The 70,488-nt window shown below is 45.6% G+C and overlaps 2 protein-coding genes across 2 annotated transcripts; one reads left to right on the top strand and one right to left on the bottom strand.

Moving 5' to 3' along the window:
* Positions 1 to 20,346: 20,346 nt before the first annotated feature.
* On the bottom strand, positions 20,347 to 24,036 carry LOC142255884 (uncharacterized). The gene is made up of 2 exons (XM_075327330.1): positions 23,859 to 24,036; positions 20,347 to 21,308 (listed from the first exon to the last, which is right to left on the bottom strand). Exons 1-2 carry the CDS (start codon positions 24,034 to 24,036, stop codon positions 20,347 to 20,349), a joined length of 1,140 nt encoding a protein of 379 aa, XP_075183445.1.
* Positions 24,037 to 45,174: 21,138 nt separating this feature from the next.
* LOC142255881 (microtubule-associated serine/threonine-protein kinase 4-like) lies at positions 45,175 to 57,175 on the top strand. The gene is made up of 19 exons (XM_075327329.1): positions 45,175 to 45,396; positions 45,609 to 45,710; positions 47,633 to 47,732; positions 49,789 to 49,856; positions 50,204 to 50,283; positions 50,629 to 50,837; positions 50,992 to 51,130; positions 51,218 to 51,350; positions 51,524 to 51,689; positions 51,809 to 51,907; positions 52,166 to 52,288; positions 52,447 to 52,559; positions 52,643 to 52,734; positions 53,365 to 53,438; positions 54,607 to 54,696; positions 54,870 to 54,959; positions 56,472 to 56,558; positions 56,730 to 56,819; positions 57,045 to 57,175. The coding sequence occupies exons 1-19, from the start codon at positions 45,175 to 45,177 to the stop codon at positions 57,140 to 57,142; spliced, it is 2,175 nt and encodes a 724-aa protein (XP_075183444.1). The 3' UTR covers positions 57,143 to 57,175.
* Positions 57,176 to 70,488: the final 13,313 nt, after the last annotated feature.

Raw genomic sequence — 70,488 nt, 5'->3', positions numbered from 1 at the left:
TCTGTAAGACCTAAATAAGCATTCCCATCAAAGGTTTTATTCTCTGAATATATTGCAGTCATCGTGTATCCCATGCACCACTCTGCTGTGCGTGCTACTTGGCACCGCGCTCCATTAGCTGCAAACTTCAAGCAGATATCAGAGAATCCAAGACACCAACATTCCTTCTCTTGTTTAGAAAAATAAATATGTAAAATACACAACGTTTCAGCCAACACAGGGCCTTTCTCAAGCTAATAAAAGGTATACATAACTATAGCACCGCAAACACTGCTTTATATAGAGGTGTGATTGTAGGTCACTCCCCTCAGTCCCACAGATCCGGCCTCCATTGTCATCACAAGGCCAAATACAACTAAAATCACAGCTAAAAACATATATACACAAAGAGCATCACTAGATATAATGTCACTTATATCGCCCTCTACAAACATAGTCAAAATTATATCAGATCAGCAAAAAGAAGGGACACGTCTGTATATTTACTATTGTCACATCTCATAAGACCATCCCCGATCCCTCCTCTGAGCCAATAGCGTCCCTGATTCCATCACTGTTCCCACAATGCACTAGTGACCACACAGGGAGTTGTGTGTTTGGGGAGGAGTTCACTGTTTAAACAATTGCGCCAACTGCACTCATTGGTGGAGACTACTACTAATCTCCATGTGTCCCATATTTATGATCAGGGTATCCGGACGTGCCAAAACATAGTGCGGTCAGTGAAGGGACAGATCCATCATGACATCATAGTGTCACAAGATGCTCCCTGACTTTCCATTGCTCCTGCTGTTAGTATTTATTGGTATAAGTGGCATTCCTGCTGGATTTTCATCTCTCCCCTTTTAGGACCCAGCAGGAGCTCGCCTTCCACACTGCTGATTATCACTATTCCCCTTGTGTTTAAATACCCCCATCTTCCCTGGACTTTTGTCGGTGATATTATTCAGTTCATTCAATCTCTGGTTGCAAGCAGGTGGCTTGTACTCTTCTATGGTGTTGTTGCTGTTATTGTTAAGGTGAACTCTTAACCAGAGATCACTAGTTGCCTACTGCCTGGCCGAATTGATATGGGCCAAGTGCATGCATAAAAGAATCCACACCAGACACAGTCGGATGTGTAATCTCTTCTTGGTCACAGTAGAAAATGGCACCAAACAGACAGAGAAGAGCATGCGTCCTCTTGATATAGGCTAGGGGCGTACACAAGTTCAGATATGCCCATTTAGTGGGACAGTTCATGAGCTAGCCAATGGGGAGATCCGTGTTGCTGTTGATGGGTGCGTCTGACTTCAGTGGATGAAACCATGATGATGGGAGGGACGTCATCTGGTGCATCCATGCTGATAGTTTGGTCTGTGATGTCTTCTAGCTTGACCACCTTATATGGTATCTTCTTACACCTGGACATTCCTTGCATTCCAGGCAAGGTGTGGAGAAACAGGCAATAGCAGCCATCTTTATATCTGTGTCATGTATATGATCTGAAACCTGAATTACGTAAGGCAAATCGACATATTTCCCACAATCCCTTGTCAAGAAGTTAATTAAGTATTTCATCTTATGGCTCTCCTCAACAGTCCCCCCTAAATACTTTATTAACCTTCTGACCCTACCGTGGTCCTCTAACACATCAGCTCTAATGCTTTAACTGCAACCTTTTTTCGTTTTGCTATCCGCTATACAAGCAATACTAAGCCTTTGCCCCCACTGATACAGACTGCTGATCAGAGAGTTGAACACATCCCGCACACACAGTTCACAGAGGCACAGGTAACTAGAACAGATTTATTTAATGCTGAAGAGCTTACTCAGAATTTGAGATTAATCGATTAGAAAGAGTAAGGCAATTGTAAGAATAAGCTTCTTACCGTTATGCTGCAGCTTTTAGCGTTACTGTTTCTGAAAGACTGATTCTCAGTCAATATCCAAGTGCTGTCCGCGTTTTTGAGACTTTTCTACCCGAATACACCTGATTGTATCACAACACTAATGGATCTCTTCTTGTCTCGGGTCTATAATCTACCACCATGAGGCCTTTAACAAGATTTCCCTTACACATGGATCCGATTACCTTCAGTAACACAGAGTAGCACTTTTACGGCTTCAAATACCAACAAATAAAACAATACCAGTTACCTACAAGTGTATGTTATCCTTAAAAAGTCACTTAAACCCTTAAAATAATTGATTGGTTCAGGTCAGATAATGTTTTTCCCACCATGAGCCTTTATTTGTGTAATGTTCCTGTACCCATTGTTCCCTTATGGTTATTTCCCATGTATCATCCCCAATCTAGAAATTCTCCATAAGGTTCTATGTGAGATACTCCAGCACTATGTGTGTTGTGACCCTCATTCTGCTAGTACGATGGACTCTTTACAGTGGTTGTTGTCTCCAGATGGGTTTTCCCTCAAGCTTCATGGAAGTTGCTGTGGTTGGGAAAAGCTGGATCAGCCCATCTGATTCTGACTCATGGCTCATTCTGACTTGTCTTTTTAGGATCACCCAGTCTCCTGGCTGGAGACCACGTGCTCCTGACATTGATATAGGATCTGGAATTGGAGGATACACATATTTAACACACTATATAGGCAGTTGTATACGGCTCATACATCACTGGTCAGGATATCACACTGTATCTGCAGTATCTGTGAGAAATATAATCACGTTCTAGGTACTAAACCAAAAATATCTTATATAAAGATCTAATTATTAAAGGAAAACGAACATTTGTTACATGATTTGCAGCGTTCACCATTATCTTGTAGATCGTTACATGTTTATGTTATAATCATTAAAATTCCAAACAACATACACCCATTTGACTATAGACACAATTAAATATTCCAATAAAGGAGGGGGCAGGGATTGGGGCAATAGCCCTAAACTCTCCCTACCTTGCAGCGGAGGTCGGCACCCTATAAGGCGAATTGGCGCTCCCGCTCACCGACGGCTCACCCTCTCTATCCCTACACTGCTAAGCTAATACGTGCTGCTAATGTCAGTGAGGGAATATAGAAACCGTGAGATACAGGGGATAAAGAGGCGTCAATATGCAATTATATATATATCCAATTCATTCCCAAAGATGAAGTATTCACACTCTGTATTTACATAGCTGTTTGGTAGCTTAAATCAATATGATACAGCAAAATTCAAGGACCAAACCCTAAAATAAATTAAATATCTCACATGTATAACATGTACCCACTGTATAAATATAATAATAAGGCCAGGTAAAGTCATGAGGAGATCTCGTCCAATCACAGACTCTCCACTGTCCAATTCACACTCAGGCTAATAAAATAAACGCATATTTATCAGACACTTAGCATGAAAGAAGCGCAACGCATTTCTCCCCTCTTCGCAGTGGCAGACAGGGTTCATCAGGGGCATCCCCAGGTACTATAAGATCTTTATAATGACCTGTGTTATAGAATATGTACTTTTTACCACTTTTTAGGAACTCCATCTTTACATACCACCAGCATCATGAGTTTTTCAGCTGTAACGTTTTCCACACTGGATATGTTTCAGAGCAGACCTGAAAAGAAATTCACTCAACACGCACAAAACTCATATAAACCTACTCATGGTAGATGTATATGACTAATCTGCAATCACTGGAGCAGTAGAGCGGATGAGGGGGTGTTTCTACGAGGTCTTTACAGTTTTTCTACCTTAATAGACACACGTCTTACAAGACTGGAGGTGTCTGGCCACCTGGGTACTAAGCAGTGGTGTCGCCCATATCTTGTCCATCCCAACACCTTTGTCACATGGGTTACCTGGGCCATTATTGAGTAGAGCGCTCATGGCAGAGAAAGCTTACCGCCCTTTATCCACAGACCTTCCTCAGTCACTGGCTCCCTGCGTCTCACACTCCGTTCCTTGCTGAATCGCTTGTTCCTGTAAGGATTTAAGAACACAAGGAGTGACCAATGTCACGGACGACGTGACAGGAGCCACCGAGGTACTGGTCTGCATTGGACTCTCAACTCTAGGCCCATTCACTGCTTCTTTGTTGTGCACCTGTGCGAGCATCTCCTCCGGCTGCTGCCTATATCCACATTTTGACTATCTTACCCCTTTCCGCTCTACGAACCACAGTGATCGCAAATCTTCATCTCATTCTCCTATTCCGATGAGAGAGGAGTGGTTTGATTTTTTATTACCTCATGTTGTGTAACCTCAGCATATCCAGTGCAGAATCAACCAGCATCTTGGTATCTGGATCCATCTATGGAAAAACTCAAAATCTGCATTAGCAATGGGCTCATCTGAGACATGCTCAAAACCTGACAATTCTTGTTACATCAGAGCAATAATGAGATATATGTATGTCTACTGTATCCTCCTTACAGATAAAAATATAAAGACAACTTAATAGAAAAACTCAATCGATGAACAAATTAAAACCTTAAATAATATGTGATTTTCCACATCATCTTCCCCCCCCTTTATGAATCTATTATCCAAAACATAATTAGATTCAAAAAGTGTGTGGCCCCGGAGCTCTGCATTTAGGCATAAAAGTCACATTGTATAGATTGTCCCTAATCGGGAACACCAGAAATATTGTTTTTTATCTGTAACGTAATAATGGAAAACCCTTTCAATGGCTTTTATAACCTTTGCTTGAACCACAGAAATCTGCATTGCAATCATTCTTTCTATAAAAAGAAAGCAGATTATTCAATACATTAAATATAAAACACAGAATTCCATAAATCATCCACATTCCTTAAAACAAATTATTGTAATTATTAATAAATATATTAATAAATTATTATTATATTATTATTAATAACTATAATAACGTAGCACACCTTTGGATATTGGATGTAGGGGCGTTCATTTTTAAAACATTGAGGACATTATCAGCATCTCTGTGATACTGTCCTATAACTTGAAGGGATAAAAGAATCTAGAACAAATAAACTGGCCATGTGGGAAAACAAAATGTTGATTTGCCATAGAAAAATTATCCAACAGACTTCTATGCTTGAAAAGCTATCAATGAATCTAAACATATCCACAGTTAACTTTTATTTCTTTGGGATAAAATTAGTAAAATAAAAAAAACCAAACTAGTTTCAATAATGTTTTCTGATACACTTTACAATGAATTAAATGTAGAAAGCCCTCTTTTTTTTTTTTTTTTAAAGAAACATGACCATGTTTGGGCTGCTCTCTCTTTTCACAGCAGGCCCACAATAGGTTTCAAGGGGAGACAAAAAACCCTGTTCCACAAGTTTTTAAGATTGCTCCTCCCCCCAAAACCAGATGGAAAGAGGCTTCTTCAGCTGCAGGAGAGTCAAATTTTCCTTCTTCTGTTGATTTATTTGTTTATTTTTATTTTTTAAAACATGCAACTCTCAGGATAAATCTATCAGATCCATAACGGAAATATTTATTATTTACTTCTTTATCATGACCTCTACTGCAAAGGCACGTTATTTAAAGGGTTTTTTTTTTTTAATTTTATTGCTTACTAATCAAGATATTGCTCCTTGTGACTGTCCTGACTCAATCCAACCTGCACACTGGATCTATATTAAGTGTCTTCCACAACTACCCAATCATTCAATATTCCATCTTTTAGTACTATAAACATTTACTAACACTTCATAGGTTATTCAGTGAGATCAGTTTTGTCAACTTCACTGGAGGGCTCCATACAGATTTACTAACAAAATGGCCACTGCCAGAATAGCACATGGCTTCTTTGTGTAAGGGCGGTTGAACCACATGAGAGGGGGAAGGGAGAAACTGATTTTACTTCTGCTAAACTTACAAGTTTAACCAATTATCCTTCCTGCCTATATTCCATACTCTATACATATACACACAGATTTACATATCCACAGTCCTGGTCCAACTACAGTTAAAAACACTAATTTGTCTGTCTAAGTATGTACTACTCCATTCAGCCATGTGCTTCATCCACCATTTTAAAATCTGTAGGAACATGTGGCAGAAAAAAGGGAAAACTGACCTCACATCTGCTCAAACTCTGTCTCCCCATTTTCTATAGTCTGTACTTATACATATATATATTTATACACACACATATGTCCCAGATCTAAGTCTAATTATAGATAAAAACACTTATTTTTCGGTCTAAGTATATAGTACTCCATCCAATCCATTGCTCAAACATTTACAGAGCACATGGTCTTCTTCACACAAACCCCTGACTCACTTTGTTTTCTTTGTCTCAATCATGCTGTAGCCATGTGCTTCATCCACCATTTTAAAATCTTACCTAAAATGTCTGCCTCCATGATTAGCACATGGTTTATCACAGGATTGCGGCCTGGAGTCCCCACATCCCAAAAAAGTCCACTTTCATCCGGATCTTTCCGGCACAACTAGACACCGCTTCATCAATTTTTCCATCTTTCTCTCAAGATAAACAACACCAAACAAGCAATCTTTCTCTATGCATACCAGATAAAACCAGACAAACAAAAAGACGGGGGAGATGACAAATAACTGAAACACTAAAGAAAACCTGCAGTTTGCAGCACACTCTTCCAAATCCTTCCTTATACTGCCACGTGGTCCCTGTCTGATTTCTGCATTCCGTAATATACAAAAAATACCTAGTATCACCCCTGACTACAAGGTGTCTATACCGGCCGATTCGCCTCTCTTGGAGGACTTACAACTAGCCTAATAAAAAAACCACCTAGTATCACCCCTGACTACAAGGTGTCTATACCGGCCGATTCACTTCAGGAAAACACTTTAAAAAGGTTAGATTTATGTATAACGTAAGGCTCTGCACTCAGTCTAGCCAAAGCTGGGCCCTTACATATGGCTCTGCACTTAAGTCTAGCTGATCTTGGCACTTACATCTGGCTCTGCACTCAGTGAGCTTGGCACTACAAAAAGCTCTGCACTCAATCTGAGCTTGGCACTTACATCTTGCTCTGCACTCATCTGAGCTTGGCACTTCAAAAACCACAAACCGTATCACAGGCAACCACAAACCATATACTTTACACGTTTTACAGACACCACTCACAAACCCACATGCTCTCTTCACAAATACACAACAGGCAGCAGGCAACTTAATATGTGACGGTTCTTCCGAGATTAATATGGCCAATAGCCGTGAGACCCGTCTGCCCGTCAACAGATACCCCAACAAACCGGACACAGTCAGGCAATCAGTGCCACACACCCCACCGAGACCACGGGAAGACTACAGATTATGAAAAATCAGCAGACCTACCGTACTCTCGTTCGGAAGTGATCAATTTCCTGGGGTGTCCAGCACATCATGCCATTCCAGTTGCCGGTTCATCAGGATTTCAGGTGTCTCCGTCTATTGGCTCCACGTTGGGCACCAATAATGTTAAGGTGAACTCTTAACCAGAGATCACTAGTTGCCTACTGCCTGGCCGAATTGATATGGGCCAAGTGCATGCATAAAAGAATCCACACCAGACACAGTCGGATGTGTAATGTCTTCTTGGTCACAGTAGAAAATGGCACCAAACAGACAGAGAAGAGCATGCGTCCTCTTGATATAGGCTAGGGGCGTACACAAGTTCAGATATGCCCATTTAGTGGGACAGTTCATGAGCTAGCCAATGGGGAGATCCGTGTTGCTGTTGATGGGTGCGTCTGACTTCAGTGGATGAAACCATGATGATGGGAGGGACGTCATCTGGTGCATCCATGCTGATGGTTTGGTCTGTGATGTCTTCTAGCTTGACCACCTTATATGGTATCTTCTTACACCTGGACATTCCTTGCATTCCAGGCAAGGTGTGGAGAAACAGGCAATAACAGCCATCTTTATATCTGTGTCATGTATATGACCTGAAACCTGAATTACGTAAGGCAAATCGACATATTTCCCACAATCCCTTGTCAAGAAGTTAATTAAGTATTTCATCTTATGGCTCTCCTCAACATTATTTTGCTAAACTTCTACCTGAGTCATCTGTGGATAAGTAGTTCATGCACTTTCCCCGTGTGTCCTCCTTATGGCATCTATAGTGTTTATGGGGTTGACGAAGAGCTCATCCCATTCATCCTTTATTTAAGGGCCAGCACTAGGGATACCTAGGGTCAGGTATCCGGCTCGGCCCATAAGTTCAGAAGCTATCTAGGGTGGTGAGGGACCAGTGGTAAGTTTGGTCAGGGGTTACCTTCTTTCCCTTCCCTAGACAAAGGATTATGGTGATGATTATGGTCACTTCATTGCTAAATCCTATGCTCACGCACGTGCCATGTCATCAAACAGGTGCCATCTACAGTTTGGCAGTCACATGACAGCCACAGGGTGCCCAGGCTCATGACTGCCGTGTCATGAAGCCATCACCCAGCAACACCTTTCCAAGATGCAGAATCCACATGACCACCGCATGAACAGGAGAGGCATTAATGGGACCTGCACAGAGGCTACAGGCTCTATTCATCTTTACAGTCACAGGTCCTGAAATTCCTAGTGCAGAAGGTCCTTCAGCTGCACGGCTCCTGCAGCCTCTGGTCCGGTCCAGCTTCCTCCCCTGCCCTATACCAATCACACAGACCAGTGCAGAGCAGGAGGGGACAGGGTGGCTGTCTGTGAGCGGCCGGGCCCCCCTGCTTGCTTCAGCTCTCTGGGCCCCAAACACCAGTAAGGGCAGTAATGCCCTGATGGCGGCCCGGATTACAGCCAGATACATTATTCTCTGAAATGCTATAAGGTTTTGAAGATCCGTGGACCACAGAGGGAGATGTCCGATGTTGCCCACCAGCAGCAGGTGATTGACAGATCTACCCCCTTGTGTATAAATAGGGCGAAGCACATCATTCACCTGCATTGGAGATGGGAAAAGCCGGCTGCGGACATCGTCTGACTAGTCACGTCTCCGGCTATGATCCCTGGCTGGATCTTTAGACTGTACGGTCTCTGAAAAGTCGGGAGTGTTTCACAGAAATATATACCTACCCGCAATCATACGGCCAGACTGCGAGTCATGCACCCGCAGGTGTGGAGCAGGAATCACAGGACTGATCACTGTAATTGCAGCAGCTCTTCTACAGGTTTGTGGTGACTGCTCCTCGTGGGCTCGGTCACACAATACAGTAGGGATTTGCTGGTTTTTAAAGCCAATAATATTTATATGAAATACTCAGAGATACAGGGGCAGGGGCAGACAAATACAGGAAAGGGAACCTGTCACCAAGTTATATAAACTATAACCATCACCTTTCAGCTTCATTTAACCCCTTCATGATTCTGGGTGTTTTTGTTTTTTTTTTTATTTTTTCCTCCTGTTCTTCCAAGAGCCATACTTTTGTTTATCTTTGCTCCTGCATAGCGCTATTGGGGCTTGGTTTTTGCATTTCATTGCAGTGTTGCGGAAACCAAAAAAAAGCCATAATTCTGGTGTTTCGATTTGTTTCTCGTTACACTGTTTACCAATCAAATAAATTTTTTGTTATATTTTGATTGGACGATACCAAATATGTATTTTTTTTTTTTTTGCTGGTGTGATGTGAACTTGTGATTTGTTCCTCGTATTTTTAAACTTGTTCTTTACTTTTTACTGTATTTAGTAGTTCCCTTAGGGAACTTGCAGCTGCATCTGACCGCTCGTGGTGTACAGAGCGGTGCATCAGCATTGCAATGTATAGTGAAAATCACAGTCTCCTATGAACGCCAGTTAAATGTCGGCTTTCACAGAACAGTCATGACAGGAACAGGGGTCTTCAGCAGACCCCGGCTTTCATGGTAACCCATAGTTGCTCTGAGATCACGTCACGTCCTCTGACCCAACAATTGCCATCCTCCTGCCTTGATTGACATGGTGGATGTCTCCTATGTCCTCCAGTCTGTGGCGCCTCCGCAGCTCATATTCCCTCCAATACAGGTACTAGAGATGAACAGACTGTGGATGACAGAGGCGATGTCCACCTGGTCACTCAAGGCAGGAGAAACGGTTAATTAGGGCCACAGTGAGTGACTGCCTGACATCTGGGAAATCGGCTCAGTCTGGGCCACAGTGAGCCAATCCTGATATATATGTCTCCCTAACCTGGCCCATCCTGGTATATACAGTGCCTACAAGTATTATTCAACCCCCTGCAGATTTAGCAGGTTTGATAAGATGCAAATAAGTTAGAGTCTGCAAACTTCAAACAAGAGCAGGATTTATTAACAGATGCATAAATCTTACAAACCAACAAGTTATGTTGCTCAGTTAAATTTTAATAAATTTTCAACATAAAAGTGTGGGTCAATTATTATTCGACCCCTAGGTTTAATATTTTGTGGAATAACCCTTGTTTGCAATAACAGCTAATAATCGTCTTTTATAAGAGCTGATCAGGCCGGCACAGGTCTCTGGAGTTATCTTGGCCCACTCCTCCATGCAGATCTTCTCCAAGTTATCTAGGTTCTTTGGGTGTCTCATGTGGACTTTAATCTTGAGCTCCTTCCACAAGTTTTCAATTGGGATAAGGTCAGGAGACTGACTAGGCCACTGCAACACCTTGATTTTTTCCCTCTTGAACCAGACCTTGGTTTTCTTGGCTGTGTGCTTTGGGTCGTTGTCTTGTTGGAAGATGAAATGACGACCCATCTTAAGATCCTTGATGGAGGAGCGGAGGTTCTTGGCCAAAATCTCCAGGTAGGCCGTGCTATCTATCTTCCCATGGATGCGGACCAGATGGCCAGGCCCCTTGGCTGAGAAACATCCCCACAGCATGATGCTGCCACCACCATGTTTGACTGTAGGGATGGTATTCTTGGAGTCGTATGCAGTGCCATCCAGTCTCCAAACGTCACGTGTGCGGTTGGCACCAAAGATCTCGATCTTGGTCTCATCCGACCAGAGAACCTTGAACCAGTCTGTCTCAGAGTCCTCCAAGTGATCATGAGCAAACTATAGACGAGCCTTGACATGACGCTTTGAAAGTAAAGGTACCTTAAGGGCTCGTCTGGAACGGAGACCATTGCGGTGGAGTACGTTACTTATGGTATTGACTGAAAACAAATTCCCCACTGCCATGAGATCTTCCCGCAGCTCCTTCCTTGTTGTCCTTGGGTTAGCCTTGACTCTTCGGACAAGCCTGGCCTCGGCACGGGAGGAAACTTTCAAAGGCTGTCCAGGCCATGGAAGGCTAACAGTAGTCCCATAAGCCTTCCACTTCCGGATGATGCTCCTAACAGTGGAGACAGGTAGGCCCAACTCCTTGGAAAGGGTTTTGTACCCCTTGACAGCCTTGTGACCCTCCACGATCTTGTCTTGATGGCCTTGGAATGCTCCTTTGTCTTTCCCATGTTGACCATGTATGAGTGCTGTTCACAAGTTTGGGGAGGGTCTTAATTAGTCAGAAAAGGCTGGAAAAAGAGATAATTATTCCAAACATGTGAAGCTCATTGTTCTTTGTGCCTGAAATACTTCTTAATACTTTAGGGGAACCAAACAGAATTCTGGTGGTTTGAGGGGTTGAATAATAAATGACCCTCTGAATAAACTTTTCACAATTTAAAAAAAAAACAAAAAACAAATAACATTCTTTTTTGCTGCAGTGCATTTCACACTTCCAGGCTGATCTACAGTCCAAATGTCACAATGCCAAGTTAATTCCGAATGTGTAAACCTGCTAAATCTGCAGGGGGTTGAATACTACTTGTAGGCACTGTATGTCCTCATACTGGTATTTATGTCCTCATCCTGGTATATATTGTACATCCCCCGTCTTGGTATGTCTCCTATCCTGGTTTATATGTTCCTCATCCTGGTCCTATGCTGGTATATATGTCCCCCATCCTGGTGTATTTGACCCTCATCTTGGTGTATATGTCCTCCGATGCTGGTATCTAAGTTTCCTGTCCTGGCCTATCCTGGTATAGATGTCCTCATCCTGGAACATATATCCTCTATCTTGGTATATATCTCCTATCCTGGTATAAACAGTATGTCCTCACATCCTGGTCCCGTCCTGCTATATACATCTCCCATCATGGTATATATGCCCCCCATCCTGGGCACATGCTAGTAAATATCTCTCCTATTTTGGTATATTTGTCCTCATACTGGTATATATGTACTCATCCTGTATATACATCCCCCCATCTTGGTATATGTACCCCATCCTGGTCCTATGCTGGTATATATGTCTCCCATCCTGGTATATATGCCCCCCATCCTGGGCACATGCTGGTATATATGTCCCCCATCCTGGTAGATATGCCCCTATCCTGGTGTATTTGGCCCCCCATCTTGGTGTATATGTCCCCCTATGCTGGTATCTATGTTTCCTATCCTGGCCCATCCCAATATATATGTCCTCATGCTGGTATATATGTACTCATCCTTGTATATACATCCCAATCTTCTGTCTAATATATAAAGATGTGTGTGTGTGTGTGTGTGTGTGTGTGTGTGTGTGTGTGTGCGTGCGTGCGTGTGTGCGTGTGTATGAATGTCCGGGATTGGCATCTGCACCGTCACAGCTACAGCCACAAAATTTTGCACACTCACACATTTGGACCCCGAGAGCGTCATAGGCTATGTCGAAATTTTAACCCCGCGCGTTACAATTTACCAATCAATTTTGCCCCTATCTACATAATGGGGAAAAAGTGAAACGAAAAGTGTTGGGGGCAAATTTACAGCTGCCAGATGTGAACAAGGGGGACTTAAAGAATGAGAGCGATGGCGCCAAACAGTATATACCGTACAGTTGCTAAGGTGGGGCCCCGACATGGGATACTCACCACACTTGGGGATATGAGCACACACACAAAATGCGCCACACACTACCATGTGCTTGAACACATACAGTCATGGCCAAAAGTTTTGAGAATGCTACAAATATTAATTTATACAAAGTCTACTGCTTAAGTTTTTCTAATGGCAATTTGCACATACTCCAGAATGTCATAAAGAGTGATCAGCTTAACAGCAACTACTTGCAAAGTCAATATTGGCTAAGAAAATGAACTTTAACCCCCAAAACACATTTCAACATCATTGCATTCCTGCCTTAAAAGGAGCAGCTAACATTGTTTTAGTGATTGTTCCATTAACACAGGTGTGGGTGTTGATGAGGACAGGGCTGGAGATCAATCAGTCATGATTAAGTAAGAATGACACCACTGGACACTTTAAAAGGAGGCTGGTGCTTGGTATCATTGTTTCTCTTCAGTTAACCATGGTTATCTCTTACGAAACACGTGCAGCCATCATTGCTCTGCATAAAAATGGCCTAACAGGGAAGAGTAATACAGCTACAAAGATTGCACCTCAGTCAACAATCTATCGCATCATCAAGAACTTCAAGGAGAGAGCTTCCATTATTGCCAAAAAGGCTCCAGGGTGCCCAAGAAGGACCAGCAAACGCCAGGACCGTATCTTCAAACTGTTTCAGCTGCGGGATCGGACTACCAGCAGTGCAGAGCTAGCTCAGCAATGGCAGCAGGCTGGTGTGAGTGCTTCTGCATGTACTGTGAGGCGGAGACTCTTTGAGCAAGGCCTGGTTTCAAGGAGGGCAGCAGAGAAGCCACTTCTCTCCAGAAAAAACATCATGGACCGACTGATATTCTGCAAAAGGTACATGGAGTGGACTGCTGAGGACTGGGGTAAAGTCATTTTCTCAGATGAATCCCCTTTTCGATTGTTTGGGACATCTGGAAAACAGCTTATTAGGAGAAGAGGTGAGCGCTACCACCAGTCTTGTCTCATGCCAACTGTTAAGCATCCTGAAACGATTCATGTGTGGGGTTGCTTCTCAGCTAAGGGAATCGCACCACTCACAGTCTTGCCTAAAAAGACAGCCATGAATAAAGAATGGTACCAGAATGTACTCCAAGAGCATCTTCTCCCAACTGTCCAAGAGCAGTTTGGCGCCCAACAATGCCTTTTCCAGCATGATAGAGCACCTTGCCATAAAGCAAAGGTGATCACTAAATGGCTCATGGAACAAAACATAGAGATTTTGGGTCCATGGCCTGGAAACTCCCCAGATCTTAATCCCATTGAGAACTTGTGGGCAATCATCATGAGACGGGTGGACAAACAAAAAACAACAAATTCTGGCAAAATGCAAGCATTGCTTATGCAAGAATGGACAGCTATCAGTCAGGATTTGGTCCAGAAGTTGATTGAGAGCATGCCAGGGAGAATTGCAGAGGTCCTGAATAAGAAGTGTGTTGCCCGGGGACCAGGGGGTACTCAGATCCGGGCCACGGAGTCACTTCTGTGGGTATCACGGTAGCGTGACCCGGTCTGTGATCCCAGGCTCCACAGTAAAAGGGGGTTTGTTAAGGGAGACTGTCCGTGACGCCACCCACGGTTGTGGTGATTGTGGACACCACCGCTGCTCTTTATGGGGATCCCGGGAGCGGTGACAGGGAGCAGCTTGGTTGTTATTTCTCCCCTCCGTGGGTAGGGGGTAGTTGTCCCGGGGCCCAGTGATGGGGTAAGCAGGGAGCAGGGCGCAGTGCTGCAGTGCGGTGCCCGAGGGCACGGGCATACTCACAAGTATTTCACACAGAGTCACTGGTAACTAGGAATTGCCGGTGTCCGCAGCCTTCGGTACGGGGGTGTTAGTGTCCCACACATGGTGCAGCATCTCCTGTTCTTTCCCTGCAGTCAGGTTCCTTTCTCTCCACTCTCTTCCTCCTTCTCCTCAGCCGGGAACGGGGAGTCCACTCCCCTGCAGTGATCCGGGTCACCCAGGTACCGGGGGGCCACTACCCTGCCCGGCTACCTCTGGCCCCTTCCTCACTGCAGCCTGTCCCGGCCCTCTCGGAGCATGCTTCACTATCAGCCTGGGAGCTACAACTCCAGGCTCCTCTTCTGTCTGTCTCTCCAAACACTCTGCTCCAGCCCCTCCCCTCTGCTCTGCTTTTCTCCTACCCTGGGGGATGTGGTTTGTCCTGCTGCACAGGTGTGAGATCAGATTACCAAGGAGGATTAACTCTTTCTGTGACAACCTGGCTTTGCCAGGGCGTCACAGAAGGGTCAACACTGCAAATATTGACTTGCTGCATTAACTCATTCTAACTGTCAATATAACCTTTTGGTACTCCTAATATGATTGCAATTATATTTCTGTATGTGATGTAAACATCAGACAAACACAATTAAAAACCAGAGGGCAACAGATCATGTGAAAATATAATTTTGGTGTCATTCTCAAAACTTTTGGCCATGACTTTATACCACCCTCAGCACACATCTCACCACACATACACCAACCTTGCCACATAATCGCCCTAAAACACACACAAGTCTGGTATTATCCTTCAAAAATAAAAATCTGATTAATAAGCAGCCAAACTACAAGAACAACAAATGTACCACATAGGAAATACGGCAGCTGTCAGTCACAAGACCTGTCTATTTTGTGTATGTGTGAGCTAATATACTGTCAGGGGGAGGGCTTTCTGTTCCTTGGAGATTTATCAGGCAGCCAATAGCAACCAATCACAGCTCAGCTTCTATTTTGCTACAGTTAATTAATCTGAGCTCTGATTGGTTAATATAGGCAACAAAGGACAGTCTCAGTATAACAAAGCTTGTGTGAGGTAATATAATGTCAATAAGGGTGTGTTGGCGGAAAGGCTGATGTCAGTCACATTACCTCTATGTGACAGGATATAGACACTGTCAGTTACAGACTATTTTTACCACAATAATGCCTCATAAGAAAAGGAATTCCTTGGCACGAATTTCAGCTGATGCGAAAAGAAAAGCTGCATTACGGGCCAATGAAAAATGTGAAGACCGAGAAACAAGGCTGACACACATGAGAACAGCAGCTGCTTCCTCAAGAGGCAATGAACTTTCTGAGGAGAGGGAAGCGAGACTTGCAGACAAGACAACAAGAGCAGCTTCCTCAAGAGCCAATGAACTTTCTGAGGAGAGGGAAGTAAGGCTTGCAGACAAGAAAACAAGAGCTGCTTCCTCAAGGGCCAATGAACTTTCTGAGGAGAGGGAAGCGAGACTTGCAGACATGAAAACAAGAGCTGCTTCCTCAAGGGCCAATGAACTTTCTGAGGAGAGGGAAGTAAGGCTTGCAGACAAGAAAACAAGAGCTGCTTCCTCAAGGGCCAATGAACTTTCTGAGGAGAGGGAAGCGAGACTTGCAGACATGAAAACAGGAGCTGCTTCCTCAAGGGCCAATGAACTTTCTGAGGAGAGGGAAGCGAGACTTGCAGATAAGAAAAGAAGAGCTGCTTCCTCAAGGGCCAATGAGTTATCTCAGCAGAGAGAAGGACGACTTGCCACTAAGAGAATTGCTATTTCTTCCACCAGGGCATAGGAAATGGTTGGAGATTTGGAACATGCTGCCTTTTGTTACCAGTCAGATATAAACTATCAGGATCATCCTAAAGTTCAAATAGGAAAAATGGATGTGGTCTGCATGTACTGCAGTGCCCTGAAATGGAAAGATGAACCGCCAGGATTATGCTGTGCAAATGGCAAGATAAAACGTCCACCTCTCCTGTCACCACCAGATCCCCTAAAGTCTCTGATGACAGGTACCAGTACAATATCAAAGCATTTCTTGGACAACATTAGGAAGTACAACTCCTGCTTCCAAATGACATCATTTGGTGCAAAAAAAGAAATGTTTACAACAGGATTTATGCCGACATTTAAAGTTCAACGACAGGTTTACCACTCAATTGGGTCACTGCTTCCATTACAAGGAGAAGAACCTCAATTTCTTCAACTCTTCTTCATGGGAAATGCAGAAGCAGAGGCTCAGCGGAGATGCTCTTTAGTTCCTAACACTCGCCTTGATACACTATTTTGCAGCAGTTCCTTTACTCCAACAATCTATATGTTCAAGACTGCACTTGAATGCATGCCAAATGACAATTACAAGGTTGTCATTCGAGCTGACAAAACACCACAAGGTGAACATCAGCGACGTTTCAATGCTCCCACATTTGATGAGGTAGCCATCTTGAATGTAGGTAATGATTTTCAAAGCCGTGACATTGTGCTTGAAAAATGGAACAATAGTTTGCAACGAGTAGCAGAAAGTCACAGGTCCTATGATGCTCTGCAATATCCAATCATCTTTTGGCAGGGACAGGATGGCTATCACTTTGGAATACCTCAGACAGATCCTACAACATGCAACCCTTGCGGGAAAAAAGTGTCTGCCATGGACTTCTATGAATATAGGATCATGACAAGATTTGCAGAGAAAAATCACATCTTGAAATGCAGACACCTCTTCCACCAATTTATTGTTGACATGTATGCAAAGATTGAGAGTGAACGTCTTTTATATATCCGACTAAATCAAAAGAAGCTAAGGGCAGAGGAATAAATTCACCTTAGAGATGCTGTTGCAAATGATGCTGATCCAAAAGAGTTGGGGAAAATGGTTATTCTTCCATCAACTGTTACTGGAAGCCCACGACACATGCATGAGTACACACAGGATGCAATGACTTATGTGAGAAAGTATGGCCGTCCAGATCTTTTCATCACATTTACTTGCAATCCTGCCTGGGAGGAAATTGGAGGGCACCTGTTGCCGGGCCAAAAAACAGTGAATCGCCATGACCTTATTGCTCGGGTTTTCAAACAGAAACTTTCAAAAATGATTAATCTCATCACAAAATCACATATTTATGGTGAGACGCAGCGCTGGATGTATTCAGCTGAATGGCAAAAAAGAGGCCTTCCTCACGCCCACATCTTGATCTGGCTGAAACAAAAAATACAGCCTACCGAAATTGACAATATCATCAGTGCCGAATTGCCAGACCCTCAGATTGACCCATTGCTGTTTGACACCATCACAAAAAACATGATCCATGGTCCGTGTGGGAGTCTCAACAAAAATTCTCCTGTATGATTGATGGCAGGTGTTCAAAGCATTACCCACGATCCCTGGTCCAAGAAACCCAAACAGGACAAGATGGATATCCGGTCTACCGAAGAAGAAAGCCAGGGGATGGTGGTTTCACAGCAAAGCTCAAAATGCGTGTTGGATCATCACTCCAAGAGATAGAAATTGACAACAGATGGGTAGTGCCTTACAATCCTTTGCTCTCAAAAATCTTCCAGGCCCACATAAATGTCGAATCTTGCAACTCTGTGAAATCAATCAAGTATATCTGCAAATATGTCCACAAAGGAAGTGATCAAGCAGTTTTTGAACTCCAGAAAAAAGGACCTTTTATTGATGAAGTGGAGGCATTCCAGATGGGCAGGTACATAAGCAGCAATGAAGCTGTTTGGAGAATACTAGGATTCTCGACTCATGAGCACTACCCACCAGTTATGCATCTGAGTGTGCACTTGGAAAATGGACATAGAATTTACTTTACCCCAGCAAACTTGCAGCAGCAGCTCCTAACACCACCTAAGACCACTCTCTTGGCAATTTTTGAGCTATGTCAACAAGATCCTTTTGCAAAAACAATTCTCTACTGTGATTTACCAAAGTACTACACTTGGAATGCCTCCAGAAAAACGCTGGAACGGAGGAAACGGGGGCTTGATATTGAAGGCTATCCAGGGGTGAAAGCAACCGATACTCTTGGTCGTGTCTACACTGTTCATCCATCAAATGCAGAGTGCTTCTACCAGCGCATGTTACTTCATGTTGTCAAAGGCCCTACATCATTTTCTGACCTGAAGACTGTCAAAGGACATGTGTGTGAAACATTCAGGGACGCTTGCCAAAGAAAAGGACTTCTGGAAAATGATGGACACTGGGACATGACCCTCAGTGAAGCAGCAGCCACACAAACCCCAAAGCGACTAAGACACCTCTTTGCTATTATTCTAACAACCTGTAGCATTTCAAATCCTCTTGAGATTTGGACAAAGTACAAAACTGATCTCAGTAAGGACATCCTCATGCAGATTAGAAGGGACAATCCTCAGCAACTCATCAACTTCACTGAGGAAATGTTCAATGAAACTTTAATGCTCCTTGAAGATCAGTGCATAGCAATGTCAGGAAAAGCCTTACAGTTGCTTGGTTTGCCTGCTCCAATAAGAAATCCTGAAGGCATCCAAATGTGTAGGGAGATTTTCATAGAAACAAACTACAATATGGATGAACTGACAGCATTTGTGTCTCAGAACGAGCCAATATTGGTACCAGATCAAAGGGACGCCTATAACTACGTTTTAAGTTTCAGTGAAACCAACAAAGGTGGGATTGTCTTCCTTGATGCTCCAGGAGGAACATGACAACGGGTATGGTCGAGTCATTCTTGAAGACTTTACATAAACCCCTCACCATTACCTTATCTAAAATAAACAGACTGCACACCAATATGGATTTTATTGGCCACAGCAGCCTTTTATTATAACAAAACAACATAAATAACAGAAATCCACTCAACAGAACCGGAGGGTGGTCCTCGAAGCCCCAAAAACCTGCCGACGGGTATTCTACCCAAACTGTAGCCAGACTGATGTTTTACCTCCAGCCGCTCAAGCACCGGCTCGGAGGCACCAGTTAACCAACAACCTGGCCTCATCTGAACACATGTCCCCAACCCGCGGCCCACCAGGCCTACCACGGGATTCCTCTACCCGCCGGCATATAAAGAGTGCACATGAGGGGTCCAGAACCTGACGGGTTCCCCCCCACCGTTCCGCCACAAACCCCAAATTCCAACTTCGAGGACCCTCCTCCCCTTCGCCACCAGCATAAATGTTTTGCAAACCTCAAACATTTATGTCCCTCCACAACTTTAGAGCGACCTCAATGCCTTCTTGTATTGACACACACCATATGTCCAAACCCACTGCATTTAGGTGGACTCCGTCCCGTCTCCAAAATTCGCCATCCCCCGACTCCAAATCCGGATGACGGACCGCCACTGCCCCGTTTCTGGCCATAAAGCGACCCACGGCTCTATTTACCTTAACGCGCGCCTTATTTATCCTATCTACGGACCTTGCATCTCGCCAGACCTTCCTTGGGACAATATCCGACCACACTGTTGTTACCTTTGGGTACATTGCCCATAACCGCAAGAGATCAAATTTAATATCTTTTATCAGCTCCCGAAAAGGCCTTTTTCCCAGATCGTTGCCCCCGATACGCAACACTAGCACATCAGGGGCCCGATCCAGCCTCGCAAAAAAATTAAATTCAGGTAGGAACTGTTTCCATGCCATGCCACGTTTACCAATCCAGCGAAGTATAGCCTCCTCCCTAGAGAAATGTAATTGCCTACCGCTCGGACGAACTGCAGCCCGCAATGCCACCCAGAAGACAAAAGAATGCCCCATGATCCACACTAGGAGAGGGCCAGCACCTGAGGGAATCACAAAAGAAAAAAACTAAGAAGAAACCGGACACTGAAACTTAAAGTAAAAACATTTTCACATTTCACAACCTGTCAATTCGCACATATGACTTGAATCTTCCAGATTCCCACCTTCCAATCCTTTTTACCACTTCATCACTGAGCCCTCTCCTGGCTGCTTCAGTGGCTGCCCCTATTCTGAATGAATGGCTGCCAAAATCCGCTGATGAGAAACCACCCCGCTCCAAACAGCGTTTGAAAATAGATATAAATTGAAATCGAGACAATGAGGAACCATCCGCATGTACCAACAACGGAATGTTAGCCCCACCAGCTACTGGACCGAATTCCCTTAAACAACGGACCGGACACATCGCCGATCCGGGGACACCAAACACTACCACTCTGCAACCTTTTCCTAACTGATCAGTTTTAGAAGAACGAATTAATATTTCAATCCTGTCCTCATAAAGATCGACACTATCCCTCGATAGACCATCCCTTTTAAATCTGGAGGTGCACACCAGCTCCCCTAACCGCAAAGCTGCAAAGAATGCCAAGGAAAAAGCTAACTTAAAGAGATGCTTCTCCCAAATAGAAGTACAAACCCTATCCACTTGCCTCCCCAAACTCAACAGCAAGTCGTAAGAAATTGGTCTTCTCTTATCTTCCACTTTCCAACCTCTCCTCCATCCTTTTAGCGCTTGCACGACTAAAAAGGATTTTGTTACATCCTTAAGGCCCCTGACCTTGAAGCCAAAGGCTAAACCAGCTAAAAAACGATTAACTTTTGGAACCGACCAACCAGCTTCCCAATAATGGCCTACTAGCATTAATAACCGACCATCGTCCTCCATGTCACCCCCTACAGATAACTTCCAATCCTCCCAAACGTTCCAAGCCTGTGAGTAGGCTGACCAGGTACCACCTGATAATGATCCGGAAATCAGCTTCCTTGCCGCTCGAATGGCAGAACCCACAACTCCATTGGACAAGTCAGACCTTTGGCTTCTGCTGCAGGTGCCAATCTCTGAAAAAGCGCCGTCTGTGAACAAGAAATTGAATCAGCGATGAGATTATGTGCCCCCGCTTCAAATTCCGCCACCAACCAGGAATTTAAAGACAAATACAAAAGAACCAGTTTTTGCAACACCTTAACTACCGGGGGGGACGCCGCTGACAATGAATTAATTGCTGACACCACTTTTTCATTGCTGCCACAGAACTTCAGTTTTTTATTCCTGAACCTGTCACCCCAAAGTGTCAACGCCACTACCAGGGGGAACAGTTCGATCAATGTCGCATTTTTCAACAAACCCGCGGACCTCCACTCCATTGGCCACTTGCCATAAATCCAGCTGCCATGACAGTATGCTCCAAAACCCTCAGCCCCCACCGTGCTTATGAATAGGCCTGCCACACTCAGTTTTTCCACAGGGTCCATCCACAACGTCTTTCCATTGTAAACTTTCAGAAAATCAGCCCACACCTGCAAGTCCTCCCTAAGTTCCTTTTTCAACCTAATGAAATGATGAGGAGCTTTTACCCCACCTGTTGCCATTGCCAGCCTTCGGCAAAAGGCCCTGCCCATGGGCATGATGCGGCAGGCGAAATTTAACTTCCCAAGTAGCGACTGAAGTTCTCTCAACGTTATCTTTCGTAACTGCCTGGCTCTCTTCACCTCCACCAAAAGCTCTGCCACTTTTTGCTCTGGTAGTCGACACTCCATAGCTACTGTATCAATGACAATGCCTAAAAAGCTCAATACCATAGTCGGCCCTTCCGTCTTATCTGCTGCCAATGGAATGCCAAACCTCCGAGCTACCGTTTCCATGGTATGCAGTAGCAGGGAGCATTCGAAAGAATCAGCCGGGCCTATACACAAGAAATCATCTAGATAATGTATAAAAGATTTCACACCCGAGACCTCCTTTACAACCCACTCCACGAATGTACTAAAAGCCTCAAAATAGGCACAAGACAGAGAACAGCCCATTGGCAGACAACGGTCAATGAAAAAACCTCCGTTCCAAAAACACCCGAATAAATGCAGACAATCTGGGTGAACCGGCAATAATCGGAACGCCGCTTCAACATCCGTTTTTGCCAACAAAGCTCCTTTTCCAAATGTTCTCACCCATTCGATAGCCGAGTCAAACGACGTGTAAATAACTGAACACAGGTCCGGATCAATCCCGTCATTCACAGATGCTCCCCTGGGAAATGACAGGTGATGGATAAGCCGAAATTTGTTCTGCTCCTTTTTTGGAACCACGCCCAGCGGTGAAACCCTTAGGTTCCTTAGGGGAGCCACAGAGAAAGGCCCATCCATGCGACCTAAAGCAACCTCTTTCATTAATTTCTCAGATACAACTTCCGGAAATCTTAACGCCGATTTTAAATTTTTTGTACAAAAACTAAACTCCCTATCAACAAACGGAATCCTGAAACCATGCTTAAAACCGTCTTCCAACAAGAACTCCGCCGCCCGATCAGGGTATCTATTTAGAAAATGCTGCATCTCTGCCAGCCGCACCGGTGTCACTCCTTTTTTCGGCATTATCTCCCCCTTTTTGCTTTCCTCCTCGGAAGCATTTGGATGCGCTATGACTCCCATTGCACACAGAGCATTCGTGTTTGAATTTACACTTGCCCCCGAACTTGCATGCCCCCTCATTAAATAGGAAGCACAATCCTTTCTGCTGTGCAACTGTGTGCCCAGCCTGGACAGGGCCGCCTCCGCTCCCTGGAAAGGACTGTCCACCGAAACCAGACCTACTGGGTGCAGAAACCTTCATCCAAAGGCTGATATGTTTATGATCCCAACGAATGTTGGGACGTACCGCCTTGCGTTGACGAAATTGTTCATCATACCTAAGCCATCCCTGACCCCCGTACACCCTGTAGGCTTCGCCAATAGCATCCATGTAGCAAAAAAGTCCGGAACAATTATCCGGTGCTTTTTCCCCTATCACGCTGGCTAGTATGGCGAATGCCTGCAGCCAGTTAGAAAAAGTCCGCGGAATTAAACGGTACCTCCTCTTTTCTTCGTCCTCTTTCTTTCCTTCATCCTTCCTAGCCCGGTCTAAATTAAAACGTTCTAATGGCAAAAGGGAAAAAATATCTACGTACTCATTACGCCATATCTTTTCCCGCACTTCTTGTTTAAGGTGGGCCCCCAATGGCCCCACAAAGCAGACGTACACCTCCCCCTTTGCTGAATCATCTAGCCGTACCACGTCGTCGTTTTCCTTTTCTCCCTGACTAACCGAAGGGGGTTGACTATGTGCTCCGACACCAATCGCACTCCCTGGTGGAACCCCGACTTCCGGTAAAGGATTGGCCACTGCACCAGACAACACGCCAAGCCCCCCAGCCGATACTGCACCTACGGTCGAGCTACCCGTCCATGCCACCGCCGGTGATATCCCCCCTTGGACTCCCACCGAACCTAAAATAACCGCTAGCGTGCGCAACCCCTGTGCTAACATATCTACCCCTGACTGCCCCCCCCCCCCCCCCGATGGCCCCACAGCACCACTAAGTAAAGGGGAGGGTAATATGTGGTTAAGAGAAAAATTAGAAGGGTTCTCACCTGGCTGCCTGGGTGCTGTGAGCCCAGCAGCCGAAGATCCTGGTTCCTGACGCCTTCCTGCATCATCCGATTCGACTCTAGCAGAGCCCCCACGGCCTTGAGGGAGGAGGCTCGATGCGAGCGAATCGCTTTCGACGTGGTCATGTAGTCTTGCCAGCTCCTGCTGGCCGGGTGGCATATCTAGTAATGGCAGGCCCTGCACCTGCTGACCGGGAGGTAATCCGTGGGGTTGCATGCCCAGCACCTGCTGGCCGGGAGGTAATCCATAAGGTGGCAGGCCCAGCACCTTCTGGCCGGGAGGTGATCCATGTGATTGCAGGCCCAGCACCTGCTGGCCGGGAGGTGATCCATGTGATTGCAGGCCCAGCACCTGCTGGCCGGGAGGTGATCCATGTGATTGCAGGCCCAGCACCTGCTGGCCGGGAGGTGATCCATGTGATTGCAGGCCCAGCACCTGCTGGCCGGGAGGTAATCCATAAGGTGGCAGGCCCAGCACCTGCTGGCCGGGAGGGATCGCCTGAACAGGAAAGCCCAGCATCTGTTGGCAGGATGTTGACACTGGCTGTGGGAGGGCCAGCCCCGGCTGGCCGGAAGTTGTCATCATCGGGGGGCGTGGCTGCGTCTGCTGGCTGGAGACAGACAACGCTGAGGACCAATCCCTTGCAGGGGGGCATGATCTGTTCTCTTCCATGGAGGGAGGAGGTGCTGCCGACTGCTGCCTGCTCCGTGACCCACGCTGAGAGACCCCGGCCTGTGATCTCCGTGCTCCCTCTCCTCTGCGCCGGGCGGGCGATGCAGGCTCCTGAGCCCCTGCCGACGCCGTTCTTGTCTCCTCCTGCGTTGTCCTAGATGGGAGGGAGGCCGACACCTCCCTCTGCTGCAGGCCCCGCCGTGAAGCAGGATTCCTCCCAGGACGGGACCGGCGCGAGGCGGCGGGCCTGGCGGCACCCTGACCTGAAGGGTCCCCTGAGGGGCTCCTTATTCGGCGCCGGACCCGAGGGATAGCTTCTGGGCTTAAGCGCGCCGGAGGCCTGGTCCTCCGCGACCGGCGTGGTTCGGGGGATGGTTGAGCTGGAGCATCCCCGGCCCCTTGCAGCAGGCTGTTCACTGAAGCCTGGAGCCAGTCTGATCCCATCAGGCCGGCAGCGGTTCTAAGCTGTTGAAGGATGGCATCCACAGACTCCATTTTCTGGGGCAGTTAAGCTGGCACACAAGGACATGTAGATTGTACCGTTTTCTGTGCCAAAATGGATGACCCCACTAACTGACCACCCCTTATAAACCCATTAATTGTTCCCGCCCCCACTAACTACGCCCATAATGCACAATTCAAACTTCCTCTATTTCTGCCCCATCTAAGTATCTTGAACCCCTGCCTAACCCCCGTCACTTAAAAACCCCCTCTCTTATTCCCGACCTAACCCAGTCATGTCGGCCTCCCTTTTAAGGCTGTGCCGAGTACGGCCTCTCTGGAAAGACATTTGTAATCAACTTGCTCCTGACAAAATTTCGACAACAAAATAAGATTGCACTTGCAGTGGCATCTTCTGGAATTGCTGCTACGCTTTTAAAAGGTGGGAGGACAGCACATTCGACATTCAAACTACCACTTAACCTGTCTCACAGTGACAGCCCCATGTGTAATATTGCCAAGGGATCAGGACTGGCCAAATTGCTTCAAAAATGCAGTGCCATCATTTGGGATGAATGCACCATGTCACACAAAAAGGCTCTGAAATCAGTGGACAGACTTCTGCAAGACCTGCGTAGCAACAAATATATCATGGGAGGAGTAGTTGTTGTTTTGGGAGGTGACTTTCGCCAAACATTACCTGTTATTCCAAGATCAACCCCTGCAGACGAACTCAATGCCTGTCTCAAAGCATCATACCTTTGGAGAAAAGTAAAGAAAATGTCACTGAACACAAACATGAGGGTCTACTTTCTGCTGGACAGTTTTCGAGCCAGCTGTTGACTATTGGAGATGGCAAAGCACCCGTAAACTCAACCACTGGACAGATCACCTTCCCAAGCAACTTTTGTTGCATTGTGACTTCCATTGAGGAGTTGAAAGCAAAGGTTTTTGCAAACATCCAACTCCACTTCAAAAATTCTGGCTGGCTGTGTGAAAGAGCTATTCTAGATCCCAAAAATGACAGCGTCAACAAGATCAATCTTCAAATTCTAAATCTCCTTCCAGGTGTGTGCACAACCTACAAGTCAGTGGATACAGTAATAGACCCTGCTCAAGCATTATTTTTATCCAACTGAGTTCCTCAATTCCTTGGAGCCACAAGGACTTCCTCCTCACAACCTCTTTCTAAAACCTGGAGCATCTATTCTGCTATTGAGAAATTTGGATCCGCCAAAGCTGTGTAATGGAACAAGACTCTTGATTAAGAACCTGTTTCCACATGTAATTGAGGCAACCGTTTTGACAGGAAGGGCCACAGGAGAAGATGTTTTCATTCCAACAATTCCTCTTATTCCATCTGATTTGCCTTTTGATTTTAAACGCCTCCAGTTTCCTGTTCGACTGGCATTTGCTATGTCCATCAACAAGGCTCAGGGACAGTCTTTGAAAGTAGTTGGAATTGATTTACAATCTCCATGCTTTTCTCATGGTCAACTTTATGTGGCCTGTTCAAGAGTTGGAACAGCCAAAAATCTGTTTGTCTTTGCACCTGAAGGAAGAACTAAGATTGTCGTCTATCAAAAGGCTCTCGAATGAGGAGTAGAAGATTACTTCACATTAGTTGGCCAATTTAGTTAAACTTGTGTGGAATATCTGTGGTGTTGAAATATATGTTGTGAAATGCTTCTATTAGCTTAGTTTTTGCCTTTTAATAATTACATTTCTATCTATTTGTTTTGTGTTTTTTGTGCGCAGAATAATTTTTTGTTAATACATTCTATTTTGTCAACAGCAGTTATTAACCCGGGCGAAGCCGGGTAGTACAGCTAGTATATATATATATATATCTCCTATCCTGGTATATATGTCCTATTCTGGGCCCATCCTGGTACATAGGTTCCGCATCCTGGTCTGATCTGGTATATATGATGTACAACACGACAACAATCCAAAACACAAGGCCAAGTCGACCTGTCATTGGGTACAGCAGAACAAACTGAAGGTTCTGGAGTGGCCATCTCAGTCTCCTGACCTCAATATCATTGAGCCACTCTGGGGAGAACTCAAGTGCGCAGTTCATGCAAGAAAGCCCAGGAATTTACAGGAACTGGAGGCTTTATGCTAAGAAAAATGGGCAGCTTTACCATCTGAGAAAATAAAGAACCTCATACACAACTACCACAAAAGACTTCAAGCTGTCATTGATGATACAGGGGGCAATACACGGTATTAAGAACTGGGAGATGTGAATTTTTGATCAGGGTCATTTGGATGTTTTTGGTTGTCATTATGATTTAAAAAGAGAAAACACAGTACATTGACAATAAATGGCTTCAACCACTAACCATGAGTGGGAAAAAAAAATATGTTATCCTTCATATTCTCTGAAAAAAGGCCAAGAAAGCAAAAAATCTGCCAGGGTATGTAACCTTTTGAGCACAACTGTATGTCCCTACATCCTGGTTTGGTATATACAGTAGTTCTCCAATCATGGTATATAAGCTCCCCATCCTGGGCACTTTAGTATATATCTCCCCCATTCTGGTATATATGGTCTCACATCCTGGTGTATTTGGCCCCCATCTTGGTGTATATGTTCCCTCGTGTATCTATGTTTGCTATCCTGGTATATATCTTCCGCATCCTGGTCAGATCTGGTATATATGTCCCCATCCTGGTATTTATGTATCCTATCCTGGTATATATGTGTTGCACACGGACAAGGGGATGTCTGGCGCACGGCGCAGCACAGAGGTTACAATGAGATGGAAAGGGGGTAGATAGGCCCTTACAGTTTGTAGAGGGGAGACGTGTCACACCTGACACTAACCTGTGCCTCCACCCTAAGCTCAGTAATGTCCCTAGGCTGGTCCTTCCTCCCGCCACCGTCATGTGCCTAGTCCTTTACTGTCCCTTCACTTACCCTGAATAGTGATAAGGCCGGTGAGTGCACTTAAATCTGCACATAACACTCAATGTAACTAAAAGAGAAGTTGCCATGTTGTGGATTTCAACCACGCACCGCAGGTCAGTTTACACTAAAGAAAAAAAGCCCAGAGGATGTGAGATTTCTATAACTCCCAGACACTTTTGCTGAAACTGTGAACGCTGCATTTTCCATGTTTAGCATCAAGAACTCACTAAGAACTCATCATGGGCACAGCCGTATAATCCGCATGGGACAGCGCTGCAATCTCTCATATAACCAATTAATGGGACGCAGGCATGATACCAGTCGTATATAGGATGGTTGTCCCTGTATCTGTCTTGTTCCGGTGTACGGCAGCATTTCTCTACAATTTATACAACGTTTATGCATTAAAAGTGTGTCCGGGCACCGCTCTGTATCTGGAGGAATTTGTACCTTTCCTAATTTACAAAATCAGTGCCCATTAGTGCTTTTTTGATCAAAAATCGTGTTTACTAAGTCCCCTATGTTCATTTATATGCACTATGCTTTTATTTAGTTACAGCAGGGTATATGTTCATATTATTCTTATTTTGGGTTTTCTTTGTCTCATGGCCAGTGTGACCATGCGCTTATAACATGCATGTGTATTAACTTACGCTCCGGCTCATTTTTCTTTTGTTTTTTCTCTAGTGTCTTGTACTCAGTACAAATAGGGTGTGGCATCTTTTTCAAATGAGCCGAGCAATTCATCCATTGCATCCCATGGCTGTGTGCCTATAGTCGGGACCCAGCCATTCTCTGCCCTTATTCAGATTGATGTCTGTTGACACATGGTGAGGTTTTAATATTAGAGTGTAGGTACCATCCCGATTTGGGTACACCTTGACGCGGTGGGATGGCTTTATGCTTTTTTGATCAAAATTAGTGTTTACTAAGTCCCCTATGTTTATTTATATGCACTATGCTTTTATTTAGTTGCAGCAGGGTATATATATTATTCTTATTTTGGGTTTTCTTTATCGAGTAGCATGAATAAAGAGATATTTAGAAAATGTATTGATAAAGATCTTTTATAATATGCTAATGAGTACAGATGAGCAACCCCCCGCAGTTTGGTTTGCCAAACCGAATCGAGCATGAAGTGCGCTTGCGAAACTTTATCGAACCGAACCTGAACCAAACTTCGAAAATTTATTGAACCGCATTCGATTCAATGGGAGACCAAAAAATAAAGAACAGAAAACACATTTAGGGGAGTTGAAAGGCTTCCAAAACAGCAAAAATACGTTTTACAGTGCAGCACCACTGTTTTGGCCTAGCCATTAGCTTCCTAGGCTATAGACAGAAGAAATATAAAGGTGGATGAGAGACAGGTGTATGGCTGCTGCTCCCATACCCCGGCCAATACAGACAAGACACAACTTGGAGACCTAAGTAGTAGTCTGGACATTCATTATCCTTCCAGGGACACAGCAATACAATCACATTAATTGCTCCCCTCCCCATAGGGCTTTAAAACACTAGGGAGTCACGGTCCATGCGACACAGGTTGTGGGTCTTTTTGTTTTAATGAAGACATGCCCAGTGGCAGGCATAGGCCCATCTTTCAAAGAACAGTGGCAGTAACCTCTACCCAACATTTGGAGACACATATTTTAGTCTCCGATGGTATTGCACTGCTGTTTTGGAAGGCAATTGCCCCCACCCCATAGGGAATTTACCCCTTCCTTTAGGGCTTTAAAACACCCGGGAGTTACGGCCCATGGAAAGGCTGTGGGCCGGCATTTTAATTTCAAAAGTGATGATATACGACCGGATCTTCTGCAGCACTGCATCTAGCACATAATCCTGCTCTAGAAATTGCTGTACAACCAGGTTGATCCATGCAGGGCACATGTGATGTTGCCCAGACGTTGCATCACTCGGCCGTAGTGCCACCATTAGGTTGTCAGCCTGATCGCACTTGGTCTTCCATAGCTCCAGGTTCAGTGCAGCCAGACATTTATCCAACTCGCTCACCAAAGTACCGAGAGAGGAGCAGCTGCATATTCCTGATGACATATTCATTCTATAGTAGATGTGGAAAGAGAACAGCCGGCTATGGAAGAAGAACCCTGGCAGTGACCTCTCCACAACATGAGGGGACACATTTTCTAGTCTCTTCCTTTAAAAACAATAGTCCAGTGCCATCAATTGCCCCCTCCCCAAAGGGCTTTCACACAGCAGGGAGTCACAGTCCACCAAACACATAGGCTGTGGGCCTTTCATTGTATTTTTTGGTTAAAAGTGTAATGCGGGATGGTGGAACCAGACCCGCTGCCCGCTAGCAAGTGCAATGTGACGGTCGCACTTGGCGCTAGCTGTCGCACTGCAGCACACCCTTAAGGGCCGGGGATATCCTTCACCCGCCTGCCGGTCCTGGCGAGGGGGGACTTTAAAAAAACACCAAAAAGGAGCCAAGACAAATGATATGTGCACACACAGAATGTGGTGAGCCTTCCTCATAAAGATGGCTGCAGCCGAGGTGCAAGATGCTGATGTCACAGCCACTCAACCTCCACACTAGAGGGGAGGGGCGGCTGCTTAGCATAAGACATGCAAACTAATAAGGCTTGCACTGGGAGCCCATCATATAATGAGTGAAATGCACAGTGTCTGAACTGTGACCTATAAATGACGCCAGAAACCCAGGTCAGGCGGGCAAAACAGCACTATATAGGTGCATCTCGCACGGATACACGAGACGCACAGTGTCTGAATTAAGGCCTATAAATGACGCACAACACCAGGTCCAGGCGGGTCAGTTAGCATTATATGAGTACATAACACATGACAGGCTCACCATTTAACCACCTGAATTCAAAAGGTCCAAACACCGGATGCGATGTGTGCTGCCGCAGGAACAAGGAACAATTTCGTTACTGCTGCAGTAACGATATTTGAGAATGGACCCCCATGTCGCCGATGAGGGATTTTGCACTTTTTTGCGACGATGCAAAATTGCTCATAGGTGTCACACGCAATGGCATCGCTACAGCGGCCGGATGTACGTCACAAAATCCGTGACCCCAACGACATCGCTGTAGCGATCTCGTAGCGTGTAAAGCCCGCTTAAGGTATCTCAGCCACATAGCGGCAATAGCATTTAATCTGTGGCACTGTATATGGGAACTGGTTCATTGCATTTAAGATACTGGGAGGTATTGTTATGTTATAATGATCTAATTACCCTATGATCGTATGTACCATGATTACACGTGGGATTCTGCATTAATATGGCTGCGGTGTGTTGGCATTTAACCTTTACTGGTATACACAGGGACCCTTTATTCGGAACGTTCTGCGATTATGCAGGGTTATTCAGGATGACAGCTGATTTGTATTCGTGTTTTTTTAAATGATTTTAAATGTCTGTCTGTTTGCCACTTGTTATATGAATAAAATCTATACATGTTTTTGCACAACATAGATCCATGTCAGGTATTATTTATTCACTATAATATGAGAGCATGGTGCCTTTTATGTACTTTTTTCTTTAAGAGTGTTGGTTATTTGGTACATAGCTTTTTCCAGGAATATAGGTGGTCCCAAGCCTTCTTTGGTGGTCACTCTGAGGCAACGTCCATTCCCCACCCTCTGTCCACAGAACATCAGAAGGAGAGGAGGGGAGTGGAATGGAGGGAACCTCCCACCATCTGGCGTCCCGTATCTGCTGGAAACAGCTTACACCAGGGGACCCAGCGTTTTGGGGTCCCTGAGTGACACCACTGCTGGGAGCAGCAGCGTCCCACCTCCCAGCGACCCCCAGGGCACGACGTGTGCATAGATGCAAGGTGCGTCCCCCGACAGTAACACCCCGCCCCTCGTGGCCAGCGAAGGATGACGGATGTCCCAACAGGGACCCAGAGCACACATAGTAGCGCGATGGACCCGCTCAGGTGCAGAACCACCAGACCTGACAAGAAGTCCAGCCATGCATAAGTGGGCCTGTGGCAGGTCTGAACCCTGGCAATGACCTCTCCACAACATTAGGAGACCCATTTTCTAGTCTCTGCCTTTATAAACAACAGTCCAGTACCATCAATTGTTTCCCCTCCATAGGGAATTGCCCCCTCCCCATAGGGCTTTCACACAGCAGGAGTTACAGTCCACCAAACACATAGGCTGTGGGCCTTTTTTGGTATTATATTTTATTTTTTTTTTAAACCCAGACATTATGCATTAGTGGGCCTGTGTCGGGCTTGAACTATTCAAGTACAAGGAGAAACTATTATAAAGACCAAAGAAAAAAACTCCTAAAGATAATATTCATTTAATTATTAAAAGACAGTAATAAAACTAAGTAGGTTTATTGATAGCCCCTATACTTCAGAGAAAGTCACGTGAGGTGAGTGCAAAAAGAGGGCAAACAACTGGTGAAGGGATAGAGGGAAATAAATATCAGCCGACACACATTACCAGATTGCTATAAGGCAGTAGCAGGGGATGGGCGAGCAGGGACCGAGCTGTTTCCTCCCTCTTACCTACCTACCAGCGGAGGTGCACCATACTGATTTGGATATTTAGATAGTTCACTGGCAAATTTTGAGCAGGCATTAATAAGTACCAATAACAGGAAATGTGGGTCATTGGGTAATTTAGAGCAGGTACTGTTTCAGCCGTGTATACAACCTATACCGGCTATAAAGGACAATACACAGGAAGGTGGAAGGAATGCCTTATAGCTAGGGAATGGGGGAAGTGGTGACCCCTGACTATGACCTGCAGCTCACCCTCACAGTCCTAACAGACCCTATACAGGTTCTGCACGTGTTGCCGAGCTGGAAAACCTGTGGCCCTATTTCACCTTAGCAAATGGGCCCTAAGTAAGGATGGAGGGTATAAGCTCTTTGTCAACAGCACTGTCACTAAAGGAGGACACAAGGGAAGAATACAGGGGAAACACAACAACAATCAACAGATCCCTGGTAGATAGCAAAGACAAACACTTATCTGAGCTGCAGCAACCACAGGAGTCTGGAGCAACAGAACAACACGACTGCTCCACAGCTCAGTCAGGAACAAACTATAAACCGCACCCAAGTATCCCTAATGTGAGGTTTATAAAGGGAGTCAGAGGCTGGCAACAGAGAGGAAAAATGGAAAGATTCCCAGGGTCCTAGAGTCTGCAGCTGCAGAAACGGGGATGTTATGATCCGGAACCATGGAAGACCACCACAAATCATTGGCAAAAGGTGACAAGAGCATTGGCAGCTAATCTGGCCGCCATCCCCTTACTAACCATCACAACTAGAAGTAGCCGAGGGGTGAACTAACATCCTGTGCACCGCGAACCCAGCCGGAGAACTAACTATCCTAAAGGTAGGAAAGATGAATAACTCTCTGCCTCAGAAAATAGACAAGAATAGCTAGCCCCCCACATTCAAAGACTGCGGTGATATAGGAAAAACACAATACACAGGTAGATGACAGGATTAGCAAAAGGTGAGGCCCCCGCTGACTAAAATAGGAAAGGACAGGAAAGGGACTGATGGTGGCCAGAGAAAAACCCTGCAAAATACCAACTTCCTGATAGTACAAAAAGGCCCTCAGATCGCACGATCTGAACTCCGTCCTATACCAGGTGCCCTTGTCATACCAATGAACAGAAAACAAGAATCATAACAAATTCAACAAGCCACAAACACATGGACCCAAAGGAGCTTTACTCCACACAGGACTGCAGGGAGTTCTCCAACAAACCACTGAGGGGGAAAATCCCTGCAAGCAAATAAACTGCAAGCAACCACAGCAAATGACAAACCCAGATAAGAGCAAAAGAACCAGACAATAAATAAAGAGCAAGCACTTATCTGGAGTAGATGTGGTGTAGAGCAGGATGAAGCAGGCTGGAGATACAAAGAACAATTGACATCTGGCAACAGCCTGCAATCAGACCAGGATTTAAATAAGCAGAGAGTTAGCAAAGGAAACGCCCATTGCACAACACACCTGGTCCAAGTCCAACCCATTCCTGGCCACCAGAGGGAGCCTCCCAGTAGCCAAAACATAACTAACATTCACAACACGGGGAACTCTTAGATAACAACACGTGCTGACAATCTATGGCCACTCGCTGCCACAGGATTGTCAGCGGACCTTGACAGATCCGTGACAGGCACTAATAAGTAATAATACCTCGAAATTTGGTTCACCCCTTAAATTTGAGCAGGCACTAAGTAGCAATCCCTATTTATATCATGAAATGCCGATTTGTGGCACATACCTTTCCCTACACTGCTCGTCCTTATTCTACACTATCACTCTCCTATCTATCTCAACTATCTATCATTAAACACCTACCTATGATAACTGTTTAGCAGCGGTGGCAGCACCTTCCCTAATCTTTAACATTCACAAAATGGCGCCGACACCGCATGTCATTATGTTATATGCAGATGGACATGTGGCTTAGGCAGTCAATGACACAAGTCCTTGAGTCTGAACCTTGTGGATGTTTTCTGCGTCGCGATTGGCTGCAGGAACATCAACAAATAGAGTTAGGAAACATAAAAGGCAATGCCCCTCTGGCTACTCCCGATTCCTCACCTCCTCCACTCATTACACATACACTACCGTTCATCATACAGCACCACAATCCTATCCAAAAACATAACATGTTATTAGAAAAGCATTTTTGGAAAACGTAATCAGTTATCGAACAAAACTGAACATTGCCAAAGTTTGGGGAAAGTGCTTGTGTTACCGACCCAGAGCCGAACAGGCTAAGCCTCATACTGAATTAGAAATTGGAGAACACGACAAGAACAGGGAGTGGGCATAAAGGGGTTAATAAATAGTCCAGGGTCAGCTGTCAAAATCAAAACATTAACACAAACAGGAGCAAAAAGCACAACTGAAGAACCAGTAAGTATGACTGGCAAAATTCTGGGAGAGCATGCTCAGTAATGAAACAGAGCAATTACCAGGAACAAGGAGCATCTGAGCAAGCACCTCCCATAACCAGCAAGGAAAGCTTGTGCAGTAAAACAACCTGTCAGCAAATACTGAAGAAACACCGCTGTAATACTATTGTATGAACTGAGGATTTCGATTGCGTTAGGGCAATGACAACCAGAGACGGGTTCTTGGTGCAAAGACGTTTATAATATGCAACCAACAATATGTACACAGAACAGAACATAAACACAGTAGAACATAAACACAGTAAATACCTGCCAGGTTCGGAGCAAAGGGGAATTCCCGGGGCCGCGCACCGGACTCCCCCAGGGAGACCACCAGGAGCGAACTCCTATACAGGGACTGTCTGGCGATCACCCCAGAAGGCCTAAATGCGCAGCAGCCGGGACACGAAAGGGCAACAGGTATAGTCCAAAAATGTCCGTACATGATGTGAGTCCTAGGGTGGATATGAAACGGAAGGAACCGGGCAGAAGTGCCGACCAGAGATGGCAGATAGAGTCCGGGCACAGCTTGATGAGACCAGGTGAAGTCCAGAGCCGGTGTCGGGTGTTTCAACAGGATCCAAAAAGCAATCAGGAACCAAGAGCAGCAGGGCAGGAGTAGACAGGAAGCAGTATACTCAGGCAACTAGACTAAGCTTAGGGGCGGGCTTTTAAACAGATGAACAGGAAGTAGGGAAACAGAACAGAAAACTCCATGTTAACAAAGGCCAAGATCCTTCAGAAGAAAACTGGAAATCCCGGAACTCTGACAGTACTCCCCCCCAGAAACGGCCTCAGGACGGACCAGGGCCAGGCTTGTCCGGGTACCTCCAATGAAACTGAGTAACCTTCCGGGGCGCTCGGATGTTACCCACAGGTTCCCAGGAATCGTCCTCAGGGGAGTACCCCTGCCAACGAACCAGATACTGAAGCCGATGCCGATGGAGCCGGGAGTCAATAATGTTCTCAACCACAAACTGCTCCTGGCCATCAACCATCACCGGTGGAGGAGGAGGCACGATACGACCCTGAAACACATTAGGGGAAACCGGTTTCAGCAGGGAAACGTGAAAGATCGGGTGTACCTTCCAATTGTGCGGCAACTTCAGCCGACAGGCCACAGAGTTCACTATCCCGGTGATCTTGAACGGACCAATGAATTTCTGCCCCAGCTTCTGCGAAGGAACACGTAGTTTTAGATTCTTGGTGGATAACCACACCGAGTCCCCTACCTTATACATGGGTGTCTGTTTCCGGTGAGTGTCTGCCGACTTCTTGTAACGCTCCTGAGCCGCAGCCAAAGAGTCCTTCAAAACCTCCAGATTCCGTTGTAGCTCTGTCAATCTGTCCTCCACCGCTGGCACCGAAACCGCCACCGGTGACCTAGGCAAAATATTCGGATGGTAACCCAAGTTAGTGAAAAAGGGCGTTGCCTTAGTGGAGCTGCTCTGAGTGTTGTTATACAAAAACTCCGCCAAAGGAAGCAGCTGCAACCAATCGTCCTGCAGATGGCTGACATAACATTGCAGGTACTGCTCCAGGGTTTGATTAGTCCGTTCGGTTTGCCCATTTGTCTGGGGATGGTATGCAGAAGACAAACAGACATCAATATGGAGTACCGAACAAAACCCTTTCCAGAACTTAGAAGTGAACTGCACGCCCCGGTCAGAGATGATCTCATCCGGTACCCCATGCAACCGAAATACATTCTGGATAACCAAATCCACTGTCTCTGCAGCTGAGGGAAGACCGGTACACGGAATAAAGTGAGCAGCCTTTGTCAACCGATCCACTACCACCAAAATGGTATTGTAACCGCCTGAGACGGGCAACTCCACAATAAAATCCATTGAGATGGATCCCCAAGGGCGAGATGGCACGGGTAACGGTTGAAGGAGTCCCGTAGGAGCCACACGAGGGACCTTGCACCGGGCACAAACCACACATAAGTGGACATAGTCTTTCACATCCTTTAAACAGGTAGGCCACCAGAAAAAACGACTCAGAAATTCCTGCGTCTTCTGTACCCCCCTATGACTTGCCAACACGGAGTCATGGACCAACTTGAGAACCCGAAGTCTTACAGCCTCCGGGACATAAATACGTCGCTCTCTCAACCACACACCATTCCGAAGGACAAGAGTCACATCATTCGGGGGGGCAGCAAGAAATACGTCACCATCATAGGCCAGCTTGATGTCCTTCCACAAGTCCTGGTCCCGGATTACTCCAACAAAATTGGCATCCGATAAAACGGTCTGAGACGGGGTTCCAGGCATGGAGTCCATGGCGTGGATCCGGGATAAGGCATCGGCTTTCCCATTACGTTACCCTGGACGGTACGTGACGATAAAATTGAACTGGTTAAGGAACAGGCTCCAACGGGCTTGCCGTGGAGACAGGCACCTGGCAGATTTAAGGAATTCCAGGTTACGATGGTCTATGAGAACTACTAATTGTTGCTCTGCTCCCTGTAAGTGGTGTCGCCATTCCTTAAAAGCAGAAATAATCGCCAACAATTCCTTGTCCGCAATGTCATAGTTCTTTTCTGCAGGGGACAACCGGCGAGAAAAGAAGGCACACGGGTGCAAGAGACTCTTGTCCCCAGTCCTCTGTGAAAGGATAGCCCCTAATGCATAATCGGAAGCATCGACTTCCACAATAAAAGGGAGTGCGGGATTCGGGTGTATTAGTATTGGCGCTGAGGTAAAACAAACCTTGAGACGATTGAAAGCTTCCTGGGCCTGGGCGGACCACACGAACTTCTGCCCCTTTTTGGTTAACAGGGTGATAGGACGGACGATCTCTGAAAAGTTGCGGATAAAGTGTCTGTAAAATTTAGCAAAACCGACAAAGCGTTGTACCTCCTTGATGTTTCCTGGTTCCGGCCAGTCTAGAATTGCCCGTATCTTCCCAGACTCCATGTTGAGTCCCTGAGGAGAGATGACAAATCCTAAAAATTGTATCTTTGAGCAATGGAATTCGCACTTCTCCAGTTTAATATACAGGTGGTCATCCCTCAGACGGGTAAGTACGGTCTTGACGTGCTCCTGGTGTTTCTGTAGGGAATCAGAAAAGATCAAGATATCATCCAGGTAAATCACCATGAACTGGTCCATTATATCCCTAAAAATATCGTTGACTAGGTGTTGGAAAGCCGCAGGAGCGTTACAGAGTCCGAAGGGCATCACTAGATACTCATAATGTCCATACCGACATCTGAACGCTGTTTTCCACTCGTCCCCGGGATGTATGCGGAGTAGATTATATGCCCCACGGAGATCCAATTTAGTAAATATTTTGGCCTGTTGTACTCTCTCCAATAGTTCGGGAATCAACGGCAGCGGATACCGGTTCCGGATGGTTATCTTATTTAGTTCCCGGTAGTCGATACAAGGTCTCAGAGTCCCCTCTTTCTTCTTCACGAAAATGATGGGTTCCCCCGCTGGTGAGGTAGAAGGTCGAATAAATCCCTTGGCTAGGTTTTCATCGATATAATCTTTTAGTGCTTGTAACTCTTGTGCCGCCAACGGGTAGACATGACCAAACGGGATCTCTGCCCCTGGGAGTAATTCTATGGGACAATCATACGGTCTATGCGGGGGAAGCCGATCTGCTTTTTTTTTGTCGCATATATCTGCGAATTCATTATAAACCGGGGGTAGAACAGGTACCTGTACAGTGCCCTCCGCTTTCTGTGTTACCGGAACCGGTACAGTTGGACTAATAGTCGGACCACTCTGGGGTGGGAAGGATATTTCTTTAGTCTCCGAATTGATGACTGGATTTGTAGACCGCAGCCAAGGAATTCCTAAAATTATCGGAAAATGGGGAGAAGAAATCAACATGAAAACAAGGGTCTCCTGCTGACCTGGTTTCATCACACATTAAAGGGGTACTGTTTCCAGATCAACTGGTCCGGAAACTAATGGAGAACCGTCTACCGTCTCCATGGTAACCGGTGAGGATCTTTGTTGAGTCTGGATACCGTATTTCCTGGCAAAAGAAGAGTCCATGAAATTTCCCCCTGCCCCAGAGTCTATCATAGCAGATGTAGGAATTAACTGTCCCTCCCACCGAATCTGAATGGGAAGCGAGCAATGGGTGTATTTCCCTTCCGGGTGCTTAGGAAGTTGACATCACTGTCGAGGGAACTACCGCATCCAGGTGTATACTGGTTTCAGAGACGTCGGACTCTGCGTCAGTGTTGTCACACTCTGCCACTGCTGCTAGTACCTTATTCGGGCGATTGGGACGTTTTGGGCAATCAATCAGAAAATGGTCCAACTGACCACAATAGAAACACAAACGCTCACGGAGCCGATGTTCACGACGTTCGTTGGTCTCTCGCCTTTGCAGAGAGTCCACTTGCATAGGAACATCCTCGGCCTCCCGTGGCGTCTTGTGAGCGGGTTCCCTAGAAGGGAAAGCAAAGTCGGTTACCCGGTTTACAGCTGCCCATTTTTCCTGTCTACATTCCGTCAAGCGGGTATCGATACGCACACAGTGATGGAGAAACAGTTCAAAATCCCGTGGAGATTCGGCACGATCTAACTCGTCCTTGATGGTACCAGACAGATCCTTTCTGAAAACTGACAATAGCGCATTGTTTCCCCAGTCGGTGTCTACCACTAACCTCTTGAACTCGGTGGTGTATTCGATGACAGACCGCTTTCCCTGACGTAAGGAAAGCAAAGCTGATTCAGCGGTAGCACGGCGATTAGGATCATCAAACATTTGTGCCATGGCTGTTAAAAAATCATCCAGGTTATTTAAACGGATATCACGATTCTCAATCATAGGATTAGCCCAAGCCAGTGCTCGTGATGTTAACAACATGATTATGCATAATACCCCTGACCGGTCAGACCGGTAATAATCAGCATGTACATCAAAAAACAGTATACCCTGATTAACAAACCCCCGGAACTGACTTCGATCACGACTAAAACGAAATGGGGGTAACCTAGGCATACCGGCCGCTGATACGGACGTAGTGGGGGCGGCTTCCTGAGCCTCCACTCTGGTTTGCAAATCCTTAATAGTCGGACCCAGTACCTGGTGATTGTGGCCCAGCTGTACCTCCACATCTCTAAGTTAAGTTTGCACCGCCTCCATCTCCTGCTGCAAGGAGTTAATCATGGAGAAAAGTTGATCTACTCGTGTCTCCGTCATTGCCCCAGCGAAATCCTCTTAGTGGCCTGAGTATAATGTAATACTATTGTATGAACTGAGGATTTCGATTGCGTTAGGGCAATGACAACCAGAGACGGGTTCTTGGTGCAAAGACGTTTATAATATGCAACCAACAATATGTACACAGAACAGAACATAAACACAGTAAATACCTGCCAGGTTCGGAGCAAAGGGGAATTCCCGGGGCCGCGCACCGGACTCCCCGAGGGAGACCACTAGGAGCGAACCCTTATACAGGGACTGTCTGGCGATCACCCCAGAAGGCCTAAATGCGCAGCAGCCGGGACATGAAAGGGCAACAGGTATAGTCCAAAAATGTCCGTACGTGATGTGAGTCCAGAGCGGTTATGAAACGGAAGGAACCGGGCAGAAGTGCCGACCAGAGATGGCAGACGGAGCACGGGCACAGCTTGATGAGACCAGGTGAAGTCCAGAGCCGGTTTCGGGTGTTTTCCACAGGATGCAAATATCAATCAGGAACCAAGAGCAGCAGGGCAGGAGTAGACAGGAAGCAGGATACTCAGGCAACTAGACTAAGCTTAGGGGCGGGCTTTTAAACAGATGAACAGGAAGTAGGGCAACAGAACAAAAAACTCCATGTTAACAAAGGGCAAGATCCTTCAGAAGAAAACTGGAAATCCGGGAACTCTGACAACCGCAAAGCATTACACATGCAAAATGTTGTGCACAAAGGAGACATATAACATCCGGCTCCATGGTTGAGCTGGGTGTGTTGAGTCATTTGTACTGGACTTTCCTCTCCTTTTGGGACTAACTGTTTGAACTCAGTTCACTCATGGTGAGGTCTCTGAGTTCAATTAGGTCACTTGAGGTCAGTTTAGCTGCAGTCAAAGGGGAAATACCGTAGGAACTTCACAAGTCAGGTCATTGTCTGTGCCCACGCGTTGTGACTTCAGTATGTAGCAGAGCCGAGATCGTCGTTGGACCTCATGCGGATTACATTGGAGCTGGGTGTTGTGGGTTAATAAATTTGAGAATGAGGGTTTTTGTATTCTATTTCAAATAAAGGATTTTTCGGTGTTTTTGGTATTTCTTTTCACTTACAGTATTAGTAATGGGGGATCTTATAGATGCCTCCCCTTACTAATCTAGGGCTTAGTGGCAACTGTGAGCTGTTATTAATCCCTTATATTACCCTAATTGCAATCACACTAAGGCAATCAGGATGAGCCAGGCTAAGTTTTCATTGTTGCATCTAATGGATGCGACACTTCTAGGCAGCTGCAGGCTGATATTTTTAAGCTGGGGAGCCAATAACAATGGGCCCACTAAGCCTGAGAATGTGCTGCATGCTGCTTCTTTCTGGACTATCAAACGTGTGGAAAAATGGCTAACAGGCCTGCCTAGCGTGTGGAACCTTTATTATCTATCTGAACAATCGCTCATTGAGCTTTTTCGCTGCATGGGTGTATCAAAGGCATTTGGGATCCATAATGAAATTTGGCATGCCCATGGATCCAATGAATAAATCCTCCTGATGAACCCCTTGTTTTGATTTTACAAGGTGGGAGGAATGCGTCGAGGTGAAGGTTGACTTGATGTTTGCACATTGCCAACTGAACACAGTATATATATATGGTCAAAATGAGGGTGATTGGAGTTGGACGTTTTTAATCTTTATCCAACCAAATTCCTTGAAGACCCATGGAGCCCCCATTGAGACGGTGAAGGATTGTGAAGTGGATGAACATTTAATCCATTCATTATGAATTTGGACACTAATTACTGGTACTCCTAATTGGTTATCTAAGTGGGCTCCTTTTTACTGGTGTTTTTTGTCAATTGCTCTATCTTTTGAGGGTCAGGAAAAGGGCAGTTTGTATATAAGCCTGCTAATGACATTCAATGGACCCCTATAAACGATATTATGGAGGTAGAACATCTGAAAGAGGCTGGATCTAGATATCTTTCCTATAAGTTCCTGCATTGTGTGATGGCCACACCAATGTGGATATTGGCTAATGGTTACTAATACCAAGATATAAAAATTTGGGAAGGTGGACTCTCTTGTTTTTTATAAAAAAAAAAAGTTTGTGTATCTGATATCACTAATATGTACATATCTAGACTATGGAAGCTTTGTGGCATTAGGTATTACTAATGTACATGTATACATGTAATTAATTTATGCAGGGCCTTTATATATTTGTAAATTTACAATGGGGTCTCAAAACATTGATTGACTTATATTCTCTCTACTATCCCCTTTTTCAGATCTTTCCTTTTCTCTATTGTAATAACATTGAATGAAGTTATTGGGGATAAGGAAAGAGAAAAACAGAGAATTGGGTTTGAGTTATTTTGTCAATAGAACAATAATTGCTATATTTGGGACCGTTGAGGTATCTATACTGTTTTGAGGTTTTCCTGAATGATAAGTATTTGCTATATTTAACCCCTTCAGCCCCGGGGCACTTTCAGTTTTTGCGTTTTTGTTTTTTGCTCCCCTTCTTCCGAGAGCCGTAACTTTTTTATTGTTCCGTCAATTTTGCCATATGAGGGCTTATTTTTTGCTGGACGAGTTGTACTTTTAAATGAAACTATAGGTTTTACCACATGGTGTACTGGAAAGCAGCAAAAAAATTCCAAGTGTGAAAAAATTGCAAAAAAAGTGTGATGGCACAATAGTTTTTGGGATGTTTTATTCACGGTGTTCACTATATGGTAAAACTGATGTGTAGGTACGATGCCTGAGGTCGGTGCGAGTTTGTAGACACCAAACATGTATAGATTTACTTGTATCTAAGGGGTTAAAAAAATTCACAAGTTTGTCCAATAAAAGTGGCGCACGTTTTGCGCCATTTTCCGAAACACGTAGCGTTCCTATTTTTTGGGATCTATGGCTCAGTGACGGCTTATTTTTTGCGTCTCGAGCTGATGTTTCTAATGGTAGTAATTTTGCGCAGATGCTACGTTTTGATCGCCTGTTATTGCATTTTGCGTAAAACTTGCGGCGACCAAAAAACGTAATTTTGGCGTTTGGAATTTTTTTGCCACTACGCCGTTTACCAATCAGATTAATTGATTTTATATTTTGATAGATCGGGCATTTCTGAACGCGGCGATACCAAATATGTGTATATTTATTTATTTTTTAACCCTTTAATTTTCAATTGGGGGAAAGGGGGGTGATTTGAACTTTTAGGTTTTTTGTTTTTTTTTAAATTTTTTAAAACTTTTTTTTACTTTATTTTACTAGTCCCCCTAGGGGGCTATAGCGATCAGCAATCCGATTGCTGATCACTATCTGCTGATCACAGCTATACCGCTGTAAACAGCAGAAATAGTCACTTTCTTTTTTCCTCTGCTTCGTGCCGAGGAAGAATGAAAGTGAAACATCATAGCAGCAGGCGTCATTACATGACCCTGTGCTACGATGGCAACCACCGAACGTCACGTCATCACTCACGTGACGTCCGGAGGGGGCGGCGGTAAGTAAAAAACATGGACGCGCGCATATAGATCTCGCTGCCAGACTTTGGCAGTGAGATCTAAGGGGTTAATGTTCCGGGTGGAATGCGATTCCACTCGGAACATGTAGGCACACATGTCAGCTGTTGAAAACAGCTGATATGTGTGCCGATCCACGCCGCCTGCCCGTGGCAGGGGGCGGGGCTTACCGGGACACGATCCATGACGGAAAGATCCGTCCATGGTCGTGAAGAGGTTAAGATCATTATTGTATCTACACTGTATTTGCTATATTTAAGATCAATATTGCAATTATATTGCTTTGGAACTGAATATATGGGTGGAACACCATATGGCCTAATATAAAATGATAAGTATTGGCTATATTTAAGATCGTTATTGTATCATTACTGTATTTTGATATTGTTATTGAAATCATACAGTTTTGGAACCTAATATATGGGGTGGACCACCATAGGGTCTGGATATATATCTGTACATATTTCTGATATACGTTTTTGGATTTTTCTATGGCTGAATTCGTTTAAGAGATTAATAAAGATGACATTTTATACTTGGGGTAAATATAGTTTTTCTTGAGATAATTGTTAGTGACCCCATTCATTATCTGTCCTTACAAGTTCATTTTTTAAAATGATTTATTTAAATATTTAAAACAAAAGCCACATAGGTTCCCACTTATTCTGATACAGAGCCAAGATAAGCACACGGCTGGGGGCTGCAGCCTAAAGCCGTATGCTTTATCTGTGCTGGGTGTCATAATATGGTGTGACCCTATGCCAATTAATTTATTTATTTATTTTTACACTACAGCTATGCAGACAACATGTGTGATGCCAAGCAATCCCAGACACTGTCACACAGAGTGGGGGTGCGGTCTGACTGCAGCCAATCACTGATGCCGGGACTGCCAGTGGGCAGAGAAAGCAATGAATATGTATGAGGGTTAATGAGCGGACCCAGAAGTAGTGTTACAGCCACACAGGAGACTTGGTACGTATAACGCTGCTGCTCTAATTCCCCTAGCCACCTAGCCATTTCTACCTTTCACCCCAATTTTACAGCACAATGTTTTGATCACCATAGACTTATATGGGGTTCAGCATCCGGACGCAAGTCTGATTCCAAACCGGATTTTTTTTTTTTTTTTTAAATACAGCTGTACTCGCCAAACTCAAATATCTGCGGGTTCGCCAATCTATAATAGTAATATTTAAAAATGGGGATATACCCATAATAATGTCCAACAATCTATACAGTCCACCTGATAACACAACAAAGGAAATGAATAGGTAGATCAAAGAATAAAAAGATGCAATAAAGTGCAATACTAATATCCGTGTTCTTTTCGGGAACACAAGGTGCAGCATTACACTTGGGTACGGATCTTCATCCTGATAGCGTTCTAATGGAAAATAAAACAGAACAGTTGTCCTAACATGAAGACATAATTCATTCTATGGTGTTTCCACTTTAAATAATTTGTGTAGAGCTGCCCCTTTAAGATTCCATCATGACATCACTGATGATGTCAGCAATGATGATATCATGGATGGCGGAATGTCGGCTATAATGACATCACAATTGACATTCCCTATATATAGAATGTACACACAGTCACCGGTGCCATTTTTTGGTTCTATAGTTGGTGACTAAACTTGCAGTTAGTTGTTCGCTATGGATCGATGTTTTAAACGCAAACGTCCGGTATCACTATCCGGGATTCTTGGCACCTATTCCCGTGACTCTGAGCTTCTACCCCCCGATGGCGTCCTCAGCTTCACTTACCAGCTAGTGTTGGAGCTAGTAAAGGACTGCCTGACCAAATACCAGCGAGGTGACCTCACCTCCAAGCATCTGAAGGATGTATGTAAGAACATCAGGACCTTACTACAGCAGGTAAGTGGGGGACGCTCCGCACAAAACTTCTCCATAATGGATTCCTCCCCCTTGTTTCTTCTTTAGGCGGAATCCAATATATTACATGACTGATCCCCAGATATGTAGTAATTGTATCTGCAGAAAGAGCAGTAAATGGTCACATAAATGGCGTCCTCCATTCTGCCCTTTCTCATCTCACCATTTTCCTTCCTGTTTGTGTTTATCTTTAGGCTCAAAATAGATCTCAAAATGGAGATTTGGGTTTTATTAATGAACTGGCCCAAGACGTCCTGTCTGTACTAGAAGGTCCAGCCCGCCCACCGAGACACCAGGTAAGGAGCCCCATCTTCTCCTTCATGGCCTTGTGTTCTGATCTTCTCCAGATCACCGGTCAGACATCAGCAGATCTGGTGTTAGGTCTTACAGGCCTCCCTGTCAGCTCCTGGCAGGATATGTTATGGCCGCCTGTCTGTGCGGCTCCATCCTCTGTGATCACAGTCTGTATTCTGCTGATGTGGTCACAGCTCAGTGGTGGGCAGTCTGTATTCTGCCTGTCTCACTCTATTATCAGAGTCTTCCTGCTTGTAAATGCTGCAGAAGAGATAATAGAGGTGATGACAGAAACATTGTGTAACAAGTCCCTTATACAGATGTAGCCAAGGTTACCTTAACACAGATAACACAGTGCGGGGATATCAGGGGCAAAATACTATAATGTGACCCCTACCGACATCGGTCAATGGCTTGTGCAATCGCACATTATCTTAACCCCTTCAGCCCCCGGGCACTTTCCGTTTTTGAGTTTTTGTTTTTTGCTCCCCTTCTTCCGAGAGGCGTAACTTTTTTATTTTTCCATCAATCTTGCCATATGAGGGCTTGTTTTTTGCGGGAAGAGTTGTACTTTTAAATGAAACCATAAGTTTTACCATATAGTGTACTGGAAAACGGCAAAAAAATTCCAAGTTCGGAAAAATTGCAAAAAAAGTGTGATCGTACAATAGTTTTTGGGATATTTTATTCACCGTGTTTACTATATGGTAAAACTGAGGTATCTATGTGATGCCTCAGGTCAGTGCGAGTTTGTAGACACCAAACAAGTATAGGTTTACTTGTATCTAAGGGGTTAAAAAAATTTCACAAGCTTGTCCAGAAAAAATGGCGCACGTTTTGCGCCATTTTCCAAAACCCATAGCGTTCTCATTTTTCGGGATCTCAGTGATGGCTTATTTTTTGCGTCTCGACCTGACGTTTTTAACGGTACCATTTTTGCTCAGATGCTACGTTTTGATCGCCTGTTATTGCATTTTGCGCAAAATTTTCGGCGACCAAAAAACGTAATTTTGGCGTTTGGAATTTTTTTGCCGCTACGCCGTTTACTGATCAGTTTCATTGATTTTATATTTTGATAGATCGGGCATTTCTGAACGCGGCGATACCAAATATGTGTGTATTTTTTATTTTTTTAACCCTTTTATTTTCAATGGGGTGAAAGGGGGGTGATTTGAACTGTTAGGTTATTTTATTTTTTTTTTTAATTTTTTAAAACTTTTTTTTTACTTTTTTTTTTATTTTACTAGTCCCCCTAGGGGGCTATAGCGATCAGCAATTCGATCGCTATTATCTATCTGCAGATCTCAGCTACAGAGATGAGAACTGCAGATTTGCTGCTTTACTTTCAATGCCGGCTATATTCCGGCATTGAGAGGAAGTGAGTCATGTTAGCTCCAAGCGTCATCATATGACCCTGTGCTACCATGGCAACCACCGAAAGTCATGTCATCATGTCACGTGACTTCCGGTGGGGACGGGGTAAGTTGAATGTCATGGCGGCGCCCATATACATATCGCTGCCAGATTTTGGCAGCGAAATGTAAGGGGTTAATGGCCGCGGGTGGAAGCGATTCCATCCGCGACTAGCAAGCACACATGTCAGCTGTTGATAACAGCTGATATGTGCGCGGATCGCCGCCGCCTGCCGGCGGCAGGGGGCGGGGCTTACCGGCACACGATCCATGACGTACCCAGTACGTCATGGGTCGTTAAGGGGTTAATAATTTTAGGTGTTATTTGTCAAGTTAAACTTGGCTACATCTGTATATTATTCTGGATTCACTGGAGAGGAGCTGCAGTATAAAGTAATTACACCCAATACTGAAATTAAATAATTAACTCCAAATGTAGTCCTTCCTGATTTATGTATATGATTATTAAGGCAAAGGTTCCACATATTAACTATATGTATTATAACTTTCAGGTAACAGCACAAGGTGACTCCAGACGTGGGCAAAATATAAATACCAAAATCCCTGACCCTAAAGGGAGTCAGCGGGAGCTAAACAGCCATCTGATTACAGGTAAGCCGACCATCCAACAAGAAATATCTAGATCGGGGTCTCAAGCTCGGCTGGGTGTATGGGCCGCACATAGGAAAAAATAATTTGGGGGACAAAGTGACATTTTAATTAGTACCATTTTGTTTTTCTCTACATCTACACCTTTGGATCGCTGTTTTTGAACACTTGTAACTTGTTTATTATAACAAACTTGCACTTTTTTGTTTAAATATACATATAAAGACAAAAACATTTTTAATGTCAAAAAAGTCATGCATTTTTTTCTGTTTACATATCCCTTTCTTGCAAATAATACAGTTTTACAATTAGCACCATATAGTAATTTTGACCAAGATCTTTTAGTAATGTCCCCCATACTGTTCCTCTTCTTGAAGTAATGTTCCCATCCACGTTTCTATTCTGTAGTAATGTACTCATCCTGTAGTAATGTGCCCATAATTGCCCCTTTTACAAATGTGCCCCATCCATATTCCCATCCTGTAGTAATGAGCCCATCCTGTAGTAATGAGCCCATCCTGTAGTAATGTGCCCCATCCTTGTCTCCATCCTGCAGTAATGTGTCCCAGCTTTGTCCCCTTTAACTAATGTGCCCCATTCTTGTCCTCAGTCGAGTAGTAACATGCCCATCCTGTAGTAATGTGCCCCCTCCTGTAGTAATGTGCTCAACATTGTCCCCTTTTACTAATGTGCCCCATCCTTGTTCCCATCCTCTAGTAATGTGCCCATCCTGTAGTAACGTGCCCCAGTCTTGTCTCTTTTAATTAATGGGCCCCACCTTCCCCCCCTTCCTTTAGCAATGTGCTCATCCTGTTGTAATGTGCCCCCTCCTTGACCCCATCCTGTAGTAATTTACCCCATCCTGTAATAATGTACCCCCTCTACATCCCCATTTACTAACGTGCCCCATTCCTTGTCCCCATCCTGTAGTACTGTGCCCCATCTTTGTCCCCGTTCTGAAGTAATGTTCCCATCCCTGTCCTCTTTTACTAATGTGCCCATCCTGTAGTAATGTCTCCTTTACTGATCCTCTTCTTTTAGCAATGTCCCATCCTGGTCCTCTATTGTGCCATTCTACACACACACACACATTCCAAAACTGCCGCGCTTCATCTAAAATTCAGATGAACGTTTTGCCATTGTGCAGTCAAGCTCTCTCTGCACTATTCTAATGGCAGCAACCAGTTAATCAGATGCAAGCAGATGACGTCATACGCATCAGTTGCTTGCCTCTGATTGGTCAGCAGCTGCCATTGGAATAGTGCAGAGAGAGCTTCACTCTTCGCCCTGGAAGCAAAACGTTCATCTGAAATGAAGCAGCGATGGCTGCAGCCCCTGCACTGGCCGCGATCGTACAAGAGGGTACGTGCCTGCGGGCCACAAGAAGCAGCCTGAGGGGCCACATGCGGGCCGCGTGTTTCAGACCTGTGATCTAGATATTGTAGAGAAAAAGTAATAATCTGTAGATTAACTGTCCCTACTCTTTATAATGGGAATCTGTCATCATATTTTCACATAAGGAAGTAGTGGTATGGCTGTACAGCCCCCATAAACCGATATCTTTTTATATAAAGATTCAATAGACAGTCATGGGAATGTAGAAGCCGTATGTATATCAGGCTGGAAGTGCACAGTAGACTTGAAGGAAAAACCGCTGCAGTGACCCGCCCCCTGTGCAGTGACCCGCCCCCTGTGCAGTGACCCGCCCCCTGTGCAGTGACCCGCCCCAGCTGCAGTGACCCGCCCTGCTGAAGTGACTCACCCCCATTGCAGTGACCTGCCCCTTGTGCACTTGCAGCCTGATTTACATATGGCTTATATTATTGGTTTCACATTACTGGCACATCAGATCTCTCCAAAAATATTTTTTTTTTTTATTGAAGGACAAGCACCTATACAGCCATACCCCCTATCTGCTGATTTCCATGTTCCCATATAAGTAGCATCAATCCCATATTCAGACGTCTCGTCATTTTCTCCGTTATATTGTTGTATGATTTATCTAAGATTAATATCATCTGATACATTTGATTTCTTCATTATTTTATCCCTATTTTAGAAAAAACTGAGCTGTCGACTCCAGATAGTGGAATCTGTGAGATCCCGGAGATCCATGAATCTGCCAGTGTAAGTATCATAGAGGGATCTGTCTGTATATTATCAGACCCCGGGGTGTGAATGACTCCTCTAATATCCCCCATATACCCATGGGATATCTCTACTCTAAGCAGATAACAGCATTTATAGTCCGCTCCCCCCGGTGTGATCTCCCATATTATCCCGCGCTGTACAGTGATCCCGGTGTATGGAGGATCCCCCATTACATAGGTGTCTGCCGAGCGTCCGGCTTGTATCCTCCTCTACATCGGATCGGTATAATCAGCTGGGACATAAAATAGACGGAGACGTTTCTGCGTCTGTAGCTTTTTTCCTGCAGTTTCTAGATCATAAAATAATTTCTAATTCTTTTATAGAACGTGATCGCAACCCGAGCGAGAACGCCGAGTAAGAGCGATTATGACATGTCCATACTGATCGGCAAGGGAGCATTCGGGTGAGTTTCCCTTTGGGATTATGCACATTTCTCAGGTCCCTATGACAGTTCTTCTGCGTCTGTGCTCTGCCATCCAGTGTGACCATAGACAAGTGACGAGTCCACATCACTGTCCACGTCTAATTGTCACTATTCAATTGTAACAAATTCAGTTAGCTACTAGTGAATCTGAATTTTTGAGGACATGGATGAGGACGTGGCAGACGTGGCACTGACATCCCATAGGTGACCTTTCATACAGTGTTATTATATGAATGTTTAATGAGACTGGACTTCTAGTATTAACCCCTAGTACAGAGGATCATATGACGAGTTCTATAAACCATGCATTTTCCTTCTCTCCAGTGCGGTCAACTTAGTGTGCCATAAAGACTCCAAAAAGATCTTTGCCATGAAGAAACTGGACAAGAAGGAGCTTAATACTCCATCAAAGATACAACAAGCTTTCCTGGAGAGGGACATCTTAACATTCGCTGATTGTCCCTTTGTGGTCTCCATGCTTTGCTCCTTTCCAACCAAATCTCATCTGTGTATGGTTATGGAGTATGTAGAAGGTAGGACATGTACATTGTATTACACTCAGCCCATGTCTGCTTACATCTCATCACCTTCTCTATCCTGCCCCAATGTCTCCGCTCTCTTCTCATTATACACCATGTGTGATCTGCTGTATCGTCCCTCACCGGCCATATTTCCTTTCTTCTATAGGTGGAGACTGTCGGAAGCTTCTAACAACCATGAAAGTTTTACCTATCTCCTTGGCCCGCTTGTACTTTGCGGAGGCCATGCTTGCTGTGGAATATCTGCACAGCTATGGTGTGGTGCATAGAGACCTGAAACCGGACAAGTAAGTGACCGCTGTAGTATAATATAGGGGGGGTTATCACATATTATTACATGGCTTGCATGGCTAAAACCATCTTTTCTTTCACAGCCTCCTGATAACATCTGCAGGACACATTAAAGTCTCAGATTTTGGGGTGTCAAAATTCGGTCTCATGATGCCAAAAACCAACATCTACCAGGAATCACCTGAGAACATCGCCAGAGAGTTCCGCGATCGTGAGGTCAGCATCACCTACTGGAACGTCACTTCTTCACGATAAATCTCACCAACCTTTTCTTTCTTCTCTGGAGATTTTTTCCGCTGAGATTTCGTCTTCTGTCCTTGTGTTTTTATCGAGAGATCTTTTCCTAAAAATAGTTTCATCAATCTCCTCTTTCTTCTTTTGGTTTCCAGATGTGGGGCACCGTATGTTACATGGCCCCCGAGGTCATCCTGTCGAAAGGCTTCGGAAGACCTGTTGACTGGTGGTCAATGGGGATCATCCTATACGAATTCCTCGTAGGAAATGTACCATTTCATGATAAGGACAAATATGAGCTTTATAGAAAGATCGTCAGAGGTAAGTAGAGTAATCCACTCATTACTTGGGTTGGTTAAGTTACTTGGTTTATAATTGTGCAGCTTTACTGTATAATACAGTTCAATAACGTTTATATTTTGTCATTTTCTATACAATAGGTGACATTTATTTTAAGTGTTTTCCTGCTCTTCCTCTCGATGCTCGGAACCTCATCACTAAGCTGCTGAGAAGAAATCCTGTACAAAGACTTGGGACAGGTAATGTATATAACAGTATTAACATTTACTTATTACGCCCAAGACATACCAATCATCACCACGAGGATCAGCTCTTCTTCTGCTTGTCCATTTCTAAAAAATTCATTGAAAAAAATGATAGTCCTCAGTGGCTGATACTTTATAATGGCTAACAGTAGGTTTCCTTCATGCTATGTCCATGTCAATAGTTCAGATTTCTCTCCAGATATGGAGCAGTCTCTGACAATGTCCACATCACTTTTGATCTTTTTTTTCCAGGAGGAGCAGATGAGATCAAGTGTCAGCCATTCCTCGAAGACTTAGACTTTGAGAACCTTCTAAGTCAGGAGCCGGAGTACGTTCCTCAGCGTTTGTCAGATGTGTTCAGCTGCCTCTCTGACAGTAAGTAGATGGAGACATCATCCAGACTAAGTGGCTGATGGTCTTCACTAATGTGTGACTCTCACTTCCTAATAATACTAATGATAACATGGTAACTATCAATGACCATGGGTCATGCTGACAACTCCTAATAACATTTCATTACTTATGTCTTGTAGATGACTCTGATATATACCAACCTATGGGCTCAGAGGATAAGGACAAGAGAAGAGAGGACAATGAGAACCGTGAGTTCCAAAACTTCACATCATCTTCTGAAAGTCTTTCTAAAGTAAGTATGGGATCAACACATAAAAATATGTGCGAAAATGTAAGAAAAGGGGTATTTTATAGTTTCCTTTTATCCCCATTTAGCTCTGCACCAGCGTTATCAGGACAATGAGCAAAGAGGATCCCAAGTCGCCTCCAGAGAGTTCTCAAGAGTCCAACACAAAAATTTCAGAAATGTGAGTAGATGAAGGGGTCATTACTGGGATCTCCAGCTGATATACTGTATGTACCCAACACCAAACATAGGACATGAATAACATAATATTAAAAACAGCATCAACCACCCCATGATTAGCGGTCATTGTGGTTTCGGCTTCAGAAACCGTTGGGGATAGCTAGCAACTCGTAAATGGGGCAGCATGGCGGCTCTGTGGTAAACACTGTAGCCTTGCAGCACTGGAACTTGGGGTCAAAAGACAAGTCTGCAAGGATTCCTTCCTTTGTGGGGTTCCTTGCATACTTAAAAGAGATACTGATAGGGAGATCGGATTGTGAGCCCCAATGGGGTCAGTGATGATGTCTGTAAAGTGTTCTGAAAAAAATGGCGCTATATAAGTGCCTAAAAGAAATATTTGCAGCCAGTCCTGCATTTTTAATGTTACTTCCACTGCAGGTGAGATGTGATATTACATGCCGGCCATTCTTGGTAGTGGTTTTCCATTCAGCTCCATATGAGGTAGTATTGAGCAGGAGCCCATTCCCACTATGACTTTCCTATGCCTTGTAGTCAGGTGTTATTCTGGTCAGACGACCACTTATATAATGCTTTAGTTTAGTGATTTACATGTTTTTCTTCCACCAAACAGGCAGAAAGAATCTCCTCCGGTATCTGATGGAGACGATGCTGTGAGCAGCGGGATATCCTCGTTCCCATTCTCAGGTATGTACACGTCTACAGCACCAAAAATGTGGATGTTCACTTCAAGGCTCAGATAATTCCTCAGGTTTTCTCTGTAATAGGCCTCATATGTTATCCATGTTTCATGATCCCAAATATGTTAAAAAAAAACAGACCATAGGAGCCAATTCAGATGATGTACGCAAACACAGAACGTGGCAAACCCTCCTAAACAAGATGGCCGCAGCCCAGGTGCACGATGCTGATGATACAGCCACTGAAACCTCCACACTAAAGGGGAGAGGCAGCTGCTTAGCATAAGACATGCACACTAATAAGGCTTGCATTGGGAGCTCGTCATATAGATGAGTGAGATGCACAGTGTCTGAACTGTGACCTATAAATGACGCCAGAAACCTAGGTAAGGCGGGATAACCAGCACTATAGGGGTGCATCTCACACGGATACGCGAGATGCACTGTGTCTGAATTGTGGCCTATAAATGCCGCAAAACACCAGGTCAGGAGGTTAGTTAGCACTATATAAGTGCATATCACATGACGGACTCACCATTTAACCACCTGAATTCAGAAGGTCCACACACATCCTGCAAAAATAGATAAAATGTGTAATACCTCAAATAGTGAGATATTAGTTGATATTTTGGGCCAAAATATGTAAGCTCGCAATCCACGTCACGGATTCTCACACTTGTGAGCCCCTACACTCAATTATTTGAAAAAACAAACAAACCAAAACACAGAACTATATAAAAAAACAGACAATAGGAGCCAATTTAGATGATGTACGCACATACAGAACATGGCAAAGTAGCACAACACAGCAGGGGGAGAGATAAGGAATGCAACTGCACAGAAGCTGTTACTAAACAAATCTTATATAGTACTACGAGGTTAAATAAAACAAATCACATCTGTGAGTCAATCTAACTCCAGTGAGAATGAAACACCAGATACAAATAGTGTGCAGCTCATTAAAGAATACAATAGTATAAAGGACAGTGTGAATAAACAAACAAATGAGTGCATACAATAGCTAGTGGCATCTCCTCCTGCTGGTGCTAAAATCCCGACGCGCGTTTTGGCTTTTTGGCCTTAGTCAGGCCAAAAAATTCTTTAATATACAAGGAAGATATAGAGCAGATCCTATAAGAACATATACTAAATGTGATATTTTACTTTCTGATCAGAATTTCCAGTTATGGAGGAAGAAAAATCTGCAATAATTCTGAATGAAGAACTGGATTCAGAAAATAACAAACAGGACAAAAAGAGTGAAGGTAAGTGTGAGGACCACCTCCATGTTGTGTGACTTCAGTGAGAAGAATCCATGTGGGGCAGATATCATCTGTCAGTGATGGGATTGTCACATGTATGATGGCTGACAGGGAAGATACAGAGCAGATCCTATAAGAATATATACTCAATGTGTTATTTTTTCCTTTCTGATCAGAATCTCCAGCTCAGGAAGAAGCAAAATCTGCAATTCATCTGAGTGGAGACCCAAAATCACAAAATGAAGAACAGGACAATCAGAGTGAAGGTAAGTGTGAGGACCACCTCCATGTTGTGTGACGTCAGTGAGAAGACTCCATCTGTCAGTGATCTGATTCTCACATGTATAATAATAATAAAGTTTATTGTTATAGCACCAACATATTCCGCAGCACTGCACAATCAGGCGGGGACTTGTATAGACAAAAACAAAACTAAGTAGCACATATTTCATCAGCTACAATAGGAATGATGGCCGGGCTCACAAGCTTACAATCTATGGGGAGATAGGGGGACACAAAAGGTAAAGTGTGCTTGTAGCGTCTGGTCCGGCCATCATTATGATAAATTATTGATTTCATATAGAATTGAATGATCCGGTCATTAGACACTAAACGTTTAAGTGCTATTGGATGTATGGAGGATGTGAGGACAGAGATAGAAGGAAGTTTATGAATAGCATTTACAAGGCAGGAACAGGGGAGGGTTAGGTTAGTGAGTTATAATGATAAGCTTGTCTGAAGAGATGTGTTTTTAACACATGCTTAAAAACGTGGGGGCTGGATATTACTCGCACACTTTGAGGTAGTGCATTCCAGAAAACTGGCGCAGCAAGAGAAAAGTCCTGGAGACAGAGGTGTGAGGTTCAGAATATGGAGGATGTTAGTCTAAGATCATTTCAAGAGGGGAAGGGGCGGGTAGGATAATAGACAGTGATGAGGGATGAAATATAGGGTGGTGCACAACTATGGAGAGCTTTGTGGGTGAGAGATATAAGTTTGTATTGTATTCTGTAGCTGCTAGGCAGCCAGTGTAGTGACTGGCACAAGGTGGAGGCGTCGATGTAGAGGCTGGACAGGAATACGAGTTTGGCTGCTGCGTTCAGGATGGATGGAGAAAGTTTGGTTGGAGGGAGACGGATCAGTAAAGAGTTGTATGATGTATAATGGCTGATAATGATACCGCACCTCTGTATGGAGAAGATTCCTCTATTATGAAGCAATACTAGATTATGAGCACTATAGGGGAAAGGACGGGAATAGCAGATCCTATAAGAATATATACAAAGCAGATCATATAAGAATATATACAGAGCAGATCCTATAAGAATATATACAGAGCAGATCCTATAAGAATATATACAGAGCAGATCCTATAAGAATATAAACACAGCAGATCCTATAAGAATATATACAGAGCAGATCCTATAAGAATATATACAGAGCAGATCCTATAAGAATATATACAGAGCAGATCCTATAAGAATATATACAGAGCAGATCCTATAAGAATATATACAGAGCAGATCCTATAAGAATATATAAACAGCAGATCCTATAAGAATATATACAGAGCAGATCCTATAAGAATATATACAGAGCAGATCCTATAAGAATATATACAGAGCAGATCCTATAAGAATATATACAGAGCAGATCCTATAAGAATATATACAGAGCAGATCCTATAAGAATATATACAGAGCAGATCCTATAAGAATATATACAGAGTAGATCCTATAAGAATATATACTCAATGTGTAATTTTACTTTCTGATCAGAATCTCCAGCTGAGGAGGAAGAAAAATCAGCAATAAATCTGATTGAAGAACCAAAACCAGAAAATGAACAGGACAATCAGAGTGAAGGTAAGTGTGAGGACCTCCTCCATGTTGTGTGACGTCAGTGAGAAGAATCCATGTGGGGCAGATGTCATCTGTCAGTGGTGGGATTGTCACATGTGTGATGGCTGACAGGGAAGATACAGAGTAGATCCTATAAGAATATATACTCAATGTGTTATTTTACTTTCTTATCAGAATTTCCAGCTCAGGAGAAAGAAAAATCAGCAATAAATCTCAGGAAGGAATCAAAACCAGAAAATGGAGAACGGGGCAAAAAGAGAAAAGGTAAGTGTGAGGACCACCTCCATGTTGTGTGATGTCGGTCAGTGAGAAGAATCCATGTGGAGCAGATGTCATCCGTCAGTGATGGGATTGTCACATGTGTGATGGCTGACAATGATACCGCACCTCAGTATGGAGAAGATTCCTCGGCTGTTCGGCCACAGTGACTGCACAGTAGTATCATGTAATATGGATTCCCATCACTTACTTTATATTTCTTTCTCTTAGGTTCCATCTTCCGCCGGATCTTATCATCCTGCCGACGTGGATTAGCCAGGGCTGCTCGCGCATTTGTGTGTTGTCCCTGTTTCTCTAAAGTCACTTAGAGGACAGGACACCTGAAGTACAGCACATCCACTATCAATGCTGTACTTTTTGTCCTGTAGCCCTGACTCCTAAGCATTCTCTAACCCCTCTTGACTCCGACCCCGGCTATTTCCCTGACTACGATTTTGTCTATCGATTCTGTTTATGGTTTTGTCTCTGCTCTCACCCATGGATATGACTTTTACTGGACTTTCCGCAGTCAGAAGTGTTCACAGACAAGTGACTTACCTGCTGCAAGACGAGACAGATTCCGGGCTCGGTCTCTGCTCTCACCCATTGACAAGACTTTCTACAGTCAGACATATTCACTAATTAGTGACTGGGCGGCACGGTGGCTCAGTGGTTAGCACTGCAGTCTTGCAGCATTGGGGTCCTCGGTTCAAATTCCACCAAGGACAACATCTGTAAGGAGTTTGTGTGTTCTCCCCGTGTTTGCGTGGGTTTCCTCCGGGCGCTCCGGTTTCCTCCCACACCAAAGACATACTGATAGGGAATTAATTGCATGATATAAATTAATAAATATTATCATCATTATTATTATTATATTATTATTTGCTGCATTAAAAGACAGATTCCGGACTCGGTCTCTGCTCTCAACATTTTACATGTAAAGCCCAAGGGAAGGGCGCTCTTTTAGCCATGGTCTCTACTGATACTGATGCAACTTCGTTTGACCATTCTTTGCTAATAATAAAAATTAGTGAGAATTTTTTTTACATCAAGCAGTGTACTCACACATCTGACATGTATAGCAGGGGTGTGAAGGCCGGGGATCCACTGGGATCTGCTAGATAGGTGCCTTCACCCCCGTCTGTCTGAGGCTGCCTTTTGGGGCTTCTGTAAGACCTAAATAAGCATTCCCATCAAAGGGTTTATTCTCTGAATATATTGCAGTCATCGTGTATCCCATGCACCACTCTGCTGTGCGTGCTACTTGGCACCGCGCTCCATTAGCTGCAAACTTCAAGCAGATATCAGAGAATCCAAGACACCAACATTCCTTCTCTTGTTTAGAAAAATAAATATGTAAAATACACAACGTTTCAGCCAACACAGGGCCTTTCTCAAGCTAATAAAAGGTATACATAACTATAGCACCACAAACAGTGCTTTATATAGAGGTGTGATTGTAGGTCGCTGCCCTCAGTCCCACAGATCCGGCCTCCATTGTCATCACAAGGCCAAATACAACTAAAATCACAGCTAAAAACATATATACACAAAGAGCATCACTAGATATAATGTCACTTATATCGCCCTCTACAAACATAGTCAAAATTATATCAGATCAGCAAAAAGAAGGGACACGTCTGTATATTTACTATTGTCACATCTCATAAGACCATCCCCGATCCCTCCTCTGAGCCAATAGCGTCCCTGATTCCATCACTGTTCCCACAATGCACTAGTGACCACACAGGGAGTTGTGTGTTTGGGGAGGAGTTCACTGTTTAAGCAATTGCGCCAACTGCACTCATTGGTGGAGACTACTACTAATCTCCATGTGTCCCATATTTATGATCAGGGTATCCGGACGTGCCAAAACATAGTGCGGTCAGTGAAGGGACAGATCCATCATGACATCATAGTGTCACAAGATGCTCCCTGACTTTCCATTGCTCCTGCTGTTAGTATTTATTGGTATAAGTGGCATTCCTGCTGGATTTTCATCTCTCCCCTTTTAGGACCCAGCAGGAGCTCGCCTTCCACACTGCTGATTATCACTATTCCCCTTGTGTTTAAATACCCCCATCTTCCCTGGACTTTTGTCGGTGATATTATTCAGTTCATTCAATCTCTGGTTGCAAGCAGGTGGCTTGTACTCTTCTATGGTGTTGTTGCTGTTATTGTTAAGGTGAACTCTTAACCAGAGATCACTAGTTGCCTACTGCCTGGCCGAATTGATATGGGCCAAGTGCATGCATAAAAGAATCCACACCAGACACAGTCGGATGTGTAATGTCTTCTTGGTCACAGTAGAAAATGGCACCAAACAGACAGAGAAGAGCATGCGTCCTCTTGATATAGGCTAGGGGCGTACAAAAGTTCAGATATGCCCATTTAGTGGGACAGTTCATGAGCTAGCCAATGGGGAGATCCGTGTTGCTGTTGATGGGTGCGTCTGACTTCAGTGGATGAAACCATGATGATGGGAGGGACGTCATCTGGTGCATCCATGCTGATGGTTTGGTCTGTGATGTCTTCTAGCTTGACCACCTTATATGGTATCTTCTTACACCTGGACATTCCTTGCATTCCAGGCAAGGTGTGGAGAAACAGGCAATAACAGCCATCTTTATATCTGTGTCATGTATATGACCTGAAACCTGAATTACGTAAGGCAAATCGACATATTTCCCACAATCCCTTGTCAAGAAGTTAATTAAGTATTTCATCTTATGGCTCTCCTCAACATTATTTTGCTAAACTTCTACCTGAGTCATCTGTGGATAAGTAGTTCATGCACTTTCCCCGTGTGTCCTCCTTATGGCATCTATAGTGTTTATGGGGTTGACGAAGAGCTCATCCCATTCATCCTTTATTTAAGGGCCAGCACTAGGGATACCTAGGGTCAGGTATCCGGCTCGGCCCATAAGTTCAGAAGCTATCTAGGGTGGTGAGGGACCAGTGGTAAGTTTGGTCAGGGGTTACCTTCTTTCCCTTCCCTAGACAAAGGATTATGGTGATGATTATGGTCACTTCATTGCTAAATCCTGTGCTCACGCACGTGCCATGTCATCAAACAGGTGCCATCTACAGTTTGGCAGTCACATGACAGCCACAGGGTGCCCAGGCTCATGACTGCCGTGTCATGAAGCCATCACCCAGCAACACCTTTCCAAGATGCAGAATCCACATGACCACCGCATGAACAGGAGAGGCATTAATGGGACCTGCACAGAGGCTACAGGCTCTATTCATCTTTACAGTCACAGGTCCTGAAATTCCTAGTGCAGAAGGTCCTTCAGCTGCACGGCTCCTGCAGCCTCTGGTCCGGTCCAGCTTCCTCCCCTGCCCTATACCAATCACACAGACCAGTGCAGAGCAGGAGGGGACAGGGTGGCTGTCTGTGAGCGGCCGGGCCCCCCTGCTTGCTTCAGCTCTCTGGGCCCCAAACACCAGTAAGGGCAGTAATGCCCTGATGGCGGCCCGGATTACAGCCAGATACATTATTCTCTGAAATGCTATAAGGTTTTGAAGATCCGTGGACCACAGAGGGAGATGTCCGATGTTGCCCACCAGCAGCAGGTGATTGACAGATCTACCCCCTTGTGTATAAATAGGGCGAAACACATCATTCACCTGCATTGGAGATGGGAAAAGCCGGCTGCGGACATCGTCTGACTAGTCACGTCTCCGGCTATGATCCCTGGCTGGATCTTTAGACTGTACGGTCTCTGAAAAGTCGGGAGTGTTTCACAGAAATATATACCTACCCGCAATCATACGGCCAGACTGCGAGTCATGCACCCGCAGGTGTGGAGCAGGAATCACAGGACTGATCACTGTAATTGCAGCAGCTCTTCTACAGGTTTGTGGTGACTGCTCCTCGTGGGCTCGGTCACACAATACAGTAGGGATTTGCTGGTTTTTAAAGCCAATAATATTTATATGAAATACTGTCACGCTCCCCGGGTACTCTGCCCCGCTCCCCGGCTCACCTGCCACGCTCCCCGCTCTCCAGCCTCCGGTGCCCGTCCTTCCCAGGTTCCCTGGCCTCCGATCCCGGCGTCTGACGGCTTCCCAGGCCCTGGCCGGCTCCCCTGCGTCCTCCCCTCAGCCTCCTTCCCTGGCTTCTGGCACCCGGGCGGCGCGCATGCGCATTAGGGCGCGCGCGCGGTCACTGACCCTTTCTTAAAGGGCCAGCGTCCATTAACAGGAAATGAAGCTAAACAGGTACAGGGTATATAAGGGTTTATTGTCCAAGGGGGCGGGGCCTGATCTTCGTGTTTTCCAAGCTAGGAGTCAGGTCTCCTTGTGTCTCCTTGCCATACTCACGTATCTCTCTTCTAGAGCTGATCCTGCCTCGGCATCCGGTCCTGCTGAATTCCGAACCCCGCACGCTGTCCGTCTGCCATCTGACAGTCCGTACCATCTCGGATCCCTGCGGTGACCCGTCATCTCGCTCCAAAGGTTCCGGACCCCGCCTGACCTCATCTCGGCTTCCGAACCTGAGCTACGTCACCCGGACTACCATCTGTGACTCCGTGGTCCCAGGGACTTCTCCGTTACACTCACTTGCACGGACTGTTCTGCTGCCCATAGTGCTTCAGCTACCGGACTCCTTACCACCATCTTAGAGTTCGGACCAGTGGATCCACCTCCTGGGTCTGCCCGACCTCCTGGCCCTGACAGTAAGATCAGGCCATGGATCCCGCTGCAGCACTAGCGGCCTTGCAAGAGGAACTCCAACGCCAGCGTGAAGTCCAGACCCGCATGTTGGACTTTATGACTTCCGTGGACACCCGCCTGTACACGTTACAAGCGGCAGTTACGCCTTCAACATTCCGGGCCTCCACTAGTCAATCCACGGCTCCCGCACCCGTGGCAGCCTCTTCGGATGCTTCCCGACTCCGTTTGGCTTCACCACCTCGTTATGCCGGAGATCCGAAGACCTGCAGAGGCTTCATAAACCAATGCTCCCTTCATTTCACGCAGCTGCCACATTTGTTTGCCTCCGACCAAGCCAAGGTCGCCTTCATCATGTCTCACCTAGAGGGCGAGGCACTGGCGTGGATGAATCCCTTGTGGGAGAAGGAGGACCCTATGACCAAGGACCTTCAAGAGTTCCTGCAGGCCTTTCGCAGCACCTTCGACGAGCCGGGACGCGCCTCTGCGTCTGCTTCATCCCTTCTCCGCTTACGTCAAGGAACACTGACGGTAGGCCAATATGCCATCCGTTTCCGTACTTTGGCTTCAGAACTCGGGTGGAATAATGAGGCCCTAACAGCCGCCTTCTGGGAGGGACTCTCGAGTCGCATCAAAGACGAGTTGGCGGGTCGTGACGTGCCCTCCACCCTAGATGCCCTGATTGCCCTAGCAACTCGAGTGGACATTCGTTTTCAGGAGCGCTCCAAAGAGCTATCTCGTGAGAGACGTCCGGTACGGCATTCCTCTCCTCCACGGAAGCCCTCCGTACCTCAGTCATCAACAGCTGGGATTCCCGTCCACGAGCCCATGCAGATTGACCGAGTACGGCGGTCTGAACAACGTCGAGCAGAGCGGCTCGCCAAGGGTCTCTGCTTTTACTGCGGAGAGGACACACACCTGCTACGCTCCTGTCCAGAGAGGCCGGGAAACTCCAAAGCCTAGGGTTGGTAGGAGAGGCCACCCTAGGTGCTGGGACTCTCTCAGACCCGGTTATGTGGACCGTGCAAGTGTCAGCGGGAGAGACGCGCTTCACGGCTGAGGCATACCTCGACTCTGGAGCAGCAGGCAATTTCATCCAGCAGGCCACGGTGGACAAGTACCAGTTGCCTGTTACTCTACTCGATAAGCCCCTAGTGATTGCCTCTGTGGATGGGAGACCCCTCGCTGATACCATCTCCTGGGTCACCAGGCCGGTCGAACTGCGTATCGGTGCCCTGCACACCGAGAACATCGCTCTCTACGTCCTTCCACACATGTCCCATCAAATCCTGCTGGGACTTCCCTGGTTGCGGACACACGAACCATCAGTCAGCTGGGGCACTGGCGAAATCACCCGATGGGGCTCCGCCTGTCATGAGAGGTGTCTGAAGTCTATACAACCCATCCGACGACCTCCGGTTCCAGAGAACCTACCGGAACTGCCCTCGGCCTATTGGTCCTTCGCAGACGTTTTTGACAAGAAGGAGTCTGAGGTACTTCCGCCACACCGTCCCTACGATTGCGCCATCGACCTGCTCCCAGGAACAATACCACCTCGAGGACGGATATATCCGTTGTCTCCAGCCGAAACCAGGGCCATGTCTACCTACATCACAGAAAGCCTGGCAAAGGGATTCATCCGGAGATCCTCCTCTCCTGCGGGAGCAGGCTTCTTCTTCGTTAAGAAGAAAGAGGGTGACCTACGCCCATGCATTGACTACCGGGGTTTAAATCAGATCACCATAAAAAACAAGTACCCCCTGCCGCTCATCCCCGAATTGTTCGACCGGCTCAGAGGAGCCCGTGTGTTCACCAAACTGGATCTTCGGGGTGCCTACAACCTAGTTCGTATCCGCTCTGGGGACGAATGGAAGACCGCGTTTAATACTCGCGATGGGCACTATGAATACTGCGTAATGCCCTTCGGTCTGTGTAACGCTCCTGCCGTATTCCAAGAATTGGTGAACGACATTTTCCGGGACCTCCTCTACATCTGTGTAGTAGTTTATCTGGATGACATCCTTGTCTTCTCTCCGGACCTCCAGACCCACAGAGAGAACGTGCGGCTGGTTCTACAGAGACTGAGAGAGAATCGTCTCTACGCCAAATATGAGAAGTGTGTCTTTGAGCAGTCTTCTCTCCCTTTCCTGGGATACATCATCTCGGGTACAGGGCTGCAGATGGATCCAAAGAAGGTCTCCTCCATTCTCAACTGGCCTCCCCCTTCTGGACTGAAGGCAATCCAAGGTTCCTGGGATTCGCCAACTACTACCGCCAGTTTATCCCTCACTTCTCTGCCCTGACTGCGCCTCTCTCCGCCTTGACCAAGAAGGAGGCTAATCCAAAGGACTGGTCACCTGCGGCCGACGCCGCGTTTTGCTCTCTGAAGCGAGCATTTGCCTCCTCTCCTGTACTCCACCGACCGGAGTTAAACCGCCAGTTCACCTTGGAGGTGGATGCCTCCTCCTCAGGAGCCGGAGCAGTGCTCATGCAGAAGTCCTCCTCCGGGAAGATGGTGACTTGCGGTTTTTTCTCCAAGAGCTTCTCAGCGCCTGAACGCAACTACACCATCGGTGACCGAGAACTATTGGCGGTCAAACTGGCTCTGGAGGAGCGGCGCTACCTCCTGGAAGGAGCAGTGTACCCCGTGATTATCTACACGGACCACAAGAACCTGGAATACCTTCGGTCCGCTCAGCGACTGAACCCACGGCAAGCCAGGTGGTCCTTATTCTTTGCCAGGTTTGATTTCCAGCTCCATTTCCGACCCGCGGACAAGAATGTACGCGCTGATGCCCTGTCTAGGTCTCTCATGCCCATGGAGCAGGAGGAAGAGAGTACCCAACCTATCATCTCTCCTAGCAAGATTATTCCGGTGGCTCCTGTCACCCTGGCCCAGATACCGCCCGGGAAGACCTATGTCTCTGAGACCGACAGGCAAAGAGTCTTACACTGGGGTCATGTCTCAAAAACAGCCGGTCATGCAGGTCAGAAGAGAACATGGGGTGCGATTGTACGCCATTACTGGTGGCCATCCCTTCGCACGGACGTCGCTGCTTTCGTCTCTGCCTGCTCCTCTTGTGCCAGGAACAAGACGCCCAAGCACCTGCCATATGGCCGTCTTCTGCCTCTGCCTATACCCTCAGTTCCATGGCAACACATAGCGATGGACTTTATTACGGACTTGCCATTATCCTCCGGGCACACAGTCATATGGGTCGTGGTGGACCGGTACTCCAAAATGGCTCACTTCGTCCCTATGGCCGGACTGCCCTCTGCTCAGGAACTCGCGGAAGCCTATATACATCACATCTTCCGCTTGCATGGCTTTCCATCCCACATCGTGTCCGACAGGGGAACTCAGTTCACCTCCCGCTTCTGGAGGGCGCTCTGCAAACATCTGGGAGTGACTCTGGACTTTTCTTCTGCTTACCATCCTCAGTCTAATGGCCAAGTGGAGAGGGTCAATCAAATCTTGACCTCCTTCTTACGTCACTATGTCAACGCCCATCACGACGACTGGTCCACGCTTCTGCCTTGGGCTGAATTCTCCCATAACCACCACATCAGTGAGTCGTCCTCCAAGTCTCCCTTCCATGTCGTTTACGGACTTCAGCCCTCCATCCCGTTGCCTATATCCCCTTCTTCGGATGTCCCTGCTGCTGATACTGTAGCCCGTGACTTCGCTACCATTTGGGACTCTGTCAAGGCGTCCCTTGGGCGCGCTTCCCAGCGGATGAAGAAACACGCCGACAAGAGGCGCCTGGACCCTCCGTGTTTCTCTCCTGGTGACCTGGTCTGGCTTGCTTCCCAGTACATCCGATTGAAGATACCTTCCTACAAGCTGGGTCCTCGCTACATCGGGCCGTTTAAGGTCCTCAGCAAGATCAATGAGGTCTCCTACAAACTGAGGCTTCCGGCCACGATGCGGATTCCCAACTCCTTCCACGTCTCTCTGCTCAAGCCGGTTTTCCTTGGTCCCTTCTCCTCTGCTGCCAGTCCGGCTCCTCCTCCTATTGCCGAGGACGACATCTATGCGGTAAGGGATATCGTGGCCATGAAGACTGTTCGAGGCCGACAGTTCTTCCTGGTGGACTGGGAGGGGTATGGTCCTGAGGATAGGTCCTGGGAGCCCAGGGAGAACGTGGGCACTCCTCTGATCCGTGCCTTCATGTCCCGGTTGCGGGGAGGGGGGCGTGGGGGGGGGGGTACTGTCACGCTCCCCGGGTCCTCTGCCCCGCTCCCCGGCTCACCTGCCACGCTCCACGCTCTCCAGCCTCCGGTGCCCGTCCTTCCCAGGTTCCCTGGCCTCCGATCCCGGCGTCTGACGGCTTCCCAGGCCCTGGCCGGCTCCCCTGCGTCCTCCCCTCAGCCTCCTTCCCTGGCTTCTGGCACCCGGGCGGCGCGCATGCGCATTAGGGCGCGCGCGCGGTCACTGCACTGACCCTTTCTTAAAGGGCCAGCGTCCATTAACAGGAAATGAAGCTAAACAGGTACAGGGTATATAAGGGTTTATTGTCCAAGGGGGCGGGGCCTGATCTTCGTGTTTTCCAAGCTAGGAGTCAGGTCTCCTTGTGTCTCCTTGCCATACTCACGTATCTCTCTTCTAGAGCTGATCCTGCCTCGGCATCCGGTCCTGCTGAATTCCGAACCCCGCACGCTGTCCGTCTGCCATCTGACAGTCCGTACCATCTCGGATCCCTGCGGTGACCCGTCATCTCGCTCCAAAGGTTCCGGACCCCGCCTGACCTCATCTCGGCTTCCGAACCTGAGCTACGTCACCCGGACTACCATCTGTGACTCCGTGGTCCCAGGGACTTCTCCGTTACACTCACTTGCACGGACTGTTCTGCTGCCCATAGTGCTTCAGCTACCGGACTCCTTACCACCATCTTAGAGTTCGGACCAGTGGATCCACCTCCTGGGTCTGCCCGACCGCCTGGCCCTGACAAATACTCAGAGATACAGGGGCAGGGGCAGACAAATACAGGAAAGGGAACCTGTCACCAAGTTATATAAACTATAACCATCACCTTTCAGCTTCATTTCACCCCTTCATGATTCTGGGTGTTTTTGGTTTTTTTTTTTATTTTTTCCTCCTGTTCTTCCAAGAGCCATACTTTTGTTTATCTTTGCTCCTGCATAGCGCTATTGGGGCTTGGTTTTTGCATTTCATTGCAGTGTTGCGGAAACCAAAAAAAAAGCCATAATTCTGGTGTTTCGATTTGTTTCTCGTTACACTGTTTACCAATCAAATAAATTTTTTGTTATATTTTGATTGGACGATACCAAATATGTATTTTTTTTTTTTTTTTGCTGGTGTGATGTGAACTTGTGATTTGTTCCTCGTATTTTTAAACTTGTTCTTTACTTTTTACTGTATTTAGTAGTTCCCTTAGGGAACTTGCAGCTGCATCTGACCGCTCGTGGTGTACAGAGCGGTGCATCAGCATTGCAATGTATAGTGAAAATCACAGTCTCCTATGAACGCCAGTTAAATGTCGGCTTTCACAGAACAGTCATGACAGGAACAGGGGTCTTCAGCAGACCCCGGCTTTCATGGTAACCCATAGTTGCTCTGAGATCACGTCACGTCCTCTGACCCAACAATTGCCATCCTCCTGCCTTGATTGACATGGTGGATGTCTCCTATGTCCTCTAGTCTGTGGCGCCTCCGCAGCTCATATTCCCTCCAATACAGGTACTAGAGATGAACAGACTGTGGATGACAGAGGCGATGTCCACCTGGTCACTCAAGGCAGGAGAAACGGTTAATTAGGGCCACAGTGAGTGACTGCCTGACATCTGGGAAATCGGCTCAGTCTGGGCCACAGTGAGCCAATCCTGATATATATGTCTCCCTAACCTGGCCCATCCTGGTATATACAGTGCCTACAAGTAGTATTCAACCCCCTGCAGATTTAGCAGGTTTGATAAGATGCAAATAAGTTAGAGTCTGCAAACTTCAAACAAGAGCAGGATTTATTAACAGATGCATAAATCTTACAAACCAACAAGTTATGTTGCTCAGTTAAATTTTAATAAATTTTCAACATAAAAGTGTGGGTCAATTATTATTCGACCCCTAGGTTTAATATTTTGTGGAATAACCCTTGTTTGCAATAACAGCTAATAATCGTCTTTTATAAGAGCTGATCAGGCCGGCACAGGTCTCTGGAGTTATCTTGGCCCACTCCTCCATGCAGATCTTCTCCAAGTTATCTAGGTTCTTTGGGTGTCTCATGTGGACTTTAATCTTGAGCTCCTTCCACAAGTTTTCAATTGGGATAAGGTCAGGAGACTGACTAGGCCACTGCAACACCTTGATTTTTTCCCTCTTGAACCAGACCTTGGTTTTCTTGGCTGTGTGCTTTGGGTCGTTGTCTTGTTGGAAGATGAAATGACGACCCATCTTAAGATCCTTGATGGAGGAGCGGAGGTTCTTGGCCAAAATCTCCAGGTAGGCCGTGCTATCTATCTTCCCATGGATGCGGACCAGATGGCCAGGCCCCTTGGCTGAGAAACATCCCCACAGCATGATGCTGCCACCACCATGTTTGACTGTAGGGATGGTATTCTTGGAGTCGTATGCAGTGCCATCCAGTCTCCAAACGTCACGTGTGCGGTTGGCACCAAAGATCTCGATCTTGGTCTCATCCGACCAGAGAACCTTGAACCAGTCTGTCTCAGAGTCCTCCAAGTGATCATGAGCAAACTATAGACGAGCCTTGACATGACGCTTTGAAAGTAAAGGTACCTTAAGGGCTCGTCTGGAACGGAGACCATTGCGGTGGAGTACGTTACTTATGGTATTGACTGAAAACAATGTCCCCACTGCCATGAGATCTTCCCGCAGCTCCTTCCTTGTTGTCCTTGGGTTAGCCTTGACTCTTCGGACAAGCCTGGCCTCGGCACGGGAGGAAACTTTCAAAGGCTGTCCAGGCCGTGGAAGGCTAACAGTAGTTCCATAAGCCTTCCACTTCCGGATGATGCTCCTAACAGTGGAGACAGGTAGGCCCAACTCCTTGGAAAGGGTTTTGTACCCCTTGACAGCCTTGTGACCCTCCACGATCTTGTCTTGATGGCCTTGGAATGCTCCTTTGTCTTTCCCATGTTGACCATGTATGAGTGCTGTTCACAAGTTTGGGGAGGGTCTTAATTAGCCAGAAAAGGCTGGAAAAAGAGATAATTATTCCAAACATGTGAAGCTCATTGTTCTTTGTGCCTGAAATACTTCTTAATACTTTAGGGGAACCAAACAGAATTCTGGTGGTTTGAGGGGTTGAATAATAAATGACCCTCTGAATAAACTTTTCACAATTTAAAAAAAAAACAAAAAACAAATAACATTCTTTTTTGCTGCAGTGCATTTCACACTTCCAGGCTGATCTACAGTCCAAATGTCACAATGCCAAGTTAATTCCGAATGTGTAAACCTGCTAAATCTGCAGGGGGTTGAATACTAATTGTAGGCACTGTATGTCCTCATACTGGTATTTATGTCCTCATCCTGGTATATATTGTACATCCCCCGTCTTGGTATGTCTCCTATCCTGGTTTATATGTTCCTCATCCTGGTCCTATGCTGGTATATATGTCCCCCATCCTGGTGTATTTGACCCTCATCTTGGTGTATATGTCCTCCGATGCTGGTATCTAAGTTTCCTGTCCTGGCCTATCCTGGTATAGATGTCCTCATCCTGGAACATATATCCTCTATCTTGGTATATATCTCCTATCCTGGTATAAACAGTATGTCCTCACATCCTGGTCCCGTCCTGCTATATACATCTCCCATCATGGTATATATGCCCCCCATCCTGGGCACATGCTAGTAAATATCTCTCCTATTTTGGTATATTTGTCCTCATACTGGTATATATGTACTCATCCTGTATATACATCCCCCATCTTGGTATATGTACCCCATCCTGGTCCTATGCTGGTATATATGTCTCCCATCCTGGTATATATGCCCCCCATCCTGGGCACATGCTGGTATATATGTCCCCCATCCTGGTAGATATGCCCCTATCCTGGTGTATTTGGCCCCCCATCTTGGTGTATATGTCCCCCTATGCTGGTATCTATGTTTCCTATCCTGGCCCTTCCCAATATATATGTCCTCATGCTGGTATATATGTACTCATCCTTGTATATACATCCCAATCTTCTGTCTAATATATAAAGATGTGTGTGTGTGTGTGTGTGTGTGTGTGTGTGTGTGTGCGTGCGTGCGTGTGTGCGTGTGTATGAATGTCCGGGATTGGCATCTGCACCGTCACAGCTACAGCCACAAAATTTTGCACACTCACACATTTGGACCACGAGAGCGTCATAGGCTATGTCGAAATTTTAACCCCGCGCGTTACAATTTACCAATCAATTTTGCCCCTATCTACATAATGGGGAAAAAGTGAAACGAAAAGTGTTGGGGGCAAATTTACAGCTGCCAGATGTGAACAAGGGGGACTTAAAGAATGAGAGCGATGGCGCCAAACAGTATATACCGTACAGTTGCTAAGGTGGGGCCCCGACATGGGATACTCACCACACTTGGGGATATGAGCACACACACAAAATGCGCCACACACTACCATGTGCTTGAACACATACAGTCATGGCCAAAAGTTTTGAGAATGCTACAAATATTAATTTATACAAAGTCTACTGCTTAAGTTTTTCTAATGGCAATTTGCACATACTCCAGAATGTCATAAAGAGTGATCAGCTTAACAGCAACTACTTGCAAAGTCAATATTGGCTAAGAAAATGAACTTTAACCCCCAAAACACATTTCAACATCATTGCATTCCTGCCTTAAAAGGAGCAGCTAACATTGTTTTAGTGATTGTTCCATTAACACAGGTGTGGGTGTTGATGAGGACAGGGCTGGAGATCAATCAGTCATGATTAAGTAAGAATGACACCACTGGACACTTTAAAAGGAGGCTGGTGCTTGGTATCATTGTTTCTCTTCAGTTAACCATGGTTA

The sequence above is a fragment of the Anomaloglossus baeobatrachus genome, chromosome 11, assembly GCF_048569485.1.
Source record: "Anomaloglossus baeobatrachus isolate aAnoBae1 chromosome 11, aAnoBae1.hap1, whole genome shotgun sequence".
NCBI lineage: Eukaryota > Metazoa > Chordata > Amphibia > Anura > Aromobatidae > Anomaloglossus > Anomaloglossus baeobatrachus.
This window is presented reverse-complemented; position numbering and strand designations above follow the sequence as displayed.

What these genes read in the sequence shown, in the direction of transcription:
- LOC142255884 (XM_075327330.1), bottom strand. Translation starts at nt 24,036, where the DNA reads ATGCCACCCGGCCAGCAGGAGCTGGCAAGACTACATGACCACGTCGAA. An exon ending in CACAGCACCCAGGCAGCCAG is followed by an intron (nt 21,309 to 23,858) that starts GTGAGAACCCTT and finishes TCTTGTTCACAG; the next exon opens with ACGGCGCTTTTTCAGAGATT.
- LOC142255881 (XM_075327329.1), top strand. Translation starts at nt 45,175, where the DNA reads ATGGATCGATGTTTTAAACGCAAACGTCCGGTATCACTATCCGGGATT. An exon ending in GAGAGTTCCGCGATCGTGAG is followed by an intron (nt 51,351 to 51,523) that starts GTCAGCATCACC and finishes TTTGGTTTCCAG; the next exon opens with ATGTGGGGCACCGTATGTTA. An exon ending in ACAGGACAATCAGAGTGAAG is followed by an intron (nt 54,960 to 56,471) that starts GTAAGTGTGAGG and finishes CTTTCTGATCAG; the next exon opens with AATCTCCAGCTGAGGAGGAA.